General features: G+C 41.4%; 1 protein-coding gene and 1 non-coding gene across 2 annotated transcripts; one reads left to right on the top strand and one right to left on the bottom strand.

The window, feature by feature from the left end:
• The first annotated feature begins 50,910 nt into the window (after positions 1-50,910).
• LOC127790976 (uncharacterized) lies at positions 50,911-51,698 on the top strand. The gene is made up of 2 exons (XM_052320715.1): positions 50,911-51,169; positions 51,568-51,698. Exons 1-2 carry the CDS (start codon positions 50,911-50,913, stop codon positions 51,696-51,698), a joined length of 390 nt encoding a protein of 129 aa, XP_052176675.1.
• A 3,198-nt stretch (positions 51,699-54,896) lies between these two features.
• LOC127791271 (small nucleolar RNA R71) lies at positions 54,897-55,000 on the bottom strand. Its single transcript, XR_008020911.1, has one exon. It is a non-coding gene; the product is annotated as a small nucleolar RNA R71 (small nucleolar RNA).
• Between the last annotated feature and the right edge of the window lie 17,089 nt (positions 55,001-72,089).

The following is a 72,089-nucleotide window of genomic DNA, read 5'->3' as shown; positions in this document are numbered from 1 at the left end:
TCTCATTGAAACGTAGCCGTCTCTTCATCTTTGCCCTAGCGTGTGAATAATAAGCTGATTATTCATGAGTAACACCCGTAGGTGGGAGCGAGGCGTTACAGGAGTGGGGCTGAGAAACCCCTCCTGTATAGTCTATCATCGTAGATGCAATATCGAGCTGCTTGAGCTCGCAGACGACGTGCTTCCAACTTGTCTTCCGGTAGTTTCCCGTCTTGTAGATACTCCAAGATAGGGGTCATCCATGAGTTTTGGGACATAGTGATCACCATCGTTTCAGCTCATTGTTCGGTGCTCGGGGTAGCTAAAAAGTCCACAGGCATGTCCCCTAAGAATTTGGCATCCCGGGCAGTTGCTAGGCGAGCTAATGCGTCTGCATGGGAGTTCTGGGAGAGGGGGATTTGGTGTATTTCATATTTTTCAAAAGTAGCTAGGAGCTCGCGTACCTTTTGTAAGTATGCAAGCATTTTTGTATCTCTGGTCTGGTATTCTCCCCGTACTTGGTTAAAAACTTGCTGGGAGTCACTGAAGATCTCCAAGGATTTAGCTCGTATTTCTTTTGCCAGGCGGAGTCCTACTAATAAGGCTTCATACTTGGATTCGTTATTAGTGGCCGAAAAATCGAACCTCAGGGCGCAGAGGATTTTGTGACCTTCGAGGCTTATTAGCATAACCCCGGCTCCCGCTCCTTGTTCACTCGATGACCCATCGACGTATAGTTCCCAGGACGGTCCTTTCAAGTTCTCCGTTTCCTCGTCAATAGGCCCAGTGAACTCGGCAATGAAGTCTGCCAACACTTGACCCTTTATCCCCATCATTGATTTATACTTTATGTCGAACTGAGCGAGCTCGATAGACTATTTCAGTAAGTGACCTGAGGTATCTGGCTTTTGTAAGATTTGCTTCAGTGGGTATTTGGTCAGGACTTCGATCTCATGAGCTTGAAAATAAGGCCGCAGCTTTCTTAATGCCATTATTAGACAGTAAGCCAATTTTTCGATTGGTGCGTACCTTATTTCTGCGACAATCAAGCTTTTGGAGACGTAATAAATGGGGTGCTGCACCCTCTCTTCCCCCCGTACGAGGGCCGCACTAAGAGCCTGTTGGGATACTCCCAAGTACAAGGTCAACTTCTCTCCCTCCTTAGGTTTGGCAAATAGTGAGGCCCGTCCCATGTACTCTTCAATTTCTGGAATGCGAACTCGCATTCTTCTGTCCATCTGAAGTATTTCTCCTTTTTTAGAAGCTCAAAGAACGGGGCACACTTATCAGTCGCCTTTGAAATGAAACGGCTCAAAGTCGCGGCCTGTCCATTGAGGCTTTGTACCTCCTTCTTCCTTACGGGCGATCTCATGTCGAGTAAAGCCTTTATTTTGTCCGGGTTGGCTTCAATGCCTCTGTTGTTTACCATGAACCTAAGAAATTTTTCGGAGGCTACCCCAAATTTGATAGCTCCTAAGGACTCTAAAAATTTCTCCTAGATCGAAAATGTGGTCCGTTACTTGCTCGAATTTTACCAACATGTCATCAACGTATACTTCCATGGTTCTTCCGATCAGTGTCTCAAACATCATATTGACTAGCCTTTGGTAGGTCGCGCCAGCATTCTTCAATCCAAAAGGCATGACCTTATAACAATAAAGCCCCCTGTCGGTAATGAACGAGGTGTGCTCTTGGTCGGTGGGGTTCATAGGGATCTGGTTGTAGCCTGAATAGGCATCCATGAAACTGAGGAGGCGGTGACTAGCCGTTGCGTCCACAAGCTGATCGATTCTAGGAAAAGGAAAGCTGTCCTTAGGACAGGCCTTGTTTAGGTCGTTGAAGTCGATGCAGGTCCTCCACTTCCCATTTTTCTTTTTTACCAGGACCGGGTTGGCCACCCAGATCGGATAGTGGGCCTCCTTGATGAAATTGTTTGCCAAGAGTTTATCCACTTCTTCTTTAAGAGTGGCATAATGCTCCGAAGTCATTGGCCTCCTCTTCTGGCGCACTGGCCTGTAGCTCGGATCCACGTTGAGCCTGTGCGACATGATTTCTGGGGCGATTCCCACCATATCCTCATGGTTCCATGCGAATACATCAAGGTTAGCTTTAAGGAAATTTGTAAGTTGAGATTTTACCTCGGGGGCTAGACTCTTTCCTAGCTTGAGGTTCCTTTTTTCATCTGCCTCGCTGATTGAGATATCTTCGAGCTCTTCCATGGGACCGGTGGGTTTGTCGCAGTCTACCTCGCGGGGATCCAGGTCGTGATTAGCCTTCCATTGGCTGGTCGGTCGCGGGCCATCTTTTGTGATGATATTCACTTTCTTTCCTTTTGCTCCCATTTTCAGGGCGTCTTCATAACAATGTCTTGCGACGTGCTGTTCCCCCTATACACATCCTACTCCATTGGGGGTCGAGAATTTCACTGTAAGCGTCCTGGTCAAAGTGACTAGATCCAGGTCATTCATTGCCAGCCTTCCGAGTACGACGTTGTACGCTGAGGGGCAGTCAATGATGAGGAACTCCGCCAAAGTAATGGCCTGGTGATCTGCATCCCTGATGGTAAAGGAAATGCCGATCCGACCTACAGGGACCACTGCGTCCCCCATGAATCCATAGAGCGGTTCTGGGGACGAGCTCAACTGTTCTGGCCCTAAACCCATCTGATTGAAGCACGGTCTATACATTACATTTACCGAGCTACCTGTGTCCACCATTATCCTTCGCACTTCGGAGTTTTCGATCTGGGCCCGTATAATAAGTGCGTCATTATGCGGCCAATGAACGTCTCTGGCCTCTTCTTCCAAGAACACCATGTTCTCCGGAGCTGGGCCACCCCTAGATAGCTTCGCGAGAAATAACTGTTCGCCCGACCTGGCTAGCAAGACATGGTTAGCTTCTCGTACGTACTTGTCGCGGGATTTGTGGGAAGATCCCACGAGGTGAGGTCCACCATGAATCATGTAGATAGTTCACACAGCCGGTAAGCGCTCATCATCGGAGGGGGGCGGCTGCTGTGGCGGTGGCTGGCTTGGTTGATTGGTCGGTTATACCACGTAGTCTTTTAAGTGACCTCTTCTTATCAGATCTTCAATGGCGTCCCTTAGGGCCCAACATTCGGAGGTGTTGTGACCCACCTCGTTATGGTATGCGCAAAATTTCTCTTTATTTTGGAATTTGTTGGGAGTTCTCAAAGGGTTGGGCTTCCCGAACTCCTCTTTGTTTCTTTCCATGGCGAAGATCCTTTCTTAGCGGTCGGACAGGACACAGTAGCTGTCAAAGCGCTGAGACCTACAAGGTCGCTCATCACCCTCCACCTTCTGAACTCATTTGAACAGTTCGTTGTTTGAGCGCTCTCCCCAAGTTTCCCTTCCGGTGTCTCCGTTATGCCTTCTCTTGTTCTGGTTGGAGCCCCTAGCTTCTTCTCTCAACCCGACGGGTTTCTTTGACCCGAAGGCGTCTTCCCATCGAATCTCCTTGGAAGCTCATTCATAGAATTCCCCCAGGTCTTTAACTGGGGTTCTGTAGATGCTCTCATAGAGCTTTCTATCTTTTCGGAGGCCGGCGGAGATTGCCGTTAGGATACTTTCATCGGAGGGATCCTCGACGTTGCTCATCTCGCATCTGAACTTGGCGATGAAATCCCTCAGCGGCTCATTTGCTTTTTGGAATACCGTGGCAAGGTGACAAGGTAGTGCAAGCTGCCTCCTTAGAGCCCTATATTGGTTGAGGAATCTCTGCTGGCACTCCTTCTAGCTATTGATGCTGCGTGGCGGGAGACTCCTGAACCAAGCTCGGGGAATGTCACCCAATATTGCCGGGAAGGCGAGACATTTAACCAGCGAGCTGGTTGTTTGCAAATCCATTTTCACGTTGTACGCATCTAGGTAATCATAAGGGTCGTTGTCCCCATTATATTGTGGCATGCTTGGGACCTTAAATCTCCGGGGGAGGGGTTCGAGCTCAATCTCTCTCGTGAATGGCGTCCTATCCCCACGGCCATTATTCTGGCTGTGGACTCCTTGTCGTTCTTCCAGTTATCGCACCCTTTGATATAGCTCCTCCACGGTTGAGTCCGGGCCTACTGATTATTGGGCCTGTGATCGCCTACTTCTTTCTCAAACTGGGGAGTTATGATTTGGGGATGGATAGTTATCCCCAATATCCTCTTTTGCGGGTGGAGATCTCTCCTCCTGTGGTTGGCGGACCCTACGAGGCGACGTCGGTGGATCGTGGGCAGCTCGTGCTTGAGCTTGGGCTAGAATTATGACCGTGTCAGTGAGTTGCATTACCGTATTCTCCAATGTTTCCTGGCGCTGCTGCCAGTCCCAGATCGTCCCTGTTCCAGCGATTTGAACAGTAGGTTGGACAGGGAACCGCGGTGGTGTGCCGGTGGCATCTCCGGCTGGTGGTGGTAAAGGGATATCTGTTGTCGAGGCAACGGGTCCTCCATTTTGTGGAAAGTCTCGCGGTCGATCGCGGTGATTTTCAAGTGGGTCGATCACCACCTCGGAACTTCGAGTATTCCTTCCTCTGGCCATCGCTATTGATCAGAGCGGCCCCTTCCTCTAGTGCCAAAATGTCGACGTTCGATTTTAGCCAACCGTGATTCATTTTGGGCCGCGGTGAGTAAGTCCAAAAATACTAAGAAGAATAAAGGAAACCCAAAATTCCAAACGTGAGTCAACACCGGAATTTTTACGTGGTTCGGCCAGAACGATGCCTACTTCACGACCGCACTTTGATTATTCTCTCAGAATGGCGGTATCTAATTATTCTCTCTGTCCCCGCCCCTCATGATATCTATCATTCTTATTTATACTGAGGGGCTTTTACAATTTAGATAACATAAAGAAATACAATGAGTGTATAATAGGGGACAAACAGCCCTTATCGCCTTCACAAAATCGGGAGTGGGATCCTCATTACGAGGGGCATGGGCTATTGCAGATAAAGTGAACGAACCCTACCTCTGACTTCTCAGCAGCTTTGCCACTCATGCGAGCTGGAGGTTTTAAGCCAGCGACCTGGATGGTCCAGCGATCTAGAGGATATTTCCGGGAGCTCGTTAGTCGATTGCTAGGAGCTCGTTGGAGGCTTATTGGGAGCTTGCCAGATGCTCACTTTACGAGTTCTGGATTTCGGTGGTGGCTAGACTTTCCTTGACGAGGTCGTCTAGACCTTCTTGGCCTCGAGTGATTGGGCCGGTCCATCGGATCGAGTCTGGCCCATGCGGGGTGATACGGGAAATACATATAACACGGCCCAACTCTCATGACCCAATCTCTGCCTAATCTCGGCCCATCTCTCTCAGCCCAATCTCGACCAAGCTCTCATGGCTCAATCTCAACCTGACCCTAGCCCTGCGCCAGCCTGCAGCAGCATCATTGTAGCCCCATACTGGGTATCCGTATGCTCTTTCAAATTCCATCCTCATTAGTGACGGATCCCATCCATATTAATGAAGGTCCCATCAACACCATGCTGTCACTTGGGAATCTCCACCGCGCCGGATACTCAGTCCCATCATCTGCAAACACATGATGCATGCATGTAGAAGGACCTCTCATCCTCCTATATGAACAAACTCTCTTCAAAGCCAAGGCATGTTCTTCTCCCTGACTCACTGATACTCTGTAATTTCTACTCCTTTATTCACTCTAGTGTCAGAGTGCTTGTAGGTGCCAGCTGCCCCCCAACAGACTGATCATCAGGGCCTATCTCTCGCCTTTATATGCTCACCTCCGACCATCCTTTTGTTAAGAAGGAACATCTGGCGCCCACCATGGGGCTCGATAAAAGTTACCTACCCCATAACTTTACTAAAGCCTTTTAAGCCAACCCTACCACCTTACCATGGTGCGAATCGGAAGCGCCCTTGTCTAGGAGCCAAACACCGCCGACCATCTCTCGCAAAAACCACCCATCATGGAGGTCCTCCTCCAGACTGTCCAACAGCTTCAAAACCAATTCCCTGAGTTAAACCGAAATCAGTAGCAGGACCAACACAGCGAACGGTTTAACTATGATGCAGAAGATAGTCGCTACCAACACCATCAAGCTACTAGTCCCACACTTTCCACGTCCTTGTATTCTTCAAGCCATCCCTTCTCGAAGTTCATCATGGTCGTCCCCTTTCCAGATGGCTTCTGCCTCCCCAGCACCTTAGAACCATACGATGGTACCATTGACCCCCAGGAGCACCTTACCATGTTCAATGTTGCAATGTTATTAATGGGGTAATAGATTCGATCATGTGTCGATCTTTTCCTAGCACGCTGAAAAAGTCGACCATGTTATGGTTTTCCTCCTTGGAGCAAAACTCCATCCACGACTTTTAAAAGCTAGCCACCCGCTTTCTCACCCATTTCTCCACAAACCGAGCTCACTGCAAGACATTGGTTAGTCTCATCAACCTGAGGCAAGGCTAGCATGAACCGCTCCGAACGTTTCTAAACAAATTCAACCAAAAAGCCATTCAGATCAAGGACCCCAACTCGGTAGTCTCCTTGTACGCCATTATGGCCAGGCTGAGGGCAGGTCCTTTTGCCGACTCACTGGCCCGGAAACCTCCCTCCAGCTTGGATGATCTCAGGATACGAGCTACAAGATACATAAACATAGAGGAAGCATCGACGGTTAGATGTGAAAACACCCAACCGTCATCCCGAGCCCAACTAGTCCACCTACTTAAGCCTCCTGTCGAGCACCAGCACAACCTCAAAAGAGGGCAAGACATCAAAGACCGTGACAAAGGATGAGGTGAGCTAGTTCAGCTCCCCATCCCACCCTAAATGCAATATGATACTTACACCCCCCTCACGACTAGGAGAGAACGAATCCTTTGAGAAGTTTACAACTCAAGAATAATCTTGCTTCCGGACACTTCGGGTCAGCAGCCCCTCTGCGGCAATGCCGACACCAGCAGACAGTGTGACTTCCATCGCATGTTCAGTCACACAACTGAAGAATGTGTTTCCCTAAAGAACCAGATCGAATGCCTAGTTAGGGAGGGTTACCTCCCCAAGTATACCTACAGAGCTGATTGAAGGCGGTCCCCGCAAGTCAACCCAGGCAAGCGGAGGAGTTGCAATCCTCAGAGACAACCTCAAAAAAATGACAGGCTAAATGACGGACCACCCTCAACCAATTAAATAGCTGGGATCATCGATACCATCTCCAGAGACTTCACGGGAGGAGGCGATTTAAGCTAAACAAGAAGGCGACGTCTTCGAGCAGTAATGTCAATAAACAATGTCAAAAAGAGACCGAGAAGGATGGCCCAACACCCCGTAATCTCCTTTATCGATAGAGACTTTGAGGGGATTGATCAGAAACTTGATGATCCCATGATGGTCTCGATCATCGCGACCAACTTCCTGGTGAAGAAAGTCCTCATTGATCAAGGGAGTTCAGCTAATTTGTTGTATCTGTCAACATTAGGAAGAATGGGGATCCCAGAAGAGGATCTAAAACCATTCCCTAGAAATCTAATCGGCCTTTTCGAAGAGCAGGTCGGGGTCCAGGGGTACATCAATCTATTGACATCATTTGGAACCCCCTGTCAAAACAATCAACATCTGATATTTGGTGGTTAACTGCCAAACACCGTGCAACGCACTGCTCGGCTACCCATCTCTCAACACTTTGGGTGCACTTGTATCAACCCCCCATCTTGCAATAAAATTCCTAGTGTCAGCCATCGAGATGGGAGTTGTCCATGCCAACCAAAAGGAAGTCAGGCAGTGTTACCATGACAGTCTCATGGCTCGAAGTTTTGGACCTGGCAAGGATGACGAGGGAAACTAGGCCTCCGGTAGTGGTAACCATACCACGGGTGTTAGCGGCCAAGCCCCACACCACAACATAAATACGACCGAGCTAGTCCCATGAAATGAGCTTTCAGACAGTCGCCCTCAACCCACAGAAGAACTCCACCCTGTGAGCCTGAGCCCCTAGCCAGAACAAATCGCCCACATTAGTTCCACATTGCCAGAAGAATTTAGAAAGAGACTGATCAGCCTACTCCAATAAAATGCCAACCTCTTAGCTTAGACACCCGCCGACATGCCCAAGATAAATCCATCCATCATCTGCCATAGGCTAGCGCTAGATCTAAAGGTCAAACCGGTTGCCCAAAGAAAAAGAAAGCTAAGAGACGACAAAGCTCTTAAAGGCCAAATTCAACAGGGATGCCCCATATACAATGTGGCTCACCAAAGTAGTCATGGTAAAGAAGTCCTTGGGCAAGTGAAGAATGTGCGTCGACTTCACTTACCTAAATAAAGCATTCCCAAAGGATTCATATCCATTACCCAACATTAACCGGCTTGTAGATGCAGCATTCGGATACAGGTACTTGAGCTTCATGGATGCTTACTCCGGCTATAACCAAATCCAAATGCATCCTGGAGATGAAGAGAAGACGACATTCATCATAGAAAATGCTAACTTTTGTTATCGAGTAATGCCATTCGGGTTGAAAAATGCAGGCACAACATATCAGTGACTGATGAACAAGGTGTTCGCCAAGTAGATTGGTTGAAACATCAAAGTATATGTGGACGACATGGTGACTAAGACATCGGAGAGTCAAGATCACTGCTCGGACTTATCCAAAATCTCCGGCCAACTCTGAAAACACAACATGAGGTTCAATCTAGACAAATGCGCTTTTGGAGTATAAGCCGACAAATTCCTCGGCTATATGTTAACCAGTCAAGGAATCAAGGCCAACCCCAACAAATGCAAAGCCATCCTCAAGATGCACAGCCTCGCCAATGCAAAGGAGGCCAAGTGATTAATAGGCCGAGTAACAGCTTTGTCTCGCTTTCTCTCAAGATCGGCAGATCGGTGAAAGTAAAGCAAGATCGCTACTAGGCAAACAGCGTAGTTCAAAAAATTTTGAACCTTACCCCGATCCTGGAGATTAGATCAACGTTGAAATTAAATCATTCACATACAAATAAAATAAATCTAACCTTTAGATTTTTGAGTCGTTCGCGGATTCGAGTCGTCCAAGCGTCCAGCCTCTAACTAGTGATGCTTGGCACCCGTCCGTTGGCAAGGAAAGCGGAATAGGAGTGCTAGCTCCTTCTCCTTTTTTCGGCTTGTGTATGGACGAAAAGAACGCTCACGTTTCAAATCGATGCCAAAAAGAAACAGGAAAGAGTGAATGGCATTCGTTTTCCAACTCTTGAAAAACTACTAAACCAACCATTATATTTGGGCAACTTATAAAGGGATATTTATAGAGAAAACATTCTAGGGTTTCTAAAACCCTAATGGATTGGGCTAGCCCATTAATCCTAGTTAAACTAGAATCTTAAGTGGGCTTATTTTAGTCCAACTAGAAATATAAGTAAGTAGCCCAAATCCATTTATAAAATATTTAGCCCAAATCTAATTCAAGCCCAAATATTTATTATTTAATAATTGGTCCAGATCTAATTTAGCCCAAATATAATATTTAATTTAATATTTGGCCCAAATCCAATTTAGTCCAAATACTAACTTAAGCCCAAATATATTTTATTTCCTATTTGCCACTCCAAAACTCACTTGATAACGATCACATGAGTTTTCTTCGGTCTTCTGGATATCTTCACTTAATAGAAAGTAAATCAATAACTCCTTATTGATCTCTTTTACCATGGCCGTGGATTTAAAGTGAATATCCACCGAAGGCGCCTTAGATACATCATCCTCTATCAAGGGATAGACGAGTCCCATCTTGGTCATGCACCCATCTCGATAAGCCTCACGATATGTCCAACGATCGCCCACGTGCAGCCTTTATCTAGGCCCATCGAAACGATGTCAAAGCATATCGATCTTCTTATGAGATGACCGTGACAACCTCAGGTCCAAGGATTAGTTACACCCATCTCATGGCGAGTCATGGCGAGTCATGTCCAGTGACACGTTCTCCAACATTGGTCACCTATGTACTTGTCTAAGCATCCCCATGCCTATGGGTGTGAGACCCCCATTGCTATCACATAGCAAAAGCATAGCACATACAAGTCTTACCGCAATTGTCAATGTCCATTCTTGACATTGCTACGACTTGGGACGTTTAATGATGTTTAGAAACTGTGATGCATCATCTCACATCTTTATAGATTATTCACAGTATACATCATATGGACTTCTATCTAGTTTCATTCGGTTATTACAATAATAACAAGAAACTAATATAATGACTTCTTGTGAATTTGAATAACTCTTTATTCAAATAATAACATGATTACAATTGTCAGTGTACAACATGCCCAATTTGATTGGGTCTAGAGCACCTACACTAACAATCTCCCACTTGCACTAGAGCCAATCATTCATGTATCTTATACCTGATGATCAAACATGACTTTCATGTTTCTCCTGGGACAGAGCTTTAGTCAAGGGATTTACGACGTTGTCATCCATCGATACTTTCTCTACATATGTCACCTCAGCTGATAATCTCCATTATCATATGGTGATGCCGCAATACAAGTTTGGTCTGTTGATGAGACCATGGTTCCTTCGCTTACGTGATGGCTCCATTATTGTCCCAATAACTGTTATTGGATCAACAATGCTGGACACCACTTTAAGTTCATCAATGAACTTACGGATCCATACAACCTCCTTAGCTGCTTCGAAGGTTGTTATGTATTCGACTTCAGTTGTTGAATCTGCCACTATCTCTTGTTGGAACTCTTCAAACTCATGACCCAGCCATATAGGCAGAATATGAATTTCGACTGCACGTGATTTAAAATCATCATGGTCGAATTGGAAACTGACATCCATGAACCCCTTCATGGTATGCTCTCATTCTCCATATGGAAAAAAACATCTCTTTAGTGCTTCACAAGTACTTAAGAATGGTTTTCATAGCAATCCAGTGTTTCTAACCCGGATCAGCTTGATATCTACTACATATGCTCAAAGTATATGCGATATCAGGCCTCATACATAACATGGCATACATGATCGAGCCAATAGCCAAGGCATATGCTGCTCGACTCATCATATCTCTCTCATATTATGTCTTCGAACACATAGCCTTGGAGAGATGTATTCCATGTGACATGGGAAGACTTCTCCTCCTAGAATCTTCCATGCTAAACTTCTTTAGCACCCTGTCAATGTACGTGCTATGGGAGAGTGCTAGCAACCTCCTGCATCTATCTCTATAGATCCTTATTCCCAGAATATAGGCTGCTTCTCCCAAATCCTTCATGGAGAAAATATTTTGAAAGCCATATTTTAACTAATTGTATCATGGGAACACCATTCCCTATGAGCAATATATTGTCCACATATAGGACTAAAAGGACCATCACGCTCCCACTAACCTTCTTCTAAACACAAGGATCAACTTCCCTTTTGTGAAAAATCAAACTTTTTGATCTTTTCATCAAAACATTGATTCTAACTCCGAGATGCTTGCCTTAGTCCACAAATGGACCTTTGCAAGTTGCAAATCTTATTTGCATGTTTATGAGTAACAAAACTATCAGGCTGTGTCATATACACATCCTCGACCAGGTTTCCTATAAGGAAAGTTGTTTTGTCATCGCCATAACCCAGAGTCAATGTCAGACATTGCCTCATCATAGATAGTAGGGTCATCGTTCACAACCAGAAGCACATCTTCATGTGCCGAGATGAGAAATCCATATCTCTCTTGCTCGCGACGAACCCTCATCGACCTATGAGGTTCTTGTGTAGAAGGTTGGGGAGTTGACACAACATCTTGTGTCTGATCTTTCTCAGGTTCCTGGAGGGAAATATTTGTTTGTGGTTCACCTCGAATCTCTTCGAGCTTAACATTCCTCCCACTAGCCACAGCATCTAAGAATTCCTTTTCAAGGAACACCACATACTTGGCAACAAAACACCTTTTGTTCATATGGGTAGTAAAAGTAATATCCATTTGGATATCCCACAAACAAACATCTCATCGATTTGGGTTTTAGCTTATTATTGTCAACACGCTTAACATAAGCTTAACAACCCTAAATCTTAAGGAAAGACAGATTTGGCTTCTTTCCTTTCCATATCTCATATGGAGTCTGAGTAACTGACTTACTTGGAACCCTATTCAAAACAAAGATCGTGGTGAGGAGTGTGTATTCCCAAAATGAAATAGGGAGTTCAGTGCGACTCATTATGGACCAGACCATGTCCAACAAGGTCCTATCCCTCCTTTCAGACACACCATTCATCTCCGGTGTTCCAGGTGGAGTCCATTGTGAGAGAATCTCATTCTTCTTCAGATGATCTAGAAACTAACTGTTCAAGTATTCACCACCTCGATCTGATCGAAGTACTTTCATACTTTTCCCAGTTTTTTTCTCTACTTCAAATCTGAATTATTTGAACTTTTCAAAAGCCTCAAATTTGTGTCTCATAAGATACACATAACCAAAACATGATCTATCATCAGTAAAGGTTATGAAGTAGACATAACCACCTCGAGCTTGGGTGGATATGGGCCCACACACATTAATGTGCACAAGCCCTAGCACTTTTGTGGCCTTCACTCCTTTTACTTTAAAAGGAGACTTAATCATTTTGCCAAGCAAACAAGATTTGCAAGCACCATATGATTCATAATCAAATGTGCCAAGATATCCAACTTTATACAAGTTGGATGTGCGAGTCTCATTTATATGGCTAAGGCGACAATGCCATAAATAAGTGCTATTTAAATCACCTGATTTAAGTCACTTAATATTTATGTTATTGATAGGAGTATCAACATCAAGGACATACAAACCATTACGTACTGTTGTTTTACCATAAAACAACTCATTTTTATAAAATAAACAACTATTGTCTTTAAATAAAAATGAATATCCATCCTTGTCAAACAAGAATTAGAAATTATATTCCTAGTCAAACTAGAATTATAGTAACAGTTATGTAATTCCAATACAAGCCTTATGGGCAATGTTAATAAATAGGTCCCTACAATTAATGGAACAACTTTTGATCCATTTACCACGTGTAGGTACACTTCTCCTATTATTAATCTCCTCGTACTCCTAAGCCCATACACAAAAGTGTAAATATGAGCACTAGATCTAGTATCTAATACCCATGTGGACTGATCAGAAGTAGATAGATTAATTCCAATAACATAAATACCTGAAGTGTCATGAGTAGAACTCTTTTTACTCTACACTTCTCGATTTATCACAGTGGAGATAGATTGCATCCTCTTTGCCCTTTGGGTTTTAGTCTTCTGGACACTTCCAGATTGCGCAATAGAAGAACTTTTCTTCCTTTTGGCTTTCTTACTCTTGGGCTTGCCCCTGTGCGCCTTGGGCCCTTCAACTAAAAGAACACTTCCCTTGGCCTATAATCAATTTTAGGCTTGGTCTCCCTAAGTATAGACAACCACTCTCCAAGAGTCTTTTCCATAGCCGTTAAGGAGGGACTGTAGCCCCAAATCTAGGATAAGTCTCGGCATCCATACCTAAGTTCAGCTGTAGAAACCTATTGATAAAACGTATCATCTCCATGACATGCTTCTCAATAGATGATCCTTGAGCTTAGCCATGATCTCATAGGCATCATAACTCTTATGATGCGACCTATGTTTTGGGGTCATGGAAGCTAAGACGATACACCAAGCAATGATCATATCACCCTTGTGCATCGTCCAGGCCTAATGTGCTACTATTTCCTTAACTGGTGGCTTCGTAAGAAGATAGCTCTCTATCGCATAAAGAATCTTATCATACGTGAGGTCTATCCTCAAGATGATCTCCCAGTCATAGAAATTAGTCCGTCAAATGTATTATTTCCCTCGAGTATCGATCTTATCGACATGTTTCCAGACATTCTAGATCAACAACTGAATAGAGATATTATTATAATCATATTGAATTACGAAATCATAAATTGAAAAAAGTAACATTTTATGATTGCTCCCACTATTTTCTACGAGTTTTCCACCCTCAAGACATAACTCGGGAAATCCCGTTGGAAGATTTCCTAGCGGGCTAGGATCCCATCTCTCCTCGCACAACCTTGAGTGACTCAACAAATTGTGCTAGGATTGATTAGGTAGGTACTTGCTACCAATTGCATCTCCATGCAACTCCTAGATTCATTGGGTTGACAACTCCTTGTCAAGCACATCATATGTGACTCCCAATCTTTGCCTCTATACTCAATAAGGCCTTGAGTGACTCAACAAATCCCACCTTTCTAGTTAAGTTGGACCCATCATTCAGGGACATCTCATGGCCCATGAAGCATAGGAATCATAGGTGACACATGACCTTGAGTGACTCAACAAATCAAGTGCCAGCTAGAAACCTAATGCTTCATAATGATGGAAGGCAAGTTGGCTTAATATTAATGAGGGATTTATTATTTATTTATTTAGGTCTCAGCACATGCAATTAATCAAATTAATAATGCATAATAAACGACTCAAACCGGTGTATGGTATGGATAACTACGGCTAGCCCCCTCGAGCCATAGAAGGGAAGCTAGCGGGTCAAACCTAGGTGAATAATCACATCTTGCTTCTCAAGCACATTCTCCAAGCCTTCGTTGGTCTTCAAATCTTGTCTTCAATTTAGCTCCATCTCTTGCTCTTCATACAAACTACAACTATAACTACTTTATTCTATTCTACATGCATTACATAGAATCAAAAACCCCGAGTTACATTCAGGGGGAGTGAGATGAGAAAAGAATGTACATCAGAGTATAAGAGAGGCAGGACACGCAGGCCCTATTTCAAAAATCAAATTTACAAGCATTCATTCCCAACATAAAATAAATGGTCGACTCGATCCATGGCATACACCCATGCAATCAATCACATTGATTCATTTAGATTATGTTAATTAATTATCATATCTATTTCAATCTTAATGAAACGCTTTCAATAAATTGAAAATTTATATAATTTTGGAAAAACAAACTTGTTTTAATTGTGTTGGGCTTGGGCTCCATCAATTAGTCTAACTAATAAGGCTCAACAGGCCTTTGATCAACCAATGCGTGTCAAACATACACTAGCAGCCCAATAATAAATAACCCAATTAACAGCCCTGGCCCAATTTTAATCACGGCCCATAAGTGTCATACACTCATGGATCGGAAAAAAATAATAAAAATAGCCAAACAATTTGGCCGGGCCTCACCTGAGGGAACGAAACGCACTGGGCCACCGAAGGGTCAGCCCGGGTGCTTCACGGGGATCCCGAGGAAGGGTCAAACGAAAGCCCAAAGGAGCGGGAGGGGCCGGGAGGCGGCTGGCAGCCCAAAAAAGCCAAGGGCCCGGGGCTAGGCCGCACCTGGCTCGCGCTGGGCGCGCATGGGGTTGCGCAAGGGCGGTAGGGGCCGCTGGGGCCCCGCGCTCGACCGCGCAATGCGCGCGCGTGCGGCCGCGCTTGGGGCTGCCTTGCGCACGCACGGCCGCAGCTGGGGCCGCCTGCGCGCTCCCAGGTCACCCCAGGTCGTGCCCAGCGCGCGCGGGCCCCGCTTAGCCCCGTCTTTCGACGCCCCGGTGCATCCGTACGCACCCCGAACCCTGTTTCGCCCTTTTTCGTGTCATACACGATCTTTTGCCCTTCACCTAAAAACGTTTTGCAATCCAAAAAATACAAACGTAACAATTATTTAATTATTTCACAAATAACAACATAATCGAATCCGCACGTAAGGAATTGAAATATTTCGACGATGGCTCTGATACCACTAAAAGTAAAGCAAGATCGCTATGAGGTAAACAACGTAGTTCAAAATTTTAAACTTACCCCGATCCCGGCGATTGGATCAACGTCGAAATTAAATCATTCACAAATAAATAAATAAATCTAACCTTTAGATTATCAAGTCGTTCGCGGATTCGAGCCGTCCAAGCGTCCGGCCTCTAACTCGTGATACGCGGCACGCGTCCGTTGGCAAGGAGAGCGGAATAGGAGTGCTAGCTCCTTCTCCTTTGTGGGGCTTGTGTATGGACGGTAAAAGAACACCCACGTTTCAAATCGATGCAAAAAGAAACAGGAAGAGTGAACAGCAATACGTTTTTCAACTCTTGAAAAACGACACCAGAAACACAACTATTTTGGGCAACCCATAAAGGGATATTTATAGTGAAATATCCTAGGGTTTCTAAAACCCTAATGGATTGGGCTAGACCATTAATTCTAATTTAATTAGAATCTTAAGTGGGCTTATTCTAGTCCAACTAGAAATATAATTAAATGGCCCAATCCTTTTATAGGTTAAATAAAATATTATGGACCAAATCTAATTCAAGCCTAAATATATTTTATTTAATATTTGGCCCAAATCTAATTTGGTCCAAATATAATATTTAATATTTGGCCCAAATCTAATTTAGTCTAAATATAATATTTATTTTAATATTTGGCCTAAATCCATTTTAGTCTAAATATAATATTTAATTTAATATTTGGCCCAAATCTAATTTAGTCCAAATATTAACTTAAGCCCAAATATATTTTATTTCCTATTTGCCACTACAACAAATAGAAAATTATTAAATTAGAAACTCCTTCCTAATTTAATTAATTGCCACTTTTAGGAAACTCTTTCCATTATGACGACTCCTCGTCATATCGACGTCATTACGTCTATTTGTTCTTTTTCCGTGAGAACCTACGACGGCAAAACTTCTTGCCGAAGTGTCCCACTTAACCATACGTCCACTCTTCTGGTTTAAGCCAGGGACCGTGCTTATTACGTATGACTCATTAGGCTTCCGAATATGTTGGCAATGTGTTGGTACAAACACATAAGACAAGATTGGCCTCTAGCAAGGCATCATGCCTACCCAATTATTCAGAAGGATTCATAATCCGCAAATAACCTTTCACCAGCATGGTTACCGTGTAATTCAATCCTCTCGTCAATGTATCTTATGTGATCTCAAGTATGGCGATGTGTTGCTTGATAACGATCACATGAGTTTTCTTCAGTCTTCTAGATATCTTCACTTAATAGAAAGTAAATCAATAACTCGTTATTGATCTCTTTTACCATGGCCATGGATTTAAAGTGAATATCTACCGAAGGCGCCTTAGATACATCATCCTTTATCAAGGGATAGACGAGTCCCATCTTGGTTATGCACTTATCTTGATAAGCCTCACGATATGCCCAACGATCGCCCACGTGCAGCCTTTATCTAGGCCCATCGAAACGATGTCAAAGCATATCGATCTTCTTATGAGATGACCGTGACAACCTCAGGTCCAAGGATTAGTTACACCCATCTCATATAAGAATTCCATCAACATATAACCAAAATGGATTCTCGTGGCGAGTCATGTCCAATGACACGTTCTCCAACATTGGTCACCTATGTACTTGTCTAGGCATCCCCATGCCTATGGGTGTGAGACCCCCATTGCTATCACATAGCAAAAACAAAGCACATACAAGTCTTACCGCAATTGTCAATGTCCATTCTTGACATTGTTATGACCTGGGACGTTTAATGATATCTAGAAACTGTGATGCATCATCTCACATCTTTATAGATTATTCACAGTATACATCATATGGACTTCTATCTAGTTTCATTCGGTTATTACAATAATAACAAGAAACTCATAGAATGACTTCTTGTGAATTTGAATAACTCTTTATTGAAATAATAACATGATTACAATTGTCAGTGTACAACATGCCCAATTTGATTGGGTCTAGAGCACCTACACTAACAATGTGATCTCAAGTTGGCAATGTGTTGCTTGATTATGATCACATAAGTTTTTCTTCAGTCATTCGGATATCTTCACTTAATAGAAAGTGAATCAATAACTCTTTATTGATCTCTTTCACCATGGCGATGGATTTAAAGTGAATATCCACTGAAGGCACCTTAGATACATCATCCTCTATCAAGGGATAGACGAGTCTCATCTTGGCTATGCACCCATCTCCATAAGCCTCACGATATACCCAATGATCGCCCACGTGTAGCCTTTGTCTAGGCCCATCGAAACGATGTCAAAGCATACTAGTCTTCTTATGAGATGACTGTGACAACCTCAGGTCCAAGGATTAGCTACACCTATCTCGTATGAGAATTCCATCAACATATAACCAAAATGGATTCTCATGGCGAGTCATGTCCAGTGACATGTTCTTCAACATTGGTCACCTATGTACTTGTCTAGACATCCCCATGCTTATGGGTGTGAGACCCCATTGCTATCACATAGCACATACAAGTCTTACCGTAATTGTCAATGTTCATTCTTGACATTGCTATGACTTGGGATGTTTAATGATGTCTAGAAACTGTGATGCATCATCTCACATCTTTATAGATTAATTACAGTATACATCATATGGACTTCTATCTAGTTTCATTTGGTTATTACAATAATAACAAGAAACTAATAGAATGACTTCTTGTGAATTTGAACAACTCCTTATTCAAATAATAAACATGATTACAATTGTCAGTGTACAACATACCCAATTTGATTGGGTCTAGAGCACCTACACTAACAATCGGGAGAGGTCATTCTTCCAATGCCTAAAAAAGCCAGCAGAGTTCCAGTGGATAGAATAATGTGAAGGTGCCTTTCAAGAGCTCAAGGGTCTCTTAACGCCCCCTCCCCTATTCTTTCCAAGCCAGAACCCAGAGAAAAGCTCTCACTCTATCTCTCTATCACTAATAATGCCCTCAATGCAATATTAGTCAAGGAAAAAGGCAAGTCACAACGGCCAGTATACTTTGTCAGCAGAACCTTCCAAGTAGCTAAGTTGTGTTATCAGAAGATCGAAAAGGTAGCACTAGCATTAGTGACAGTAGCCCAAAAGCTCAAGCCATATTTTCAAAGCCACCAAATCACGATCTTAACTGATTAACCAATCCAACAGGTGCTTTAGAAGCTAGAACTCTCAGGAAAGATTAGAAAGTAAATCAATAACTCCTTATTGATCTCTTTCACCATGGCCATGGATTTAAAGTGAATATCCACCGAAAGCGCCTTAGATACATCATCCTCTATCAAGGGATAGACGAGTCTCATCTTGGTTATACACCCATCTCCATAAGCCTCATGATATACCCAACGATCGCCCACATGCAGCCTTTGTCTAGGCCCATCGAAACGATGTCAAAGCATGCCGGTCTTTTTATGAGATAACCGCGACAACCTCAGGTCCAAAGATTAATTACACCCATCTCGTATGAGAATTCCATCAACATATAACCAAAATGGATTCTCATGGCGAGTCATGTCCAGTGACATGTTCTCCAACATTGGTCACCTATGTACTTGTCTAGGCATCCCCATGCCTATGGGTGTGAGACCTCCATTGCTATCACATAGCAAAAACATAGCACATACAAGTCTTACCGCAATTGTCAATGTCCATTCTTGACATTGCTACGACTCGGGACGTTTAATGATGTCTAGAAACTGTGATGCATCATCTCACATCTTTATAGATTAATCACAGTATACATCATATGGACTTCTATCTAGTTTCATTCGGTTATTACAATAATAACAAGAAACTAATAGAATGACTTCTTGTGAATTTGAATAACTCATTATTCAAACAATAAACATGATTACAATTGTCAGTGTACAACAAGCCCAATCTAATTGGGTCTAGAGCACCTACACTAACAATCTCCCACTTGCACTAGAGCCAATCACTCATGTATCTTATACCCGATGATCGAATATGACTTTCATGTTTCTCCTAGGACAGAGCTTTAGTCAAGGGATCTACGACGTTGTCATCCGTCGACACTTTCTCTATATATGTCACCTTAGCTGATAATCTCCATTATCATATGGTGATGTCGCAATACAAATTTGGTCCATTGATGAGACCGTGGTTCCTTCGCTTACGCGATGGCTCTATTGTTGTCCCAATAACTGTTATTAGATCAACAATGCTGGACACCACTTTAAGTTCATTAGTGAACTTACGGATCCATACAACCTCCTTAGCTGCTTCGAAGGTTGTTATGTATTCGACTTCAGTTGTTGAATCTGTCATTATCTCTTGTTGGAACTCTTCCAACTCATGGCCCAGCCATATAAGCAGAATATGAATTTCGACTGTACGTGATTTAAAATCATCATGGTCGAATTGCAAACTGGCATCCATGAACCCCTTCATGGTATGCTCTCATTCTCCATATGGCAAAAAACATCTCTTTAGTGCTTCACAAGTACTTAAGAATGTTTTTCACAGCAATCCATTGTTTCAGTCTTTCTGACCTGGATCAGCTTGATATCTACTACATATGCTCAAAGTATATGCGATATCAGGCCTCGTACATAACATGGCATACATGATCGAGCCAATAGCCAAGGCATATGCTGCTCGACTCATCCTATCTCTCTCATCTTCTGTCTTCGAACACATAACCTTGGAGAGATGTATTTCATGTGACATGGGAAGACTTCTCCTCCTAGAATCTTCCATGCTAAACCTCTTTAGCACCTTGTCAATGTACGCGCTATGGGAGAGTGCTAGCAACCTCCTGGATCTATCTCCATAGATCCTTATTCCCAGAATATAGGTTGCTTCTCCCAGATCCTTCATGGAGAAAATATTTTGAAAGCCATATTTTAACTAATTGCATCATGAGAACAGAATTCCCTATGAGCAATATACATATAGGACTAAAAGGACCACCACGCTCCCACTAACCTTCTTGTAAACACAAGGATCAACTTACCTTTTGTGAAAAATCAAACCTTTTGATCTTTTCATCAAAACATTGATTCTAACTCCGGGATGCTTACCTTAGTCCATAAATGGAACTTTGCAAGTTGCAAATCTTATTTGCATGTTTATGAGTAACAAAATCATCAGGCTGTGTCATATACACGTCCTCGACCAGGTTTCCTTTAAGGAAAGTTGTTTTGTCATCCATCTGCCATAACCTAGAGTCAATGTCAGACATTGTCTCATCATAGGTAGTAGGCTCATCGTTCTCAACTAGAAGCACATCTCCATGTGTCGAGATGAGAAATCCATATCTCTCTTGCTCGCGACGAACGCTCGTCTACCTATGAGGTTCTTGTGTAGAAGGTTGGGGAGTTAACACAACTTCTTGTGTCTGATCTTTCTCGGGTTCCTAGAGGGGAGTATTTGTTTGTGGTTTGCCTCGAATCTTATTCGAGCTTAACATTCCTCCCACTAGCCACAACATCTAAGAATTCTTTCTTAAGAAATACCACATGCTTGGCAACAAAACACTTTTTTGTTCATATGGGTGGTAAAAGTAATATCCATTTGGATATCCCACAAACCAACATCTCATAAATTTGGGCTTTAACTTATTATTGTCAACACGTTTGACATAAATTTAACAACCTCAAATCTTAAGGAAAGATAAATTTGGCTTCTTTCCTTTCCATATCTCATATGGAGTCTGAGTAACTGACTTACTTGGAACCTTGTTCAAAACAAAGATCGTGGTGAGGAGTGCGTATTCCCAAAATGTAATAGGGAGTTCAGTGCGATTTATTATGGACTAGACCATGTCTAACAAGGTCCTATCCCTTCTTTCAGACACACCATTCATCTATGGTGTTCCAGGTGGAGTCCATTGTGAGAGAATCTCATTCTACTTCAAATGATTTAGAAACTCACTGTTTAAGTATTCACCACCTTGATCTGATCGAAATACTTTGATACTTTTCTCAGTTTGTTTCTCTACTTCAAATCTGAATTCTTTTGAACTTTTCAAAAGCCTCAGATTTGTGTCTCATAAGATACATATAACCAAAACATGATCTATCATCAATAAAGGTTATTAAGTAGACATATTCACCTCTAACTTGGGTGGACATGGGTCCACACACATCAATGTGCACAAACCCTAGCATTTATGTAGCCTCCCTTTACTTTAAAAAGAGACTTAGTCATTTTTGACAAGTAAACAACATTCGCAAGCACCATATGATTTATAATCAAATGTGCTAAGATATCCAGCTCTATACAAGTTGGATGTGCGAGTCTCATTTATATGGCTTAAGGCGACAATGCCATAAATAAGTGCTATTTAAATCACCTGATTTAAGTCGCTTAATATTTATGTTATTGATAGGAGTATCAACATCAAGGACATATAAATCGTTACGTGTTGTTGCTTTACCATAAAACAACTCAATTTTCTAAAACGAACAACTATTGTTCTTAAATAAAAATGAATATCCATTCTTGTCAAACAAGAATTAGAAATTATGTTCCTAGTCAAACTAAGATTGTAGTAACAGTTATGTAAATCTAATACAAGCCCTGTGGATAATGTCAATAAATAGGTCCCTGCAACTAATGGAACAACTCTTGATCCATTTCTCATGTGTAGGTACACTTCTCCCATTATTAATCTCCTCATACTCCTAAGCCCATACACGAAAGTGTAAATATAAGCATTAAATCCAGTATCTAATACTCACGTGGACTTATCAGAAGTAGATAAATTAATTCCAATAACATAAATACCTGAAGTGTCCTGAGTATAACTCTTCTTACTCTACACTTCCCGGTTTATCACAATGGAGATAGACCGTATCCTCCTTGCCCTTTCGGGTTTTTGTCTTCTGGACTCTTCCAGATTGCCCTATGGAAGAACTCTTCTTCCTTTTTGGCTTTCTTACTCTTGGGCTCGCCCCTATGCGCCTTGGGCCCTTCAACTAAGAGAACACTTCCCTTGGCCTATAATCAATTTTAGGCTCGGTCTCCCTAAGTATGGACAACCACTCTCCAAGAGTCTTTTCCATAGCCGTTAGGGAGGGATTGTAGCGCCAAATCTAGGGTAAGTTTCGGCATCCATACCCAAGTTCAACTCTAGAAACCTATTGATAAAACGTATCATCTCCATGATATGCTTCTCAATAGATGATCCTTGAGCCTAGCCATGATCTCATAGGCATCATAACTCTTATGATGCGACCTATGTTTTGGGGACGATACACCAAGCGATGATCATATCACCCTTATGCATCGTTCAGGCCTAATGTGCTACTATTTCCTTAATTGGTGGCTTCGTAAGAAGATAGCTCTCTATCGCATAAAGAATCTTATCATATGTGAGGACTATCCTCAAGATGATCTCCCAGTCATAGAAATTAGTCCGTTGAAGATATTATTACCCTCGAGTATCGATCTTATCGACATGTTTCCAAACATTCTGGATCAACTACTTAATAGAGATATTATTATAATCATATTGAATTACGAAATCATAAATTGCAAAAAGTAACATTTTATGATTGCTCCCACTATTTTCTACGAGTTTGCCACCCTCAAGACATAACTCGGGAAATCCCGTTGGAAGATTTCCTAGCGGGCTAGGATCCCATCTCCCCTCGCACAACCTTGAGTGACTCAACAAATTATGTTAGGATCGATTAGGTAGGTACTTGCTACCAATTGCATCTCCATGCAACTCCTAGATTCATTGGGTTGACAACTCCTTGCCAAGCACATCTTATGTGACTCCCAATCTTTGCCTCTATACTCAGTAAGGCCTTGAGTGACTCAACAAACCTCACATTTCTAGTTAAGTCGGACCCACCATTCAGGGACATCTCATGGCCCATGAAGCATAGGAATCATAGGTGACACATGACCTTGAGTGACTCAACAAATCAAGTGCCAGCTAGAAACCTAATGCATCATAATGATGGAAAGCAAGTTGGCTTAATATTAATGAGGGATTTATTATTTATTTACTTAGGTCTCATCACATGCAATTAATCAAATTAATAATGCATAATAAACGACTCAAACCGATGTATGGTATGGATAACTACGGCTAGCCCCCTCGAGCCATAGAAGGGAAGCTAGTGGGTCAAACCTAGGTGAAGAATCACATCTTGCTTCTCAAGCACATTCTCTAGGCCTTCGTTGGTCTTTGAATCTCGTCTTCAATTTGGCTCTATCTCTTGCTCTTCATACAAACTACAATTGTCACTACTCTATTCTATTCTACATACATTACATAGAATCAGAAATCTCGAGTTACATTCGGGGGAAGTGAGATGAGAAGGGAATGTACATCAGAGTATAAGAGAGGCAGGACACGCAGGCCCTATTTCAAAAACCAAATTTACAAGCATTCATTCCCAACATAAAATAAATGGTCGACTCGATCCATACCATACACCCATGCAATCAATCTAATTGATTCATTCATAATTATGTTAATTAATTGTCGCATTTATTTCAATCTTAATGAAACACTTTCAATAAATTTAAAATTTGGAAAATTTTGGAAAAACAAAATTGTTTTAATTGTGTTGGGCTTGGACTCCATCCATTAGTCTAACTAACAAGACTCAACAGGCCTTGGATCAACCAATGTATGTCAAACATACACTAGCAGCCCAATAATTTATAAATAACCCAATTAATGGCCCTGGCCCAATTTTAATCACGGCCCATAAGTGTCACACACTCATGGATAGGATAAAAATAATTAAAAATAGCCAAACAATTTGGCCGGGCCCCACCTGAGGGTATGGAACGCACTGGGCCACCGAAGGGTCGGCCCGGGTGCTTCACGTGAACCCCGGGAAAGGGTCAAACCAAAAGGGCCATTGGGCACACCAGGGGCGCACATAGGGCATGCCAGGGCCGTACCTGGCGCGTGCTGGGTGCGCTAGGCGCGCACGGCCGCGGGCCGTGCGGGCGGCAGGGCCACGTGGGCCGCGCAGGTCAGCCGCGCCAGGGCGCGGGTTGCGGGTCGTACCCGCGGGCCGTGCGCTGCTCGCGGGCCACGCGTGGGTCGCGGGTCACGCCCGCGCCCGACCGCGCATTGCTCGTGCGCGGGGCCGCACCTGGGGCAGCCTGCGCGGGCAAGGCCGCGCCTGGCCAGGCCCTGCGCGCGCCCAGGCCGGGCCCAACGCGCGTGGGCCCCGCTTAGCTGCGTCTTTCGACGCCCCGGTGCATCTGTATGCACCCCAAACCCCGTTTCGCCATTTTCCGTGTCATACACGATCTTTTTCCCTTCACCCAAAAACGTTTTGCAATCCAAAAAAATAAAAATGAAACAATTATTTAATTATTTCATAAATAACAACATAACTGCATCCGCACGTAAGGAATTAAAATATTTCGATGATGGCTCTGATACCACTAAAAGTAAAGGAAGATCGCTACGGGGTAAACAGCGTAGTTCAAAATTTTGAACTTACCCCGAACCTGGCGATTGGATCAACGTCGAAATTAAATCATTCACAAACAAATAAATAAATCTAACCTTTAGATTATAGAGTCGTTTGCGGATTCGAGCTGTCCAAGCATCCGGCCTCTAACTCGTGATACGCAGCACGCCTCCATTGGCAAGGAGAGTGGAATAGGAGTGCTAGCTCCTTCTCCTTTGCGCGGCTTGTATGGACGGTAAAAGAACACCCACGTTTCAAATCGATGCAAAAAGAAACAGGAAGAGTGAACGGCAATACATTTTTCAATTCTTGAAAAATGACACCAAAAAATAATTTGGGCCAAATATTAACTTAAGCCCAAAAATATTTTATTTCCTATTTGCCACTCCAACAAATAGAAAATTATAAAATTGGAAACTCCTTCCTAATTTAATCAATTGTCATTTTTAGGAAACTCTTTCCATTATGACGACTCCTCGTCATATCGACGTCATTACGTCTATTTGTTCTTTTTCCGTGAGAACCTACGACGGCATAATTTCTTGCCGAAGTGTCCCACTTAACCACACGTCCTCTCTCCTGGTTTAAGCCAGGGATAGTGCCTATTGCGTATGACTCATTAGGCTTCCGAATATGTTGGCAATGTGTCGGTACGAACACATAAGACAAGATTGGCCTCTAGTAAGGCATCATGCCTACCCAATTATTCAGAAGGATTCATAATCCGCAAATAACCTTTCACGAGCATGGTTACCGTGTAATTCGATCCTCTCGTCAATGTATCTTATGTGATCTCAAGTATGGCGATGTGTTGCTTGATAACGATCACATGAGTTTTCTTTGGTCTTCCGGATATCTTCACTTAATTAGAAAGTAAATCAATAACTCCTTATTGATCTCTTTCACCATGGCCATGGATTTAAAGTAAATATCCACTGAAGGCGCCTTAGATACATCATCCTCTATCGAGGGATAGACGAGTCCCATCTTGGTTATACACCCATCTCCATAAGCCTCACGATATACCCAACGATCGCCCACATGCAACCTTTGTCTAGACCCATCGAAACGATGTCAAAGCAAACCGGTCTTCTTATGAGATGACCGTGACAACCTCAGGTGCAAGGATTAGTTACACCCATCTCGTATGAGAATTCCATTAACATATAACCAAAATGGATTCTCATGGCGAGTCATGTCTAGTGACACGTTCTCCAACATTGGTCACCTATGTACTTGTCTAGGCTCCCCATGCCTATGGGTGTGAGACCTCCATTGCTATCACATAGCAAAAACATAGCACATACAAGTCTTACCGCAATTGTCAATGTCCATTCTTGACATTGCTACGACTCGGGACGTTTAATGATGTCTAGAAACTGTGATGCATCATCTCACATCTTTATAGATTAATCACAGTATACATCATATGGACTTCTATCTAGTTTCATTCGGTTATTACAATAATAACAAGAAACTGATAGAATGACTTCTTGTGAATTTGAATAACTCATTATTCAAACAATAAACATGATTACAATTGTCAGTGTACAACAAGACCAATCTGATTGGGTCTAAAGCACCTACACTAACACAAAAAGCCTGGGAACAACCAGTCTATTATACAAGAGGCCTTGGACTCGCCCACTATCGACCTACCAGACATATAAGCTGTGGAAGCAGCCCTTGAATTCTAGAGAACTCTCATCATCCGGTTCATACAAAATGGGACACTTCTCACCAATGCGGAAAAAGCCAGGAAACTCAAAAAATCTGTCTATTTCTTTACCTTGCTTGGGGAACAACAGTACAGGAGATTCTTTTCCACACCGCTCCTCAAGTGTATCAACACCGACTAGTCCGCCTACATTAGCCAGTAATGAGAAACGACTGCATGGCTTATGTAAAAAACTACGACAAATGCTAGAAGTTTGCAAGCGCACATCACTCACAGCTAGAAGAGCTCCACAATCTCAGCAGCCCATGGCCATTTCACAAATGGAGAATAGACATCCTCGAGCCCTTCCCAACAACCATTGGATAACTCAAGTTCATTGAGGTGGCAATCGATTATTTCATCAAATGGATCGAAGCTGAGCCCCTGACCACTATCACCGCCGAAAGGATTAGGAGATTGATTTGGAAGAACATTGCCTGTCGATACGGGCCTCCCCGGTGTGCTAAGTTCAGATAATGGCACCTAGTTCACCAACAACAGACTACGGGAATTCTGTCAAGAGCTTGGCATTCACCAAGTCTTCACCTCGGTCAAGCACCCTCAGACTAACGGCCAGGCAAAAGCCGCCAAAAAAATCATCTTAGCGAGACTAAAGAAACAACTTGATCAAGCCAAAGGCACATGGCCAGATGAGCTACTAATGGTACTATGGTCGTACCACACAAAAACCCAAACCTTAACTTTGGAAACCCCTTTTCGATTAACCTATGGGTCTGAAGCTATGATACTAGTAGAACTTGGGGAACCTAGTCCCCAAGAGGCAACACTTTTAGGAAGACACCAACAACGAAGAACAACGAACCGACATCGATCTCATCCAAGAGATCCAGGACAAGGACCATATCCATGAACAGACTGCCAAACAAAGGGCAATTCAAAAATACAATAAAATGGTCAGAACTCGAAGATTCCAAGAAGGGGACCTGGTTCTCAGAAAGATTGAAGGCCCTAGGAAGAAACCTATACAAGGCAAACTCGACGCCAACTGGGAAGGTCCTTACCGAGTCACTGATGGCGCGCATATTTTATATTATTTATCCCTCTTATTCCATCTTCATTGCACTCTATTTAGGTTATTTCATTTGTCTTGTGTTTATTTTATTTTATTGGGCTTCACACTATTTTTATTCTTATTTGGCAGATTTGGGCCGCAGATTTGAGCTATTTCGATAGAAGCGCAAGTGGGCTTTGCAAGGTGGACGGACATCGAGTTTGAAAGAGGCAACCATACTTCATTATGGGTTATGGGCAAATTTAGAATCCATTGGGCCCTTTTAATTAATTAAATTATGGGCCATATGTATTAAAAAAACCCTAAGCCCATTTAGCCTAGGTTTTTCTTTTCCAAATGAAGACCAAGTCATTCGAATGTAATTGAAGAAGAAAGAAAATCTATTCGAATGAAGGCTGAGTAATTCGAATAAGAAGCAACTCAAGGAACTCCAGATTCGAATACTTCCCAAGACATCCGAATGCTATGAAGAAGTCAAGAGGAAAATTAGAAATTCATTCGAATGAAAGTACTGTTGCATTCGAATGACTGAGCAAATCGCCGTGTAAGGAATAGTAAAGTATGAAATTCATTCGAATGGGATTAAAACTCATTCGAATGACCTGAGCAGCCAAAAGAAACTCAGCATGCATTCGAATATCGCTGCTAGCATATTCGAATGAGCATCCGAACAAAAATCTAACATGTGCAAATAAACACGGTGGCTCTAAGGTAAATTCAACCAACTTTTTGAACAAGTTTTCATCAAGTGGTCCCCACTTCCATGCGTCGTAAGCTGAAAAAGGAACCAACATTCTTTGAAATCAGAGGTTGGAGAGAACAGAGGACACTCAGAAAAACACAAAAAGATGAAGATCATTGGAAAGTAGAGAGTCTTTTCATTCTGTCTGTTTCTCTCGCTTTAGTTCTTGTCTGTATTTTTAAACGAATAGCACTTCAGTTATTTTTGTTGTTCTTGCTAGTTTTGAGCTTTTGTATTACAAGTCCATTTTAATTTCTGTTTTAAGTTGTAGTTCATTTCAGTAATCAATATAGCAGTAGTTTATCCAATTCTTATTGTTTGATCCAATTTATTTTCTTTGTGAATTTCGTATTCATCCGTTGAGATTAGTTTTAGTCGTACACTTCCTATAAAGATGTGTGGCTAATTCGATTCTTGGGCTAAGGCAAAGAAAGTGCCCAAAGCCACTGATGAATCAATATAGCAGAACTCCAGATGTCAAAGTAACCAAAGCAAAAGTAGTTTGGGAAATGTTATTAACGAAAACCTCAGGCTTGGATTGGTTCGTACGCCTAACTTAGAGTTCCCATGCCATGTATGGGGGTTGCTTAACCTGGAAACGTTCTCATACCCAAGCCCCGAGCAATTATTTTGTCAAAACGTTACCATACTGATTGTTGCAAACTACTTGTGTTTCTTATACTAAGAAATAAATAAACCTTTGTTTCTTTCTTTTGTACACTGACTACCAGTGTCATTTCTTTCATGGTCTATTATAAGCTTCTATTTGATCAAGTTTCAAAATATAGAGGGTAGGTTTTGAAATATAAGTTTTTGTTTGAGCAAGTTTCAAAATATAAGGATTATGTTTCAAAATCAAAGTTTCTGCTTGATCAAGTTTCGAAATATAGGAATTAGGTTTCGAAATCTTCAGCTCAAATAGTTAACCAAACTCACACGAACTAAAGACCCATGAACGAAAAACACACCAAAACGACCACCACTAGCTTACTAACGCACAAACGCCATTCCTTGAAGTAAAAATGGGGTGAACAAACCCCAACAAGACTCTTAACAAGACTATCCAATTTACAAGATAAATATACAATATTTACAACCAATGGAGAGAGAAACCCATTAAATTGAAAGAGGTTTCTACACAATGAAGCAGAAAAAATCTTGCATCAAATGAAGAAAGAGAGAGAGAGAGAGAGAGAGAGTCAACAAAAGCTCGCACAACCGAATAAAAGAGGGTGCAAGAAGAACTTGCATTGATGATGCTTGGAAGAAGAAGAAGAATAAGCCTTTCAAAGCTCCAAATCCTCTCACCTTTGAAGCTCCAATTCAACCAAGAATAATGGAAGAAGAAGAAGATGGAAAAATAAGAAAAGAGAAGAAACAAACAGCAGGGGGAGAGAAAGAGAGAGAGTAAGAAGAAAAAGATAGGGATGGGGGAGGAGTGGCTAGCTACATGCCCCCTTCTACCAACTCTCACCAACTTATCTTCCATTTTCCATTTTTACCCTCCTTTCTATGCACACATGATAGAGCGCATATTTTCATATTATTTAGCCCTCATATTTAGTCTTTTTGCACGTTAGTTGTGTCATTTTATTCATCTTGATTTTGTTTTATTTTATTTTATAGGAATTGGGCTTCACACTATTTTATCTTATTTTGGACAGATTAGGGCTTCCTGGGTCATGATGAATTTTGATGGCAAGAAGGGAAACAAGGAGATTGGAGACAAAGAAGCAAAAGTGTGCTCACAGATTTGACCTTCTGTGCTTCTTTCGAGTTTTTGGCCAAGTTATAATCCCAGAACGTGAATGATATCTTCATAGATATTGTAGAGGACTTCTTGGGCTTTCCATAATGGTATGATTTGTGAAAATCCGAGTTCGTTTGGGCCTCCAAATATTGCTTCAAGTTAGGGCCGAAAAGCTGGGCCAAATCCTAATTGGATTAGAATTCTGCACAAACATGGAATCATTAAAAGGCCATAACTTGAGATTCTGATGTCTAAATCAAGTGATTTAAAAGCCCAAATTCATCTACTCTTCCTGATGCACAATTTTTATGAAGGGGCCCATGCCCATAACGCACATTATCCTATTAGAAATCGGCTGTGAAGTGGCGGTAACCTAGGGTTTCCTCCCTAAGCTCTATTTAAGCACATTAAGTGGCCGATTTTGGGGGGATTTTTTTCTCACGTGAACAGTAGCCTATTTTCCTTTTTCTCCATTGTTCTTGTCAAGATGGAAGGCTAAGGATTTTGTAACCGGTTGCATGCCATACTCCTTACCTGGTTTGAATCTTTGGACGTTTTTGTATATCTGTTTTCATCTTTAATCTTATGGTTTTGTTTCTTTGCTTCTTCTCAAGCGTGTATGTATTTTATGCAATCGTATGAATGCATGCATGATGCTTGGGCAGATTTGACTAATAGGCTCGATTGGGGTATTGGTTGCAAGAAATAAAATAAACTTAGTGGGCGATTGTTCATGTCGGTTTCAGATCTGTGTGCTAAAAGAAATTGAAACTTGTATATTGATCAAGAAGATCTTCTGTGATTTTTATATTAGTTTCGATTTAGTCTTCGGCGATTGTCAAGCATTTTTGTTTGATCTGGGGATTAAAGATAAATAGGTTCTTTATATGGTGGATGATGATACCCGGGTAGGGAGGAAAGGTTGCAACCGGTTGCATCTCGGTTTACTGTCTTCGTGTTTATTTTGTTTTCTGTTTTTTTTTCACCAAAACCCCCCCTCCGTTTAGTCTTGTTTTGACAGATCCGTTTGAGGTTCGTTGGGAGACGACTTTGGGTTGCACCCTTGCTGCAAATCAAAATCATTATTCATCTAATCTATCGGTGTTCGACAACCCGATCAGATTTTGGCGCCGTTGCCGGGGAACCGTCAAAACTATTTCTGTCATAACATGATACTAATTTCTAACCCTTTTCCTTTTTTCCTTCACTGATTTTCTTCTAATATTACTAACTTTCATTTTTTTTTTTTTTGTTTCTGGTTTCTTTTTAGGTGATCAGTTGTGCGACACAATATAGAAGAACCGTCAATCTGTTCTGCCATAACAAGATTTGTTTTCTATCTTTGGTTTCTTTTTAATTCTCTTTCATTCTTTGTTACTTTCTTTTGTTGCTTCTTTGTGTTTTTCTCTTTGGTTTCTCTTATTTATTTGTTCATCCTTTTCGGTTTTCTTTGTTCTTCTTTTCTTTTCTGTTCTCAGTTTTCTTGTTTTCTATTTTTGCCATAACCAGCACTATTCACTGCCGACGACTATCTCGGAATGCCCTGATTTTTGTTTCCATAGGAATGGGGGTGTGGGAAGAAATAGTCACTGCTATGCAGTGAGGAGGGCGTATTTTGGCCAAAATCCAACGTTTAGACCATTTTTTGGGCCATTTTGTGTTTTCTTGGTGTGTTTATGTGATTTTTCCTTGTGTGTTTTGTTTTGTTTTTGTTCTTGTTGATACTTAATGCATGACTTGAGGAATTGAGGTTAGAGGCATATGAGAACTCCAGGATCTACAAGGAAAAGACCAAAGCTGCACACGACAAATTGATTGCCAAGAAGGAGTTCAACGTTGGTAATAAAGTCCTCCTCTACAATTCACGCCTAAAGCTGATGCCTGGTAAGTTGCGTTCTTGATGGGTTGGTCCTTTTGTGGTTACTCATGTTTCTCCCTATGGTGTAGTTGAGATCATGGACGGGTCGACTACGAAGAAATTCACAGTTAATGGGTAGAGGCTTAAACATTTCTACGAGGGCTTTACAGAACACACAATGGAGGAGCTATCTCTCTTGGACCTTCCTCCGACTTGATACCACCAGGCTGTTTCTCTCTCCTTACTTTTCTTACTTGTCCTATACCTGATTCTTGCTGCATGCTTACATTGAGGACAATGTAATGTTTGAGTGTGGGGGGGAGTTTTAGAATAGAAGTTTCTTTTCAAAAAAAAAAAAAAAAAAAGATTTTTGGCAAAATGAGGCAAATTGAGTTTGAAAGAATTTGGCATGATTAGAAAGTCGATCTTATCTTTTTGGGCTCTCAAGTAAATTGGCAATGAGTTTGGCTTGGTGCGTTGATTGAGGTAGTCTTTGTGAGGATATTTGTGCTCATGCTTGTTATTTCTTATGATATGCGTGCATTCACTAATTATGGGTATCACTCCAGAGCTTGTTTTGAATCTTTATTGAAGCTATCAGTGCTCGTGCATGTGAAAAGATGATTAAGGCATTCTTTCATTTTACTCGCAATTTTTCCAAAAAAAAAAAAAAAATGTCTTTCCCCTTCTTTAGGTTGAAGAACATTCATTGCATCCCTTGATTATGGCAACATATTAAGCAAGTCCTTTGGAATCAAAAAGAAAAATAGATAGAAAGGCCAAAGGCCAAGGCGAGATGGAGCGTAAAACGCACTCGCCAAGGTGAGATGGAGCGTAAAACGCACTCGCCAAGGTGAGATGGAGCGTAAAACGCACCCACCTTTCAAAATAAAAAAAAAATTTGTGTCTATTTTCTGCTTTCTTAATAGTTCTTCATTGATCTTGGGTTGTCTTGAATGTTTTCTTCCTAAGGTTTACTTTACTTTTCATTGTTATCTTCCTATCCTTTTCAGAGCCATGAATAAAAGTCCTTTTGATTTGCATGCAAAAAGCATTGAGAGTGGAGATTTAGAAGATGAGCATATCTGGTAGTGGAATTGTGATTGAGTGGAGTGAGGCATAGCATTTGAGGAACTTGAGAGCATATTCTTATTCTATGAGGGTCTGCTTATTTTGACTTATCTTGCCAAGTAAAATTGCCATGCTACTTGTTTGTCTGGGAAGTGTAAGAAAGATGATCTTTGAGTGTTGAATTCCTATAAAACTTGCCGTGCCTCTCATTTTGCATTTTTCACATCCATTTTGTTATTGAGTGTTAGTGTCTAGTGTTTTGCCCAAGAGTGCAAAAGTCTAAGTGTGGGGGAATTTGATAGAGCGCATATTTTCATATTATTTAGCCCTCATATTTAGTCTTTTTGCACGTTAGTTGTGTCATTTTATTCATCTTGATTTTGTTTTATTTTATTTTATAGGAATTGGGCTTCACACTATTTTATCTTATTTTGGACAGATTAGGGCTTCCTGGGTCATGAGGAATTTTGATGGCAAGAAGGGAAACAAGGAGATTGGAGACAAAGAAGCAAAAGTGTGCTCATAGATTTGACCTTCTGTGCTTCTTTCGAGTTTTTGGCCAAGTTATAATCCCAAAACGTGAATGATGTCTTCAGAGATATTGTAGAGGACTTCTTGGTCTTTCTAGAATGGTATGATTTGTGAAAATCCGAGTTCGTTTGGGCCTCCAAATATTGCTTCAAGTTAGGGCCGAAAAGTTGGGCCAAATCCTAATTGGATTAGAATTCTACACAAACATGGAATCTTTAAAAGGCCATAACTTGAGCTTATGATGTCCAAATCAAGTGATTTAAAATCCCAAATTCATCTAATCTTCCTGATGCACAATTTTTATGAAGGGGCCGAAGCCCAGAACGCACGTTATCCTATTAGAAATCGGCTGTGAAGTGGCGGTAACCTAGGGTTTCTTCCCTAAGCTCTATTTAAGCACATTAAGTGGCCGATTTTGGGGGGATTTTTTTCTCACGTGAACAGTAGCCTATTTTCCTTTTTCTCCATTGTTCTTGTCAAGATGGAAGGCTAAGGATTTTGTAACCGGTTGCATGCCATACTCCTTACCTGGTTTGAATCTTTGGACGTTTTTGTATTATCTGTTTTCATCTTTAATCTTATGGTTTTGTTTCTTTGCTTCTTCTCAAGCGTGTATGTATTTTATGCGATCGTATGAATGCATGCATGATGCTTGGGTAGATTTGACTAATAGGCTCGATTGGGGTATTGGTTGCAAGAAATAAAATAAACTTAGTGGGCGATTGTTCATGTCGGTTTCAGATCTGTGTGCTAAAAGAAATTGAAACTTGTATATTGATCAAGAAGATATTCTGTGATTTTTATATTAGTTTCGATTTAGTCTTCGGCGATTGTCAAGCATTTTTGTTTGATCTGGGGATTAAAGATAAATAGGTTCTTTATATGGTGGATGATGATACTCGGGTAGGGAGGAAAGGTTGCAACCGGTTGCATCTCGGTTTACTGTCTTCGTGTTTATTTTGTTTTCTGTTTTTTTTCACCAAAATCCCCCCTCCGTTTAGTCTTGTTTTGACAGATCCGTTTGAGGTTCGTTGGGAGACGACTTTAGGTTGCACCCTTGCTGCAAATCAAAATCATTATTCATCTAATCTATCGGTGTTCGACAGCCCGATCAACACACATCACATGAACAAAGCCCATGCTATTTTGCATTTTCCATTTCTACTTTGTTCAAATCACTTATCATCATAATTTACATATACATATACATATTGAATTAGGCAGCCCCAACCCAATTAAGCCCACACATTTTGACTTTTCAACATTTCTAAACCCTTGACTTTTCAACCTTCTTCACTTCTATTGCCTTAACTCTTCCACTATACTTAATCTCCCATTGACTTTTCAACTTTATTTTTCTTTAACCTTTCCACATAATTTTCATCAACTTGGACTTTTCTCACATTGCATATTTTCATGAATTAACATTCCCATTAATTTGTCTTTTTATAATCACAAAATATTTTGGCCCATTTAAACAAAACCCACATTTATATGCATGGCTCTATCCCCTATCAAAGCCAATTAAACAAAATGGCCCACTTCCATCTTAGGCCTCAAATAAAATAACACACACACATATTTAATTCGTTTTAAGCCCAATGGCCTCAACCCACTTCATTACAAAAGCATAAATATACTATCCCACACATGGGCTTAAGCCAAAATTAATAGTCCAATTCAATTAGACTTTTCCCCAACACAAAATAATATTTCCAACCTCTAATTAATAAAATAAAAAATTTAATTCCTACATCAAAATATCCATAAACGCCTAGACCTACTAACGAGTCGTTACATGGCGTACTATTTGATGCACTAGGATAGTCAGCAGCTGATACACTAGGATGGTTAGTAGCATCTTCAGTATGGTTGGCAATTTCTTCAACCCAATTGCTAAGCTTTTTGAGTGTCTCTGCCAGCTTTTGTAAGAGCTCTCCATCCCCAGCAACTGTTTCCATGATCTTCTCCAAGTTTTCCCCCCGCTGCTCGATGGCCATGCTCTGATACCACTTTGGTACAGTCATGGAGGCAATACTCTTTTCTCCTCTTATTTTGAGTTGAGAGAAAAATCATAGATTTTCAACTCATTAAAGGGAGTAGAAACCTTCAATGTTCAAATCAAATTGTTGTTGCAAAAATAATTCTCATGTTGATTTTCATTGCAACAAGGAATATATAATATCTAGCTTACAACTATCTCCCTACTAAATAGCAAAGCAGAATCCACAATTTTACAACTCATAACACAGTTCAACCATAACTAACTATTCCTAAATATATGGCAGACTTATTCAACTGACACTAATTCAAAAAGGGAAACAAATAAATTAATTAAAATATATATATATATTGGGACTGTATCATATGCAATCTTCACACAAAAATTAGTTAGTCTTCAGGTGCTTACCTTAGCTGCCAGCAAACCATACTGATTGTTACAAACTACTTGTGTTCCTATACTAAGAAATAAATAAACCTTTGTTTCTTTCTTATGTACACTGACTACCAGTGCCATTTCTTTCATCATGGTTGGTGAGGGGATATTTTACTAACGGCAAATTTACTATACTACCCTCAGAGACTACCAGCCTGGTGCCACCACGTGCCTGTCTCAGGAAGCGCCACGTGTCTTCCAGATCTTCATCCCATATTTGATTTTGAACGAGAGTGACCAGGTCAACCAAGATTCTCTCCAACATCTTTTTCAAAGGTTATCCTATCTCTTCAGAGTAAGCTCTACGCCATCTTTAAATAGAGGTCAACTTATATGGGTATGGGTATCTGACTACTAAGTGACTTTCCATTTTGGGTATCTTCTTCTACTGACTTGAGCGTTGGAGTCCTCTAGGGGGATTAAAGCCCCGCCCTTGCAAGTACTTGCTTTGAGGCAGACTGTAATACCCTTGATGAGTCATGATAAAATTATCGATTAAAGGGAATAATGATGTATGAAAATTTCCAAAATTGCCCTTGAATCAAAGAGAAGGCACATATATATAGGATGCCTTAAGAAGGGCAAAACGATAATTTGGAGTCTCGTCCCATAAAAGGTAAATTATTTTTTGTGGAGAAAATAATTATATATTAGAGAATCGATTTTGGGAGAATTTAATTCTTGTTTAAATGCATGGGAAAATGCATGGATAATTAGGAATTAAAATGGAAGCCAAGTAAGGTAGATTGGTGACACTTGGCAAGATCTCATGGAAAGGGATTTAATTAAATATGGGATTAAGAAATTGTTTGATTAAGTGTAAGTGGGACACTTGGCATAATCTTATGAAGCAAGAGTGGGATTAAAAGAAATTCAAAAAAAAAAAAGGAAATTAGTCTCTCAAGCAATAAATGAGAGTCATTATGGTGAGAATTAAAGAAATTTCATATTAAATGGAAATTAGTCATGCATTTATGTGGGAAAATAGTGGATTAAATTAAATGCCAAATTAAAGGGAATTATGTCTTTCAAGAGCAATTTAAATTAAATCAAAAAGAAAAAGATATTAGTCTCCATTAAATGCTTGAAAATTTATGGGATTTAAATTAAATGAGAAATGGGGAAAATAGTCAATCTTGAAATTAGTCATTATTTCTTAATTTTGAAAATTGGAGATTTGATCCAATGGTGGAGGATTTAGCTTGGAAAGGATCAAGATCTAATGGCTACAATTGATTCTTGAAAGTGGCATGGATTGCCAAATTTGAAAATTAAATAAATATCTAATAAGCCTAATAAAAGAATGGATGATGGAGATGTAGTCACTAGTTTATCATCAAGGGTGGAGATTTAAAGAGGCTAGATGGCAAGGATTGTGTTTCTCTAGAGAGTAGAGATGGGTTCCCTTAAAATCAAAGGCCAGGATTAAGTTATCAAAAGCACAAGGATTGTGCTAGTTTCAAGGATAGGGATTTATTCTTCAAAAGATTGATCAAGGGCTAGAAATTAGTCTTGAACTTGTGAGATGTCAAGACTTAATATATAAAGGAAGAGAAATCTCTAAGAGGAGGTTTTGCTTGGTGGAAGAAATTAGAGAACAAATGAGAGTTCCCTTGTGAGCTTCCAAAGGAGAGAAAGGTAAGCCTTGATTTAAATCTCTTCTAGAAAGAAAGAAAGTCTTCATTCTCCTTTCATTTCTCTAGTCTTCAAGATCTTTAATGCTTTAAGAATTCTTTTCTTAAGGTGGTTGAAAGCCAAAGAGAGAGTCTTGGCAAGTGAAGTCTTGAAGTTTCAAGGATAAAGAGGTAAGGGATGACCCCAAGTGGTGGGGTTTGCTTGCATTTGTAATTGTTTTGTATGAGTTGCATGTAATGGTCATATTTGAATGTTTTGTGTTCTAGTGGACCTATGGCTAGACGGAGGACTAGTGATAAGGGAGGGGTTAGTTGGTGCCTTAACCTATGTGGTTATGAGGGCATGGAGGACTACCCATTATATGCATTACATTTGCGTTACATGTTTATTTCTCATGTTACATTTACTTTTGCATAGCACCCTTACTGAGCATTGGCTCATAAGATCCTTTGACCTCTATGTAGGTGGGAAATCTTCTAAGGAAAAGAGAATTTTGGAAGGTTGAAGGTAATGGAGCAAGAGGAATGCATGTGAAGTTGGATGTATTTTGTTGATTTAATGGATGTTGATGTATGTATTTTAATTAAATATGTATGAATGCTTAATGTGGATGAATGGTGGAAAATTTAGATGTTTTGGAAGGCATTTGAGGTATATAAGCATTCTAAAAAATTTGGTTTAAAAAAAAAATTATTTTTTTTTATTAAAAAGGTTGGTGACAGTGTGCTGGGCGCCAGGACGCGCGGCCCGCGCGCTGCGGCGCGCCTGGGCTGCCGCTGCCCACCCCTCCTACTGCTGTTTGAGACTTTTTTTTATTATTTTTTTCTATTTATTTAATTATATATGATATTTGGAGAATTTTTGAAATAAAATTATGTATTAATAAATAGATAAATGAGTATTTAAGCCTCTAAATTAATTATTAAATTAATATAAATTTTGAGGCATTTGTGAGAAAATTCCTATATTTTGGAAAATAAATAAGGGAGTATTTTCCTTGAATTTTGAAAAATGGTTGAGGAAGCTTGATGTTTGAATTTCAAAAATTTATTTCCTAAGGATTGGGAATTTAAGGTATTTTTGAAATAAATAAAAAGGAAAATCAATGGGGATTTGATAAGGAAATTTTATTAAATTTTTCCAAAGAAATATTAACCCAAATATGTTCTTAAGGATTTGGAAGTGAGAAAAATGGGTTAATAATTGGGCCAAAAATTTATTTCCTTAAAATTAAGGCCTTATGCCATAATTTATATTAAGCAAATGAGTTAGCTTATTTTGTCTAATCCTGGGAAGTCATCATTAGCTCCTCATTAAGAGCTTGAGAAGGGGTGACATTTTACGAGGTTTCGGGTTTTATTTTCACGGGGTTGTTTCGATATTTCCCGAATCCTTAAGTGGAGAGAAGGGAGGGCAAAGCCTAGTTCCCACCTAGGTCGCTTCTTATTGAAATGTAGTCGTCTCTTTATCTTAGCCCTAGCATGTGAATAGTAAATTAACTATTCGTGAGTAACACCCGTAGGTGGGAGTGGGGCGTTACACAGACCTCGGTGATCGGTCAAGTATCATCATTTGGCACCCACCGTGGGGTCAATTGCTCTATCTGCTCTTGTTCGTCGAGTACCTTAGACGAGCTCAAGTTCCCCCCCGTTATGGTGACAAGAAGAAATCCACCGCGAGCTGCCAATACCCAACCTGTCCTAGATCGAAGTCAACACCAACCACCGGAGAGTGGCCCCATAGAGGGTCATCCCCCAAATCCCTCACCATCACAAGATTGTGTCGCCCAGTTAGAGGGATAGCTCCAATGCTTGACGGAATTACTCAACACCTTTTTGACCCAACAGCAGCCTCCAAAGGTAAGACAAAGGGAGCACTCAAACCATGATAGTCGGCACCAAGGAGACTGCCACTCTAGTCATAAAGAATTCCAAGGTGGCGGATCCCCCTGTGCTGGGAAGGAGTCCTATCAGGACAAGAGACGGAGCGAACCCTCTAGGCGTGGCAAGTATGGGAGGTCGAGCTTAGAGGATGAGGAGTCCTCTAGTCTCGATTATGCCCGAGCCAGAGGGGCTCAGCGAGTAAGGCATTTGCGACATTTGGAGAGGGAGGTTGCAGAGTTGAGATGGAGAGAGGAAGAGGCACATGACATTGTTTCCAATCAGCCATTAAGTCAGGAGATCATGGCAATTATTCCATCGGAGCGCCTCCAAATCCCAGCCATCAAGCCATATGGAGGCACAAACAACCCTGCTGACCACTTAAATCTCTTCGCCTCTCACATGATGGTCTAGGCGGCACCCGATCCTATGTGGTGTAGAGTCTTCCCGGCCACTTTGGAAGGACATGCACGAGCCTGGTATTCAACCTGGCACACTAGTCGATTGCTAACTTCGGACAGCTTCAAAACAAGTTCTTGGCACATTTTGCTCCCCTCCAAAGGCACCGAATGTAAACTATGACCCTTGTGAATCTCAAGCAAAACCAATGGGAGTTATTAACAGATTTTGTGGCCAGATTTAATATGGAGGCATTGAGCATTGAGAATCTCGATAAGAGTATTGCCATGGTGGCTTTTCAGAATGCCTTGAGGGCTGGCCCTTTTACCCAGTAACTGGCTAAGAGGCCTCCCCAAACATTCACGGAGATCCTAAGCCGAGCCACCAAGTACATTAATGCCGAGGAGGTAATGCAGGCCAAGAGAATTGAATACTCAGACAACAAAGAGAAGAAAAGTCATAATAGGGAGTAAAAGCCTGAAGATAAATCAGGCCGACGGGGGGAAAGGTCGGGCCCCCGATGGAGTCCGGTCAGGTTCACCTTGCTTAATACCCCTCGGGCTAAGATCCTGGCTATAATTGAGAATAAGGATTACTTGAAAAAACCAAGACCTATGAAGGCCCCGGCTAACAAAAGGAGTAATGACAAGTATTTCCAATTCCATCGAGATCATGGACATGACACGAAGGAGTGCCATCAACTGAAAGAGGAGATTCAGGAGCTCATCAATCGGGGTTTCCTAAGGAGGTTCATAGCTAAGGATATTGAGCCACAAAGAGGTAAACGTCGGAGATCAAGGAGCCCCCCTCATACATGTGGTAGATCCTAGGAAAGGCGCAAGACCAAAACTTCGCCCAGGAGAGAGAGTCACCAGGAGGAGGGGAGTCCCCCACAACATTTAATTTTTCACACTTTAGCGGCTGGGATGGTGCCAGGCAAGGAGTCGGGAGAAAACTCTGATCTGCATCGAAATGGTGGAGTCAAGAGGGCTTGACCAGGGAACGTTATCTCCTTTACGGACAATAACTTGCCTGGGTATCCGGTTTCTAATGATCCACTAGTCATCACAGCAAATTTGGGAAAATAGGAGCTTCAACGGATCCTCGTGAACCCGGGGAGCTCCTCTAAGGTTTTATATCTACAGGCCTTCTTGGGCATGGCATACAAGATGGAACAGTTGAAGCCAGCTCATGTCCCTTTGATTGGATTTGACGGGCAAGTGGTGTATGCGAATGGTATGTTTCAGCTCTCGTTAACTCTTGGAAAGGGTTCTCGGTCTGCCCAGGTCATCTTAAACATTTTGGTAACAAAGGTCCCCTAGGCCTACAATATGATCCTGGGGAGATTGGGATTAAATGCTCTACGGGTCGTGCCGAGTGCTTACAACATGGTACTTAAGTTCCCTACTACTGTGGGGGTTGGAGAAGTCAGAGGAGACCTAAGGTCTGCCCGGGAGTGCTACATTGCATCCATCAACACAGTTAGGGGTATCGTGCAAGAGCAATCAGAACCCCAGGAAGATTCAGGACGAGGACAGGGCCCCAAGGTGAGGGAGGTCAGAATCTCCCCTCCCGCCACTGTCAGTTTTTTGCTGGAGGGTCCAGAGGATCTGAAGACTGTTGAGCTGGTGGATGAGCTCGTAGAGGTACCATTGGACCCAGACCGATTTGATAGATGCATGAGGGTGAGCGCCCAATTTAAAGACCCTCTTCGGACCCAGATTGTATCCTTTCTTCGCCAATATGTAGATATTTTTGCATGGTCGATCCACAACATTCCTGGCATAGACCCAGAAGTGATGACGCACTATTTGGGAGTGAAGCTGGGGTACCGACCTATCATACAAAAGAAGAGAAATTTTACCCCAGATAGGGCATGGGTTATAGAGGCTGAGGTGGAAAAACTGATGGCAGGACGATATATTCGGGAGGTCAATTATCCAGAGTGACTCGCCAATGTGGTTCTGGTCCCCAAGGGAGAAGGTAAATGGAGGTTATGTATTGATTTCACTGACCTTAACAAGGCCTATCCAAAAGATAGTTACCCACTTTCCCAGATCGATGCCCTAATTGATGGCATAACCAGATGCCAACTTATGAGTTTTTTAGATGCTTTTCAGGGATATCATCAGATCCCGTTACATAAAGAAGATCAAGTGAAGATGACATTCATTACGGACCGGGGCACCTATTGTTATACTGTTATGCCTTTCGGCTTAAAGAATGTAGGAGCTACATACCAACGGCTTGTAAATAGGCTCTTTCAAGACCAGTTAGGTCGCAACATGGAGACCTACGTGGATGACATGCTAGTAAAAAGCCTACTAGTAGACGAGCATCCAACAGATCTGGAAGAGTGTTTCAAAACCTTGCGCAGGTTCCAATTGAAGCTTAATCCCTCTAAGTGTGCTTTTGGTGTCTCTAAAGCGAAGTTCCTTGGGTATATCGTGCATCATCATGGGATCGAGGTGAATCTCGAGAAGATTAAAGCGATACTAGAAATGTCTACCCAGAGAAGCATTGACGAGATTGTGGAGCAGCTATGTCTTGACCTAGAACCAAGTTGGTTTGACCCTTTTGTCAGTTATTTGAAAGACGGCAAGCTACTAGAGAGTGACTTAGAGGCCCATGAGCTAAAAATGAGGGCCCAGAAGTTTATACTAATCAACGAGGAGTTGTATAAGAGATCCTTCACTCAACCACTCTTGAAGTGCGTGAGGCCATGCGAAGCTGACTATATTTTAAGAGATATCCATGAGGGAATATATGGGAGTCACATAAGAGCACGGACTCTTTATCAGAAAGCCCTTCGACAAGGGTATTATTGGCCAACTATGGTGTCTGATGTAGAGCAGCTGGTCAAGAAATGTGAAAGATGCCAACGGGTCTCCAACCTAATTCATGTTCCTAGTGCCATGCTCACCCACTCGGTTCAGCCATACCTCTTCGCCCAATGGGGGATTGATATTCTAGGTCCGTTCCCGCCTACCGTGGATCAAGTAAAATTCTTGATTGCAGCTATAGATTACTTCACCAAGTGGATAGAGGTCGAGCCTCTGGCCTCCATCACTGCGCAAAAAGAGAAGCAATTTTTATGGAAGAACGTGGTTTGTCGATTTGGGATTCCACAAGTGATTGTTTCAAATAATGGGACCCAGTTTACAGATCGGACGGTCAAGGAATGGTGTCAAGAGTTAGGGATCAAGTAGCATTTCACCTCTGTAGCTCATCCACAAGCTACCGGACAAATTGAGCTTGCCAATTAGACTATGCTCCATGGATTAAAAGCTCCAGTTGACAAGGCAGATGGAAGTTGGGTGGATGAGTTACCGAGCATCCTTTGGTCTTATCGGACCACGAGGAGGGGGTCCACCAGGGAGACCCCATTCAGCTTATGTTACGGCTCAGAAACCCTTATTCCGGTAGAGATTGGGATCCCAATTTTAGAGTGGAGCATTTTGACCCAGAGTCCAGTGAGCAAGGCTTGAGGAATAACTTGGATACAATGGAGAAGCTTCGGGATGAAACAAGGGTTCGCTAGGTGGTTTATAATCAGCGGATTGAAAGGTACTACAACCGAATGGTGAAAACTCGAAGTTTTCTACCTTACGATATGGTCCTTCGACGAGCAAGTGTTAGCAACCCCCGAGACTCTAACAAGTTATCACCAACATGGGAAGGTCCCTATCGGGTTACCGAGACCCTCAGCCCTAGGGCATACCGGCTCGAGACCATGGACAGCACTCCCATAAAGAATACTTGTAATATTCAGAATTTGAGGAAATTTTATCAATAATGGGTTTACCCCAAAGAATTTGGAGCTATGTATTTTCTCAATAAAATCTCATTATGTCCTTTTTGTTACATCTGTAGATTTTTATCCTACAGAATATAAAATAAAAAAGAGGAAACAAAAGGCGAAGGGGAAGGAACGATTTTCCCCCCAACCTTAGAAACCTCCAAAGAGATTTTTTGAGTCCTTTCGTTATCAAAGATAGCGAGGATGAAGAAAAAGTAATGGGCCAGATATGGTCCTAGGGGACAACCCCTAAGATAAAAAAAGGAAGAGTGAGGGACCAAATATGGCCCCAGGGGACCACCCCTAAAATAAAAAGGAAAGAAAAGCTAAGGGGGGTGGAAACGACCCCCAAAGAAGCCGACCTAAGGGGTCTCGGAGGAGACTCCTAAGGCCTCATCTCTATACCAGAGTTAAAGAGGGCTAAAAATAATAGGGATAGATGTGACCCCAGGGGACAACTCCTAATAAAAAGGAACCAAGTATAACAGCATCCACCATCGTGTCAACATGAGAGTTACGGTGGAGGTGCAAGAAATCAGATAACAGAGACCACCCAACTCGGACTATTACAAAAAGGCATAACTTTGAGGCATTTTATTTAACAAAGGATCAAAGATCTAGTACAACTCATGTTCATGGCAAGAAGATACATACAAACATAGAACTAACAACTATGCTTCTTCTTCTTCAGACTCCTTAGATTCAATGGCAGAGGCTTGGGAGGATGATGCTCGGCTAAGCTCTGCGATCACATCCTCCATGGACCTGACGGGGGAGAAATCGAAGTCGAAGCAGGCTTTTTGCACTTCCTCCTTGCAGCGAAGGAAGCCTTTATTCTAGACACCCTGTAACTCCCGTCTGACAAACTCTTTCACCTCAAGGAGCTGGGTGGGGTCTGTATATCTCTCCTCTAGCTCCCGAACGTGCTGTTGAGACCACCCAACTCTCCCTCCATTGCATGGCAGCTAATCTCAAGCCCTTGGAGGCGTTTCTACAGCTCCGCGACTCGTTGATGTTAAGCCCTCAAATCCTAATCCCGCTGCTCGATGGTCCTATGGCAGTCATTAAGGGCATTATCCAACTCAAGCATTTTTTGTGAGTTCCTCGTCATTCACCTCTGGAGCTCGTTCTGAGCAACAATACTCTGTACTCAAATAGCAAAAATTAGAATATGGGAGCCGAAAGTTCTCTGTGATAAAGGACCAAGAGACTAATCTGAACCAAGCCCTGGCAGTAGCACGACTCCAAGGTCTCCGAAGTCAGATCCGCGACCCCCTCCATGTTCGCCTGAGTTGGTAAGCTCTGAATAAGCTGAGTCGCCACCCAAGCCACGCTGTTGTGGTCTGACTCATGGACATTCTAGTTTGGTCGATGAAGAGCCCGAGCGGGAATGGACGCCTCCTCCTGGATCATTTAAGAAAGGTGCTCGGTGCCTTGAAAGCCCCTTGCCTCGGTTTAGGGCAAAGAAGAATGGGACCTAGAGGCCTTCAATTTTTTGTGCCGAGATAGGAGCCGAGAGTCTTTGGTATGTCTCTTAACATTCGTTCGGGCCCATTTGGCCTCCTAAGCGGCTTGCTAATCGGTCCCCCATAGCTCCGCGTCGTCAATCATCTTGGCTACAAAGCATGACAAAATAAGATCGAGTGTCAAGATAAAGAAGCACACATAAATTGGAGACATGAAGCGGAACGAGAGGATTGTAAAAATCAACCTAAGGGAATGTTGGCTGCTGGGTAGGGGTATCGACATACACCCCCGAGAATCAGAGTTTGCTCATTAATCAATCTGGCGGTACTGACATGCTCCAAACCCATCAAAAGCTCAGCATCCCTCCTCTCTAATGGGGACATTTCACTTAGTAAACTTGTAAAGGGAGGCCGACTCCAGCCGGAGGGCATACCCATAGTAACAGAGGAAGATCCCATGAAGAAAAATATTTTTTTCCAACCTTTTAAGGAGGATGGGGTATCTATGAGGAACTTATAACCAGGGTATGCCATGAAAGAATAGCGAAATTCGGATTTATCAACACATATAAGGCGAAATAGTTTTAAGAAGAACTTAGCTTTAGGGACGATACCTCTCCCCTAACAACATATAACGAAGGCGACTAAGCTCCCCCACCCATTGGGCACTAGTTGAGAAGGACATAAACCTACGAGATGAAAGATCTCAGCTAGGTTGTCTTCGAAAGAAAATCGGCATCTGACTTCAAGAGAGGTTTTGTAACACCCGGTGTTACAGGTGTTAAAAGAATGAGAAAGAAAGTGAGAAAATTCCAAAAAAAATGCCCTTGAGAAGGTGTTGGATCCTTGAGATTGAGGGTGCCCTATGAGAGGGGTATTTTGGTAATTTGGATAGTGAAATCCAATATAAAGGGTATTTTGGTAAATTGAAAATAATTCCTATGTAGAATTAGGTATGTAAGTGAATAAAAATCCCAATTTGGTATTTATGTGGAGATATATGGAATTAATAAATTCACCAAGAATATTTGGGAATTTTAGAATTTAATTCCATAAAGGAATTTAATTATGGAATATAGGGAAATGGTGGATATTAAATTATTTGAGAATAATTATATTTTTCCCTAAGTTGGTAAATTAGTGTGGTAATGCCACATGGAGAGATGAGATTAAACTTGGAAGCCAAGGTTAGTGTCTTGTTGTGACACTTGGCAAAATCTTATGGAATGAGATTTAATTAAATTTGGTGACAAGGATTTATTTAATTGAGAGAATTTGGTGACACATGGCATGATCTTATGAATCAAGAGTGATATTTAAATAAATGCAAAAAGGAAAAAGAAATTAGTCTCTCAAGCATTAATGAGAGCCATGATGGAGGGAATTAAAAGAAAATCCATATTAAAAAGAAAATAGTCAAGCATTTATGTGGGAAAATGGTGGATTTAATTAAATGTTAAAGTAAATGGGTTATGTCTTTCAAGAGCCTTTAAATTTAAATCAAAAAGAAATTATTTAAGTCTCCATTAAATGCTTGAAAAGTTATGGATTTAAATTAAATGCAAAATTGGGAAATTAGTCAATCTTGGAAATTAGTCATGATTTAATTATTTGGAAAATGGGAGAATTATGGAAAATTGGGATTGATCCAAGGGATGAGATTTAATCTCCAAAGAAAGATCAATGGATGAGATTCAAGGAGACAAAGTCTCTTGGATTTGTGTTTTCTTTGAGTCAAGAGAAGTGTTCTCCTAAGATCAATGGCTAGGATTAAATTTGGGAGAAGCACAAGGATTGTGCTAGTGTTTAAAGGTGGAGATTTAGTCTCTTGAAATAAGAAGAAATCTATGGCTAGGATGTAATCTTGAGATTTGGCATGGATTAAGAAGAAAGTTCTATAAATAGGGAGTGGGAAATTGGTTCAAAGTTTTTCCCCACATGTGAAGTGAAAGAAGCAAGAAGGAAATCAAAACTAAGAGAAAGACGAGAAAGACTAGCAAAGGTAAACCTAGTTCCCTCTCTTGAAATAGTTGAATGCTTACATATAAGAGCTAAAAATAAAATTTCTTTATTATTTTGTTAGGGTGATTAAAGTCTAAGAGAGAGTCTTGGATTGTGGAAGTGTTAAAGCTTCAAAGAAAACAAGGTAAGGGATAGCCCCAAGTGGTGGGGTTTTGCTTGCATTTGTACATGGTTTGTATGAGTTGCATGTGATGTTTCTTTGCATGTTTTATGCCCTAGCGGACCTATGGCCATAAGGAGGACTTGTGATGGGAGTGAGGGGTTGGTTGGTGCCTTAACCTAAGTGGTTATGAGGGCATGGAGAACTACCCTTAATGTGCATTGCATTTGCATTACATGTTATGTTTCTCATACTTCTTTTACATTTGCGTAGCACCCTTACTGAGCATTGGCTCATAAGGTCCTTTGACCTCTATGTAGGTGGAGAATCATCTAAGGGAAAGGGAGATTTGCAAGGTTGAAGGTATTGAAGCAAAGAAGAAAGCATGTGTAGTGGTTTATGTAGTTTTGTGGTCTTGTGTTGTATTATTTTGTTAAATATGTAATGTATGTTAAATGTGGTGAAAAGGGGGTAAACTTGAGTGTTTTGGATGCCCCTTGGTATGAAAGGTATTCTGGAAAATATGGTATTTAAAAAAAAATATTTTTTTTTATAAAAAAAAAAAGTGGAGGCAGTGTGTTGGTGCCAAGGGCGCGCCTTGCTGCTATGCTGGGGGGGGGGCGCGGCTGGCTGCTGCTCCCCCCCCCCTGCTGCTATGCTGATTTTTTTTATTTTAAATTTTACTTTCTGTTTATTTAAATATATGATATTATTTTGGAAATTCTAAAATAATTTATATTTGAATAAATAAATAAATGAGTATTTAGCCTCTAAGTTAATTATTAAATTAATATGAATTTGAGGCAATTGTGGAAAAATTTTCTATATTTTGGGAATATCAATAATGGAGTATTTTCCTTAAATTTTAAAAAAAGAAAAAAATGGACGAGGATGCCTTGAGGTTTTTATTTCAAAAATTAATTTCCTAATGGTTGGAAAATTATGGTATTTTGAAATAATTAAAGGGAGAAATAAATGGAGATTTAATGAGAAAAATTTATTTAAATTTTTTCCAAAGAAATATTAATCCAAATATTTTCCAAAGGAATTGGAAGTGAGATAAATGGGTTAATGGTTGGAGCAAAGAAAAGAAAAAATTATTTTCTTATAATTAAGGCGTTATGCCATAATTTATTTGAAGCTAGAGAGTTATAGCTTATTTTCTTTCGATCCTGGGAGGTCACCCTTAGCCCTTCATTAAAGAGCTTGAGAAGGGGTGACGATTGCGAGGTTTCGGGTTTTAAAAGGTCGTTTCGATAATTCCCGAACCCTCGAGCGGAGCGAAGAGAGGGCAAAGCCTAGTTCCCACCTAGGTCATTTCCCATTGAAACGTAGTCGTCTCTTCATCTTTGCCCTAGCGTGCGAATAGTAAGTTGGCTATTCGTGAGTAACACCCGTAGGTGGGAGCGGGGCGTTACAGGCTTCATAGATGGTTAAACCACCATGAGGGAATTGATGGGCTCTAAGATTGAAGGGTGCAGCGTACCAAAAGCCCTTGATGGGGAGATGATATTTTTGGACGAGTCCAGAGATCTCATCCTCGGACAAGGTAGAATAAGCAAGGGTTAGGTCATCAGGGAGACCACTACGATCGAGCTCTAACTCCATGTCAATATCGTTATCAAAAGAGAAGGCATCAGGGTGGGGCTAGGAGGTCCCAGCGTCTCCTATTTGCATACCAGACTGGGAAGAGGAGCTGGATGAGCTAGAAGAGTCCGAGCTATTCCCATCCGAGTTGCTAGAGGAGGTCATGGGGATCGACTTACTAAAACAACATAACATAGGGAAGAGAGACAACGAAAAATCACAGAAAATAAGAGAAATGAGGCAAAGGAATACAAGCTGATTAGAAGAATTCCAGAGATGAAAGGGAAATGAACGGGAGAACCCTTAGGAAGAAGCCGATCCGTCCCTTATTGAACTTGAAGGCGCCGCTCAGAGTCTCTCGTACCTCGTGGGAAGCTTGCACGAAAAAAACCAGCCAAGAAAAACCAATTAGAGGCAGGGGCCAAAAGATCCCCCCCTCCTCAAAAAAAAAAAAGGGTCGGCTGGACCCCTATAGGTCGCAGCGCACGGCCGAGCCGCGCGACCTCAGCCAGCGCTACCTCAGCCCACTCGACCGAGGCTAATATGGTCGAGGCGCAGGGCCGAGGCCGCTAGTCTTGGCCACACAAAAAAAAAAAAAAAGAGGGAGGGAGAGGCCTCTTACCTTTTACTCCACTCCAAAAATACCTTCACTCCAATAATGCTTATGAGAAGGGGACCATGTACATATCCCTTTTTATAAAGTTCTTTGAGAGCCATGAGAAGGGTGAGGGGACATTGAGTTTGGAAGCGAGCCAATAATTGAGATCATTAATCCTATTTTTTGCAAAAACTCTTTTTTGCAAGAAAGTAAAAAAGCTTGGAGGACTACTCCTTCAGTTGCCCGAGCTCCTCACCCTCACAACTCAAGGAGTTGGGGGGACAAGTGGTGAGAGGATATTTTACTAAAGAAAAATTTACTATACTACCCTCGGAGACTACCAACCTGGTGCCGCCACGTGCCTGTCTCAGGAAGCGCCATGTGTCCTCCAGATCTTCATCCCATATTTGATTTTGAACGAGAGTGACCCGGTCAATCAAGATTCTCTCCAACGTCTTTTTCAAATGTTATCCTATCTCTTTAGAGTAAGCTCGACGCCATCTTTAAATAGAGGTCAACTTCTACAGATATGGATATCTGACTACTGAGTGACTTTCCATTTCGAGTATCTTCTTCTACTAACTTGAGCGTCAGAGTCCTCCTGGGAGATTAAAGCCCCGCCATTGCAGGTACTTGCTTCGAGGCAGATCTCGATGATCGGTCCAGTATCATCAGTGGTCTATTATATTTTTGTTCTTTGTACTCTCCATCCTTGGGGGAAAGATTATATCAGAGGTCTGTTTGAATTACTTTCTTTCCTTTTTTGGTTTCATGAATATCTATTTAACTAGCCATTCTTAATTTCTTAATTGTATTATACCGCCATAAAATTTTGCAAAACAAGAAACAATCTTGTTTCTGTAATACCTTTTTCTAGTGATGATACTATCTCTCTAATTATACGTAATACAAAAGTTTATTTACCATTTGTGTATCTTAAGCGTGAATGAATTCTGTTCATTTTCTTCATCTTTACCATTGTAACCCAACATTTTCCTTTACAACCCAAATGCTTTTACATCCTAATATATGTGAATCTTGTGGAGTCTTTTTCTGCTTTGCAAGACAAGCACTTCAGTTCATTAGGCAACTTGGCCAAGCACTGCATGCTGTGAGCTTGAAGAGGGAGGGAGAGTAGGCAACACTTGCAACTGGTTCATGTTACAGGTCCACTATATTCGGAGAAACTTCAAGAGTATTGACTTTGGGCAAGAGGATCTTAAAAGCTTGAGTGATGCAGTGGATGGTTTTTCGCTTATGACCTATGACTTCTCAGGGCCGCAGCATGCACCTCTGAAGTGGATCCGTTCTACTTTACAGCTACTCCTTGGTCCCTCCGGTACGGGTACTTCTAGCCTGGCCCACAAGATATTTATTGGTATCAATTTCTATGGCAATGACTTCATCCTCTCCGAAGGTAATGTTACTTTGGTTCATCTCTTAATGATATATACTGCTTGGTATTAACCTACCTACCTTTTGCACCATGTGTTCAGTGATTAATGGGACCAGATGACGGAAGAATTGGATTAAAGAAACTAAGTTAGAGGGTTGGGAGGCAGGATTACAATTTACAAATTCCTATGTAAATTCTTGGTGATAAAACAAGGCACGATGATTTGTGATTTCCAAAGCATCTTGAATCCTTTAGGTCCCAGTTCTACGTCATTAGAGAAAGCAGGAGATGGACTTCTTAGGATCTCTCTCATATTCTAGAATAAACCATCTTGTATCTTGTCAGTGCATCGCTGCTTCTTTGTCTGTATAATAATACTCTCCTGCATTAAAGGACTTCACTACTATATTAATGCACAGGCCTTCTTCGATTATTTGTCTTTGTTGGAACAGCACAGGCCTTCTTCTATTCAGTGGGAGAAGAGCAGCGCGGAGCATTTTCTTTTGTATACACTGACAATAAGCGTGTCAAGCATGTAGTGCTGTTTTAGCCGTCACTGTTGTCAATTTCAATGCGGCTAGAGGAAGCTCGTTCATGGGGGTGCAGTAGTAGGCATATCAATTTGGGAAATCGGACAAGGTAATGAATTTCTTTTTTGATCTTCTGTAGCAGTAAGATCTCCTTGCCTTAGCCTCTCCTAGATGTTGTAACATGGCTTTGAGTTATTTGGGCTTTTTAAAATCTATGACCCAATTACTGCTGCTGCTGCTGCTGGTGGTGGGCTTTTTTAAGATTGCTTGCGGCGGCCAGTTTTATTTGGGCTTCTAAAAAATTTTTACAAGCTCTCCATATTCTCTTAAGATTTTTAATTTTATTTAATTTAAATTTATCAAAAATTCGCCATTGCCATATGCTCTTTAAGATTTTTGTTCGGGAAACTAAAGTCATCATAATGATGTTGATGTTGTATCACAATTGTAATCAATATTTTCTCCTAATATTAATTATATATGACATTTTCTGCAGTTGTGGTGATTCTAATTTTGTGGAAAATAATTATTTGCTGGCTTTTAAGTAAACAGGGACTTTTACCAAATACCCATATTTTATGGTTATATTAACATTATAATGAATGTACATATATAATTAATTTAACTTTTCTTCTATAAAATATTTAAATTGCTAATATTTTTGGTTATCATGACTATGATTAGGGGGGGGGGGGGGGGGTGTCTCACATTTCTTCAATAAAATATTTAAAATTTTACAGTTATTATTGTTATTGTTAAGATACAACAATCAATTATTTGATTGAAAACGTTGTTATCAAATTATTCGAATTTACAAAAATAAGAAAACAATCAGAAGGCGCGGAGAGTGTAAGCACCCCCGCCCAGATATCCCCAACCACCAGGACCACCCGAATGGGAGCGCCTACAAGAGGAGAAAAAGAATGAACACGAGACAAGAACTACCCTAGCATGCATACTTAAAAACAAGAACAGCGGAAGCAAAGCTAAACACATGCATGCTCTACGGTTACCCCGCGATTATAGCGGTCACATGATAAGTAAATAAACACAGGCTCCTGTGCCAACATACACGAGATTCGAGAGATGACCTGGCACAGTAAAAATAATAGAGTAAATCCTACTCAACTATCAGAGTTGACAGGGATTGACAGGACTGTTTGTACACCATACCGATTCTGCTGCTAAAAGCTTACACTCTTTCCCATGGCCCACGCTGTGACTACCTGGAATGATGGAAAAACAAGATGAGTCGGGAGACTCGGCAAGTGATAGCGCGCATATTTTATATTATTTATCCCTCTTATTCCATCTTCATTGCACTCTATTTAGGTTATTTCATTTGTCTTGTGTTTATTTTATTTTATTGGGCTTCACACTTTTTTATTCTTATTTGGCAGACTTGGGCCACAGATTTGAGCTATTTCGATAGAGGCGCAAGTGGGCTTCGCAAGGTGGACGGACATCAAGTTTGAAAGAGGCAACCATACTTCATTATGGGTTATGGGCAAATTTAGAATCCATTGGGCCCTTTTTAATTAATTAAATTATGGGCCATATGTAATAAAAAAAAACCCTAAGCCCATTTAGCCTAGGTTTTTCTTTTCCAAAACCCTATAAATAAGAGCTAGCTAAGAGGCATTAGGTGTGGCCGATTTTGGAGGATTCTCACGGTTTCGACCTAGAAGCTATGGAAGGCTAATTCGCTTGTAATCTGCTACATTCCCGTACCCCTTGCCTGGTTTGAGTCTCGGTCATGTAGTCGAATCTGGTTTGGAACTCGACTCTCATATTTTTATTGATGATTTCGTTTCTTTTCCTTCTCTAAGTTTATGTATGTTTCTTTTACGCGGTTGTGTGAATGCATGCATGATCTTTGGATGGGTTTAATTGACGTGCTCGGTTGAGGAATTGATTAGAAAGAAACGGTATATTATAAATTGTATGAGCGATTGCTCGTTTTGATTTAATCTTTTACGATTGTAGAAAGTAAAATCAAACCAAACAAATTATTTTCATAAGTGAGACGGGGATTACCGTGGTAAGGAGGTACGGTTTGTAGCGGGTTACATTTTAGTTGGTCGAGAATTCATCTTTGTTCCATTCTTGAGCATTTTTAAGTTCGATTTTCATCACAACCCCCCTCGTTTAATCTTGTTTTGACAGTTCGTTGGGAGACGACCTGGGGAGCATCCTAGCTGCAAACCAGTCCTAATACATACACTAATCTGGTCGGTTCGACAGCCTCGATCAAGAGTTTGGCGCCGTTGCCGGGGAACCGTCAATTTGTTTTGCCATAACAAGATTTGTTTATGTTCTGTTCTTTTGTTTCTTTTTAATTCTCTTTCATTCTTTGTTGCTTTCTTTTTTTTTTTTCTTTCTGTTTTTTCTTTTCTGTTTTCTGCCATAACCAACACTGTTCACCACCGTCGACTATCTCGGAATGCCCTAATTTTTGGTGTCCAAAGGAATGGGGGTGTGAGGATAAATAGTCACGAGTTTACGGTGAGGAGGGTGTTTTTTGGCCAAATTCCAACGTTTAGACCACTTTTTAGGCCATTTTATGTGTTCTTGGTGTGTTTATGTGATCCTTCCTTGTGTGTTTTTGTTTTATTTTTGCTCTTGTTGATATTTAGTGCATGACCAGATCATCTAAGGGTGAACTAATTGATTTAGATCTAGAAATTGAGAGGACCCGTAGGCGACAAGCAAGAGAACTTAGGTCTCAAGATAAGATAGTGACTAATAGTGTCTTTCCCATTGTTTTTGATACTGTGTCTGAGTTCCAACCTAAATTGATCAATATGGCTGCCAATGAAAACAATGGCAATGAGAATAGGAATAATGGGAATAATGCTAACAGAACTATTAAAGAATTGGCTGCCCGTGATGTGCATTATCAACCCTTGTGTATTCACTATCCTCAATTGGAGGCAAACTTTGAACTGAAATCTGGATTGATACATTTGCTTCCTAAGTTTCATAGTCTTGCAGGTGAAGATCCACACAAGCATCTGAAGAAGTTTCATGTGGTATGCTCCACCATGAGGCCGCAAGGGGTTGATGAAGAACAAATAAAGCTAAGGGCATTCCCTTTATCTCTTGATGGAGCTGCCAAAGACTGGCTGTATTACTTGCCACCCTCAGCCATTACCAATTGGGATGGCCTGAGGAGAATATTTCTGGAGAAGTTCTTCCCTGCTTTTAGAACAGTAGCCATCCGGAAGGACATTTGTGGCATCTGACAGATAGGTGGAGAAAGCTTGCATGAGTATTGGGAGAGATTCAAGAAGTTGTGTGCTAGTTGTCCTCATCATCAGATAAGTGACCAGCTCCTCATTCAATATTTTTATGAAGGCTTGCTCCCCATGGATAGGTACTTAGTGGATGCTGGATCTGGAGGAGCCTTAGTGGAAAAGACACTAGCTGCAGCCCGGGACTTAATTTCAAAGATGGCTCAAAATGCACAACAATTTGGTACCAAGTTGAACACTCCCATGAAGACTGTCAATGAGGTTGGTTTTGCTGCACCTATGGACCAACGGAGAATAGAAAATAGGCTGGAGGAACTAACTTCAATGGTTCGCCAGTTAGCCCTTGATCGAAACCAGCCCCCGCAGGTATGTGGCATTTGTTCATTATCTTCACATGTAGCTGACCAGTACCCACAATTGCAGGATAACACAGAATCATGTAATGGAATCTTCCATGGAAGACCGTTTCAGCAACAGCCATAACAGAATAGGTATGATCGCTATGCTCCCACCTACAATCCGAGCTGGAGAGACCATCCCAACTTCAGATATGGGGGTGCTTCAACTCAACCATTCCAACAGAGGTTCAATGCACCGGGTCAAAGTAATGCCATACCAATGAAGCAACAAGCGCAAACATTACCCAAGGCCGAACTGAGCTTGGATGACATAGTGCAACAATTGGTTGCCAATACTCTCAAATTCCAACAACGGACTGACACCACCATACAGAATTTGGAGACACAGATTGGGCAGTTAGCAACTAACATAAATGAGCTAAGGAGTCAAGGCTCGGGTCAACTACCTTCACAGCTAATATCCAATCAAAAGGGAAATGTGAGTGCGATTATGCTGCGTAGTGGTAAAGAAGTGAATGTTCCAGAGAAGGCACAAGAAGAAACCGGTAGAAAAGAAGAGTCGCAGCCCCTCTCAATTCAAAGGGCCAAGCAGCACATCAATAATGATCAGGTCAAGGGAGAGAACCCCTATACCAATCCATTACCTTTTCCCCATAGAGCCACTCAAAACAAGAAGAGGGCTAAAGCTGAGTTGGATAAGGAGATCATGGAGACTTTTCAGAAGGTGGAAGTCAATATACCACTCTTGGAGGCCATCAGACAGATTCCCAAGTATGCCAAGTTTCTCAAAGACTTGTGCACCCACAAGAGGAAGCTGAAGGGAAATGAGCAGGTCAACCTTGGAAGGAATGTCTCAGCCCTAATCCAGCCCGCCATGCCTTTGAAATGCAAAGATCCAGGGACATTTACCATTCCTTGCACTATAGGAGAGCTGCAATTCACAAATGCTTTGCTAGATTTGGGTGCTTCCATTAATGTAATGCCTAAGTCTGTTTATGCATCCTTGCAGGTTGGCCCATTAAAATCCACATGAGTGGTAGTCCAGCTAGCTAACAGGAGCACGGCCTATCCCACGGGAGTCTTGGAGGATGTGCTGGTTAAAGTTAAGGATCTTATCTTCCTAGCTGACTTTTATGTTTTAAATATGGAAGATGATAACAAACTTGGACATGCACCATTGATACTAGGAAGACCTTTCTTGAAAACTGCTAGGACAATAATTAATGTGCATGAGGGTACCTTGTTTATGGAATTTGCTGGTAATACTATCCATTTCAACATTCTTGATTCCATGAAGTATCCTTCAGAAGATCATTCCTCCTGGCATGTTAATTTTATTGACTTGATGGTTGATGTTGCATGTGCTGATCTTGCTGACTTTGTTTCTGAGTTCCCCACCATCCATGACTTTCCTGATAGTGTGCATTTCCCTGATTATCATGATGGATTCAGTAAGTGTGCCGCTTGTTCTGAGATAGATGAGTTTTTAAATCTTTCTAAATCTGACATGAGTTTTCAGCATGCGCACCCCGCTACCTTACACGACTCTCATGAGCCTTCCATGGAAAATGTTTCCCTTGCTGAGAATGTCATGCAAGCAGATGGTTCTCTTAACTTAAACACAAACAGGTTGCTGCCTTCAATCCAACAGCCACCTGCCTTGGAGTGCAAACCCTTACCTAACAACCTCAAGTATGCTTACTTGGAGGAGGGAGAGAAGTTGCCAGTGCTCATAGCCAACAACCTCCGCCCTGACCAAGAGAAGAGATTGCTGGACCTACTCAGGAGGAACAAACGAGCAATAGGCTGGACCTTGGCGGATATACCAAGTATTAGTCCTTCTTTGTGCATGCACAGGATTCATTTAGAGGAAGGAGCCCGACCAGTGAGGCAGCCACAGAGGAGACTCAATCCCACCATCCTAGATGTGGTCAAGAAAGAGGTAAGTAAGTTACTTTCGACTGGTATCATTTATCCTATATCTGATAGCAAGTGGGTGAGTCCAGTGCAAGTCGTCCCCAAGAAGACAGGTTTCACCGTGGTGGCTAATGAAAGAAATGAGCTAGTGCCCATGAGAGTGCAGAACAACTGGAGGGTCTGCATCGACTATAGGAAGCTCAACCAAGCAACCAGAAAAGATCACTTTCCCATTCCATTTATCGACCAAATGTTGGAAAGGTTAGCAGGTAAATCGCATTATTGTTTTCTTGATGTCTTTTCTGGTTATTTTCAGATATGCATAGCACCAAAGGATCAAGAGAAGACCACATTCACTTGTCCTTTTGGCACTTTTGCCTACCGAATGATGCCATTTGGCTTATGTAATGCTCCAGGTACGTTCCAACAGTGCATGATGAGTTTATTTTTTGAATTTCTTGAGCATTGTATGGAAGTATTCATGGATGACTTTTCTGTTTATGGCACCTAATTTGATGACTGCTTGGTTAGCTTGGGTAAAGTTTTGGAAAGGTGTGTTGAGAAAAACCTTGTTTTGAATTATGAAAAATGTCACTTCATGGTTGAGCAAGGCATAGTCTTAGGTCATGTTATCTCCAGACAAGGTATCGTGGTTGATAGTTCCAAGGTGGATGTCATTGCTTCTTTACCTTACCTCGCGTCTGTGCGGGAAGTACGCTCTTTCCTTGGCCATGCAGGGTTTTACAGGAGGTTCATCCAAGATTTCAGTAAGATTGCCATTCCATTATCCCACCTCCTCCAAAAGGATGTGGATTTCAACTTTGATGAACAATGCAAGCAAGCCTTCGAGGAACTTAAGAGGCAATTGACTTCTCCACCGATCATCCAACCACCCAACTGGGAGTTGCCCTTCGAGCTCATGTGTGATGCTTCAAACTTTGCAGTAGGCGCTGTTCTCTCTCAGCGGGTGAATAAGAAGTCGCATATCATTGCCTACGCCTCACGTACCCTGGACAGTGCTCAAGCCAATTACACCACGACTGAAAAAGAGCTCTTAGCCATTGTCTTTGCTTTAGATAAATTTCGATCATACTTATTGGGATCTAAAGTTATTGTGTTTTCTGATCATGCAGCCCTAAAGTTCCTTCTGAAGAAGCACAATGCAAAACCTAAGCTTATCCGGTGGATGTTGCTACTCCAGGAATTTGATATTGAGATCAAAGAAAAAAGTGGAGCTGAAAACTTGGTAGTCGACCACCTGAGCCGGATACCTGCTTCTTCCGACTCGTCTGACATGGATCATCCGCCTATCAGAGATAATTTTCCAGACGAGTTGCTTTATCACTTACATGGTACTGAACCTTGGTATGCTGACATGGTAAATTTCCTAGTTGCTTTTGAATTACCTGCACATTTTAAGAAAGCACAATTACATAAATTTAAAAGCGAAGCTAAGTACTATGTATGGGATGATCCATATTTGTGGTGCTTGTGTAGTGACCAAGTCCTTAGGAGATGTGTCCCTGATCATGAATTTGCATCTGTCCTACATTTCTGTCACACTCTTGCATGTGGTGGTCATTTTGGTCCGCAACGTACTGCTAGAAAGGTCTTAAACGCAGGGTTATATTGGCCATCCCTTTTCAGAGATGCATATGGATTCTGTAAGAACTGTACACGTTGCCAACACACAGGTTCAATTTCATGCAGAAATGAAATGCCTCAGAAACCTTTATTATTCTGTGAGATATTTGATGTATTGGGCATTGATTTCATGGGTCCTTTTCCTGTCTCTTTTGGTTTTGTGTACATTCTTTTGGCTGTGGATTATGTTTCGAAATAGGTGGAAGCTAAAGCCACCCGGACTGATGATTCTTCTATGGTTGCAGATTTTGTTAGATCTCATATTTTCTGTAGGTTTGGCATTCCCAGGGCCATCATCAGTGATCAAGGATCCCACTTCTGCAACAGGAAGATGCAATCCATGCTCCGAAAGTATGGAGTTTTACATAAAGTGGCAACGCCCTACCATCCACAGACCAATGGGCAGGCTAAGGTTTCAAACAGACAGATCAAGCACATTCTAGAGAAGACAGTCCAGCCCAACAGGAAAGACTGGAGTCAAAGGTTGGAAGATGCACTTTAAGCCTACCGCACGGCCTACAAGACTCCGATCGGCATGTCCCCATATCGACTGGTCTTTGGAAAAACATGTCATCTGCCGGTAGAGATCGAGCATAAGGCCTATTGGGCGGTGAAGCAATGCAACATGGATATGACAGAAGCTGGTTCCAAGCGGAAGCTTCAATTGCAAGAGCTTAAGGAATTGAGGTTAGCAGCATATGAGAACTCCAAGATCTACAAGGAAAAGACCAAAGCGGCACACGACAAATTGATTGCGAAGAAGGAGTTCAACGTTGGCAATAAAGTCCTCCTCCACAATTCACGCCTAAAATTGATGCCTGGTAAGTTGCGTTCTAGATGGGTTGGTCCTTTTGTGGTTACTCATGTTTTTCCTTATGGTGCAGTTGAGATTATGGACGAGTCGACTATGAAGAAATTCACAGTTAATGGGCAGAGGCTTAAGCATTTCTACGAGGGCTTTACAGAACACACAGTGGAGGAGCTATCTCTCTTGGACCTTCCCCCGACTTGATACCACCAAGTTGTTTCTCTCTCCTTACTTTTCTTACTTGTCCTATACCTGATTCTTGCTGCTTGCTTACATTGAGGACAATGTAATGTTTGAGTGTGGGGGGGGGGGAGATTTAGAATAGAAGTTAAAAAAAAAATATTTACAAAATGAGACAAATTGAGTTTGAAAGAATTTGGCATGTTTAGAAAGTCGATCTTATCTTTTTGGAAGGCTAATTCGCTTGTAATCTGTTACATTCCCGTACCCCTTGCCCGGTTTGAGTCTCGGTCATGTAGTCGAATCTGGTTTGGAACTCGATTCTCATGTTTTTATTGATGATTTCGTTTCTTTTCCTTCTCTAAGTTTATGTATGTTTCTTTTACGCGGTTGTGTGAATGCATGCATGATCTTTGGATGGGTTTAATTGACGTGCTCGGTTGAGGCTTTGATTAGAAAGAAATGGTATATTATAAATTGTATGAGCAATTGCTCGTTTTGATTTAATCTTTTACGGTTGTAAAGAGTAAAATCAAACCAAACAGATTATTTTCATAAGTGAGATGGGGATTACCATGGTAAGGAGGTACGGTTTGTAGTGGGTTACGTTTTAGTTGGTCGAGAATTCATCTTTGTTCCATTCTTGAGCATTTTTAAGTTCGTTTTTCATCACAACCCCCCTCGTTTAATCTTGTTTTGACAGTTCGTTGACAGTTCGTTGGGAGACGACCTGGGGAGCATCCTAGCTGCAAACCAGTCCTAATACATACACTAATCTAGTCGGTTCGACAGCCTCGATCAACAAGCATAAGGAAAGAAAGGTTGAAGGTTACACAAAACCAGTAAACTTTCCCCAAAACACCAACCCCAAGTACACACAAGCCATGAGACGCCACAACACAATAGTATAGTAACATAAAAGCACATACCGGTCCTTGAGGCCCACACAAGACACACGGCACCCAAGTCTCATACCAACCTGCCGCTGCCCTGAAAGGCAACATGAATCTCCAACAAACCTGCACGTGCCATCCCGGGTCGGTACTCCCGTCACCCGTCCATGTCGATACTCCCGACACCCGAGCCATAGGCTCCCTCGGAACGATACTCCCGTCCGAGAACTAATAACTACCAGTAGCCATGCAATGCACATAGAAATGCAATGGCGTAGTGAGCATCAATGTGATACACCGGCGCCCATACATCCAGGCATCAGGCCATGCTCCGCCCACATAGTAAACCACACGCGATGCATATGCCTGTGCTGGATGCAACCTGACCAAGCTAGCATGTCCATGTTCAAGCATACTCAATAAATGAATATCCCGATATGCAACCCGTACCCATGTGCATATCAAATCATGAACAACAATATTCATGAATCTAAACATGCAGAGAATCTCATACTGGTAGAGCTAATCAGTAGTGCCCGGCACTGGTCAACAGCCAGTGACTAAGAGTGTCCACCCGACGGTCCACTTTAGGGCCGTACAATAGTCTACCCCAATGTCACCAACAACCAACCCCTGCCCTACTGCTCGATAGCTCTAACTGAACCATAAATAAATCCGAGAAAAACCGTAAATAAACCCACACGTCTAGGAACCTAGTCCCCAGACTGGTTCAGCATCATTCCCAAAAGGAGTGGGGGTGGTACAAACCCCCATAGGCTCACAACGAATAAAATCCTAGAAGCCTCGGATTTAATTTAAATTAAAATAAATGAATAATAATTCAACAGATAAGGCTAGGCGCCAAATTAGAGTAAGGGAGAAGATAAAATACGAGAAATCACGGGGTCTTTCACGAGAATTGAAGAACATGAGAAGAGGGTTAGGAGCTTGCCTTTACACGGCCATTCCTTGCCTTTCTTGCATTCCCGCTACGAAGTAAAACGTTTAATAGCGATTAATAAAACCCGTAGCTCGTATTAATTAAATTTAACCATGTAATATAAATAATTTAACCGTCTAAAATCACATGTAGGCTCACTAAAAACAAAATCCCAATAAATCTCATATTTATTTAAAATTAAATAACGCCAATAATATCATCCATTTATATATATATATAATTACTACGCGGAACCGAAACGAATTAAGGGAAGGCGAGGGGTTCACAAAATGTAAAGAAATCGTAAGGGTAGAGAGAGCTTGCCTCTATTTAGCTATTTACAGCGTTTCCCCGCTTAAACACCACCAAATTAATATACGCTACAAATAGAATAACTCCCAAAATTAATAAAATTGGACCCAAAATAAAATTCTAATAGCGTAAAATTTATAATTTAAACGTATCACGCTTCTATTAATTTTTACCCACATACCTGATCACTTTCCATGCCGACAGAATCTCAAAATTCTATTATTTTTTCCTTATTTTTCTTTTCTTTCCTTTCTTTTCTTTTCTTTTCTTTTATTTTCTATCTTCTCCTTCCTTCTTCTTCTTCTTTCTTCCTACCCCTGCTCCTGCGCGCCTGTATCTCTTTCTTCTCTTTTCTTCTTCCTCCCCTTCTTCTTCTTCTTCTTCTTCTTCTTCTTCTTCTTCTTCTTCTTCTTCCCGCGGCTGTACCAGCACCGTCGCGGCCTCCTTCCTCCAGCCGCCGCCGCCTCCAACTCTGCCTCCACGGCCGCGCGTACCGCCGCTACTACTGCCTCGCGTCGCCACCGCCACCGCTGCTTCGCGTCGTCCATGGCCGCGGCTGGGTGCTCGGCTTCCATGGCAGAGCTCTCGACCAGCTTCCATGGCCACCCAGCATCTCGCATCTCTCTCCCTCTCTCGGTCTCTCCTTCTCTCTCAATCTCAATCTCTCCCTTCCTCCCTCACTTGGCCAAGCCATCTCCCTCACCCAATCTCTCCGCCCACTGATCTCTCTCTCTCTCTCCTCTGTTTCTCCATTTCGGCCAGAAGCTTCCATGAGAGACAAAAGCATCAATTTCTTTTTTATGCTTAGCACACGCGCACCGCCTCTCAATTTAATTAATTTAAACTAATTTAGATAAATTTAATTTATACTTTTATTATTTTTTTGGGGATATTACAGAGAGATCCCCACACAAACACTCTGATACTTAAGTCAGTTATTAAAAATAATAAAAACTGTATTGAAACCAGTATTAGAGAGGTACCTTTTCAAGAATGAATATTTGTTTATTTATAGAGAGATATAGAGTAATTTTAATAAATTTGAAGATTAAAATTATTATAGATAACATTTATCTTGATTATTCCTAATCTGTATGGGATTAGGATTCTTACAGATAATGTTTATCTTAATTTTTCTTAATTCGGCTAGGATTATGAAGATATTTATACGAATATTCTCAAATCTTTTAAGAATTAGAATTTTTTATGGATAATTAATTATATTTCTAAAGAAATTTTTGAATATCGAAATTATCTAATTTATGCGTTTGTGTGGGACCTTCTCACCCTGTATAAAGAAAATTTATGCCTTTTAATCCAAAATGATATTTTGAGTTTTTAAACCTTTTCTTTGATTTTTTTTAATGAACCTTTGCCTATTAGTATGTATAGTTGCCACAACTACTGCCCGCTTGTGATGCCACTTGGTTAGGAAGAATTTTAATTGATTTTAAGCAAGAGCAAGGGAATCCTCCAACAATATAATACTGTGACAACAAATCCATCGTTACAATGTCATAAAATGCAGTACAACAAGGGAGATCCAAGCACATTAAGATGCGTCATCAAGGAACTTGTTACTAAGGACTTGTAATACCCGGGAAATTATTAAGAGTATAAATGATATTTAATGAAGGGTATAATTGGAATTATCAAAAGAATAAGGCTATATGACACACTAACGCAGTCTTAGATGATTAAATCAGTCGGAGGGAGTAACCCGAACCTTAGATAGCTAAAGAAAATTGTACAGTATCGACAAGTGATTCGAATTATGATTTTTAGTGATGAAAGAAGTGGGATCAGGAACAGTTTTCGGTACAGCTGTCGACCAGGCTGAGAAAACCGAATCGACGTAGGAAACGTCCAGAAGATCAACAGAGCACGTCAAGGACTAGTGTTTAATGTGTAGAACAACCCTTAAGCGATTTTGGGTTGAATCAAATGGATTTAAGGTCAATTTGACCAATCGGGCCTAAGTGCAGTTTTCTAATTTTGCCCGAGGAAGGTCAAAACGGTAGTCTTTCAGGAATCTTGAGGGTCAAAAGAGATGTACTAAACTTGTGGGACTTAGAGGTATATTTGGATTTATCAGGGGAGTTGTAAAAAGGGCAGAATTGTCATTTGAAGAAAACAAGGGTCAAAATGCAAAAAAATGGAAAATGGCATAGTGTGAACGCGAAGGGATTTCGGCCGCCGCACTGCCACCGCACGTGGAGGCCGTTTCCGGCGATGGGACGGCCGAGGCTTGCTTGGGGAAGGTTGTATACGGCCAGGAGAACACTTGGGGACCAAGCTTGGCCGTTGATTGGCCGGAAAAAGGATCGGATTTTTAGTATAAAAAGAGGCCGCGGGTTTTGATTTTTGGGCTTCAAATCGATCGAGTTTTTGAATGATTTCGGGAGAGTGAATAAGGGGCTTTTGGTCGCGAGGCATCAAGGAATATTTTGGGAGGCTTTAGAAGCATTTTCGTCAAGTATAGAGGCCGATTGAAGCTCGGCCGAGGGTTGGTGGCGGACCGCTTTCCGCCGGCTGCAACTGCCCGTTAGGGGCATTTTCCGGTGGCCTTTCGGCCTGATTTTGGTACCATTGGGATCGATTCTTCAAGAGCTTCAAGGGGGTACCGATTTTACAGCCATCGGAGCAACCGGCGGTGACCAGTCTTGAGGAAGAAGACGACGCGCGTGGCTGCACGCGCCGGCTTCCACGCACAGACACGCGTCAGGCGCGTGAGGGCGCGTGTGATAGGGGCATTTTGGTATTCTTCTTCCAGTATTTTTGTTAATTTATGTGAGGATTTATCATGTTGAAACATTTTGGAAAATGTTTGAGGAAATAATTATTTTGGAATTATCAAGGAGAAAATTAGGAGAAAATAGAGAAAATTAAGGAAAAATTGAGGAAAATGGATTTTAATGCTTCCTTAATTAAATATGGTGTTTAGGAAGTATTGTGGCTCGAGGTGGAGTATAAGTTCAAGCATTTGGGATTTGGCACGCAAACCGAGGCATTACACGAGAATCGAGGCGATATGAACACATTCGATGTGAGTGGTTTGATTCCAACTTTTCCTTGTTTGGAAGTGTTCTTAGGTGCTTGTGGTGAGTTCTAGTGAGCGGTTATACCCTCCTGGACATAAATTGTTTTACAAGGCTTTGCTTATGATCATTGTGTCGATATTTGCTACATTGCATTAACTGTTTATTTTAAAATGTTGGTGCATGGCGTGAAAATCTTCATATCATTTGGGGTCAAGTTTAATTGCATCGTTGGGTCCGTATGGGGCGGGATGGGGTCTGCTTGAGATTGGGACAATGTTAATCCAGGTGAACGGGTGTCACACTGGGGGCACTCGAGGGAATAATGTTAAACCAGGTGAACGGGTGTCACGACGGTGCACCCGAGGGATTAACGTTGGACCAGGTGAACGTGTGCCACAGTGGGGCATTCGAGGGATTAAGTATGTCAAGGTGATATCTCGAGTTAGACATGTCTTGCATATTTACGTTTATCTGAGTATGCCATGCTCGTGTGTCTCTCATGCATTGTATGAACTGTTTTATGCCGTCACTTAGATGTTTATCATCTAACTTGGGCTATGCCCCTGGAACGTTTAATGTTCCAGCCAGGAACTGCTGCGGAGGCAAGGATGTGGCCGGTTGAGGGCCAATGGTGCTTAGTTTGTTAAGTCGTTGTAACGTTTGGAGGATTTAACATGCATTTCAGGTTGTAAACGAATAGTTGTATATAGCAATTTTATCATTTGATCTGTATTATGTATTTTGCTATGGAAATACAATGTAAGGACTATGGTGTTTGGTATTAGTGTATCCGCTGCGTTGTATTAAGACTCGTTTAGGTTATTGATCTTGATAGTTAAACGGGCAAGACTGGGGTTCGCGGGGTTTTGTTTCTGCATGTGAAGATTGTTCTTGAAATACCGCGCGTGTTGAACTTAAAGAAAAAAAAAAAAAAGGAAGAGAAATCCCGGGAATACCCTTATAGTGACACGCCTGGCGAGACGGGGTGTTACAGGACTAGCCACGCAATTTCTTCACCATGCACATATATCAGTAAAGACTTGGAAAGCTTAACAAAATAAAGGAGTTGATTAGGAATGGCAACAAGGTATGTTTGGGTAGGAAACCATTCCGATTCCCATTCCCATTCCCCTTGTCCCTATATCTGTATCTCCGTCAGTATTTTGTATTTTGTTTAACCCCTAATCTAAATACTTGTAAGGTGACTAGTACCTCATATGTACCCATATGCCTTATACATTTTACTGCTATAAATTTTTATCCATAATTTAAATAACTTTAAAATATTTTGATAATAAAAGAATATAATAATATTAATCTAAGCAAAAAAAGTTAAAAAAAAATAGTTGTTGTTGTCAAAATACAACAATGAATTATTTGACCCGAAACGTCGTCGTCAAGCTGGATGAATCTGCAAAAATAAGAAAACAATCAAAGGATGCGGACAGGTCCCCGAATAAATACTCTAATACTTAAGTTAGTCATTGAAAATAATAAAAACTGTATTGAAATCAATATTAGAGACGTACATTTTCAGAAATAAGTAGTTATTTATTTATAGAGAGATATAGAGTAATCTTAATTAATACGAGATTAGAATTATTGTAGATAACGCTTATCTTGATTATTCCTAATCTGTCTGGGACTAGGATTCTTACGGATAACGTTTACCCTAATTTTTTCTAATTTGGCTAGGATTATGATTATATTTATCCAAATATTCCCAAATCTTTTTAGAATTATAATATTTTATGGATAATTGATTATCTTTCCAAAGAAATTTTTGAATATCAAAGTTATCTAATTTGTGAGTTTGTGTGGGACTTTCTTACTTACGAAAAATTTACACCTTTTAGCCCAAAACGACATTTTGGGCTTTTAGGCCTTTTCTTCAGTCTTTTTTAATGGGTTTTTGCCTATGACACATCAATTGCTCCCTACTCTTTTATTCTAGTTTCTCAAATGGAATAGTATAATGTGTCGTGGGTTGCCTTTATTCTACTCTTTTATTTTTTATTTTTTTATGATAGATTATTCTCCCACGCCCTCGTGCTTCGGTTTGTAAACTGTTCTCGCATGTTTGCGCTTTGGTTTCTTAGACTATTCTCGCACCCTCGTGCTTCGATTTATACTATTCTAGCATGTCCACACTTCGATCTCTTGGACCATTCTTATGCCTTCGTACTATGAGGGTGTATGAGGAAATTCAAAATATTCTCAAAATTCCGGATTAATGCCGAGCTCGGTTGGAGCAGGGTGTTACTATAGGCATTACTTCGAACTAAGAAAACAAAATTCTCTTCTTGAAAGTGGATGTAAGGTTACGTTGAACTGCAAAAACAAAATATAAATCGGTCCCCAACAATCCCGTTTCACATTCTCAGTATATCAAACTTAAAAATCAACAAGGTAAGACAGATAATATCATCATAAATGCAAAAGCAAGATCAAAATCTCAAATAATACATAACCGTAACCACTTTATTTATAACATAGAAACCATACCATCATTTAACATGACATCATCAAAACTTAATACATAGGGACATATCTCTCTACAGTAACAACTAAATACTACAAACATAGTCAATAATATGCTATAGATCACCTATGTAAATAACAGTTGCATCTTGAAAACCTTATTTCCCTTAGCGCCGCTACTTTCACTTGGAACATTTGAATATTCCAGAGACAAAATCCAAATTAGATGCTGAATCATCTAGAGTTCAAAAATATTTTCATGAATATATGCAAGACCATGAAACAAAACGATATATCCCAACATGTCCCAGCCTAAGAGAATCTCACACAACGCTTAACTCATACCACAAGAAAGAGCAATATCTCTAAGGCAACACAATCACATCGACACATTGGCATAACATAGTTTTGGCTTAAGAAGGCAACATCAACGTCTCTTCTTAACACAACGGAAAACCATTGTTACCATTTTCGACACGAAAAGGTCAACATCAATACAGGAACCTAGGAAATCAGCCCACTATTATGTTAGGGATTACGTTTCCACTCAAAAGCATTCCGGATCACATCAACACAAACCCTGGCCACAAGAAGATCAACACTATCTTTGGGAATTCACGTCACCCTCGGAAACAATGCTATCGCTCAAAGGAACCTAGGGTGGTATCCACTCTCAACCCCGCCACTTAAGTCAATCCAAGGTGGTATCCATTCTTAGCCCGCTACTTGAGGCATCCAAGGTGGTGTCCACTCTCAACCCTTGCCACAAGTGGGCATTTTTTTTTAGCACACTTCCCTAGTGCTATCACTTAAGTGCCACAATACAGGTTGACATCCCACATAGACAAACAAACACCCTAGTGTAACTTTCCTAGCAAACTTGCCTGACACGGAACCCTAGGTAGTCATCCCAACAAGCACAACCAGCATAGAATACCCCTGTACATTATTCCAAAAAACACCTTTGAGGAATTACGCCTACACTATCAAGGCTATTGTGCCATAGAATTCCCGAGCATCCACCTAGAGGTGTTTCGGTCATTTTGGCGCCTAGGGATATTTTGGTCATTTGGCCTAGGTGAGTGAATCCCAAAAGTGGTCCCAAGCCCTGGTTTTCAATCCCTAAAGAAATTGTGGTCAAACGACGAAAAAATTATTCAAATCAGAGAGAAAATGAGTAATATAGAAGTTAAGGGAGGAAAAGTGTAATTAAGAAAAGTTGTGGAGGGCCTATATAAAGAGAGGAAGCCTACTGTTCATGGGCTCCTTCTTCCCTCCCGTTCTCTCTCTCACACACGCGCTCTCTGTAAATCTCTCTCTGAGAGATTTTCCTTTCTCGAAGAAGAGTCTTTGTCCTCTCGACGGCAAGTAGCCAACGTTTTCCTCAGCAGAGGAGGTCCTCTCAAAGAAGACTTGTCTCTCTGAGAGAGCAAAGGCTCTCTCGGGCAAGCATGGAAACTTCTGGTGGTGGTAGCATCTCAGTAGTGGTAATAATCCCTCCCAAGGCTCCCATCTCTCTCGGGCAGAACCGAAGCTCTTTCGGAGAGCCTTTGACCCATCGCAGCGGCTGGAGTTCCGCATCCATTTCCCTCTCGGAGAGGTTCTATCCTCTCAAGAAGGCGGGTCTAGCTCTCGGCGACCATGAAAGTCCCTCGACAAAGCTTCCTCTCCGTAACCCTTATCTCCGAAAGCCCCTCATCCTCCGTAGCAAGCAACCTGAGACCTCCCGTAAGCCCCCGACCGAAGCTTCTCTGCGAGGCGTCTTCCCAAGAGGTCTCTCAGGAAGCCTCCCTTTGAGGTCTTCCGGGAAGGCTCTCTCTCTCTCTCTCTCTCTCTCTCTCTCTCTCTCTCTCTCTCTCTCTCTCTTTATTTCTAGCCATGGACATCCATTTCCCTTGTAATCAATATGTATATTTATACGCATGGCATATAGAAACGCGGGAGGCAACTAAAGTGAATGGACCTTAGGATTGTGATAGGGTGCAATGGCATTCCATGTCCTTATGATATACTCTTGGGTCTCCCTATCCCATTGTATTTCACATGGCAATACATGTATATAACGCTTATGCATATACTTACTGTTTATATAATGCCCCATGTGGCATGCCTGTAGGATAATATGGTATGTTTGTTAGATATAAGCCCTTAAGACCAATTCTAGTGACACAATAGGGCTTGATCTTGTAATTCTTTAAACCTTATTTAATGGCAAGTTTTATGTTTAATTGAAATTGCAATATGATTTAAATTGAACATACAAATATCCTTTAGTATAATAAGGAGTGGATACCATTCTTAATTGTTAAGAATAATCGAGACGGATAATCCACAATACGTTATACTATAAATATGTTCCTGGCCATAGAGTTCCTAACTTGGATAATTAGTAACTCGTAAAGGCCGGCACATCGTCTTCCTCCTTGTTCGGTATAAGATACCGAAAGACAAGATTGGTGGGTCTCGTACCACTCTGTATAAGATACAGAAGAAAGACGAGTGGGTGCTCGTTATAGGAACGAGTTCACTGAATAGGACTATTAATATTGAATCACATGGGTTTTATCTCACGGGTCAATGATTTAATATTAACTACGGATTTTCATTAGTCCTTAGACCTGCGATGACATGGATATCTGTGTGTTAGTGGATTAGGATATCAGCGATATTATATGGTTGTCCTAATCAGGGATAGCCGTACGTATCTATGTGCCTAGTTCAGTGACACACGAGGTATGTGTGCATCAGACATGGAATCTATCATCTCGAGATATACGAGGAAGATATCCTATGCGATCCAGTGATCACATGACGATAAATCCTTGGCCGAGGTAATATGACGACGGAATTTGGATTCCGTAGAGGTTGTGTCATATTAGTCAAGTGTGATTATTGGATTTGGTCATACGACGAGATCAAGAGATTTGACCTACTAACCGTGATCTCATATCTCGTCGGGATATAGTATGATAGAGGGACTGTATTGCAGGACACCGTAATGTAAGGTTCACATTCCCGTTTCACATTAAATTGGATAATCATGACATATTGCTAGATGTCACTTGTGATTTACGAGAATTAATAATTGATTAATTCTCGTTGCCAATTTAATTGTGAACCCAGAAAGTCCTACCCAATAGAAATCGTTTTAAAAGAAAAAGGGGGCAAATTTAGTAATTATGGAATTACTAAATTATAAATGCAATTATTTAAGAAATAAGAATAATTAAATAAGTAATATGATTATTTATTTAATTATTAATTTGGTTTGGGCTTTTTGCTAGCACCTAAAGCCCGGCCCAATAGCATTTAGGGTTTTAGGGTTTCTTGTCTATAAATATAACATTAAACCCAAAATCCAATCTATCAATCAATTGAATCAAAACAGAAATTTTAGAGAAAATTTCTGAATCCCTTTTCTCTAAAGTCTATTGAAGTCTTGACGATTTCGGGTGGACCGACTCAGCATCTCACGCGTGGGAGATATCAGGCGGGTTATCGGCAACGAAATCAGATTTCATTTCGAGGTAACTTTTCGTTTTATGTCTTCGATTTAACCGTAAGATTTGAAAAACGTGATACTAATAAAATCAGATTTTATTCTCCGCTGCGAATGATCAGATCAATGTTTACTAACAATGTTTATGTCCATAAAGCGTGATGTGGCCTTAAGGGAACAATGGTTAAGTAAGTATTATCTCGAAACATCTCTCACCAAGCCCGATGTCGTGCCCGAGTAGGCCCCCTAGAGGTCCAGACCCTGTTTCGGCAGCCCGCCGTGAGGCCCACCTTCTCCCGAAAAAACCCCCTAAGCTGTTCGGCTCTTTGAGGGGGATTCCTCTTAAGCCCATCTAGTGGCCACTAACGGGCAGGTCCATCCCCAGTACTCTATAACAGTATCATGATCGACCCTCCCTCGTCGGGAAAGGTATAACTATTCCCTATTCAATAATAGCATGTCTTACTTGCATATTATTATTCTCTTATCAGTATTGACTTAAGCATCGGACGGTATACGCGGGTGAGGAATCCCTGCATGCCTTCTAACTTGTTCCTGCGAGTGCAAATATGTCCCTAGCATATACAAGGCCACTTCCGGGAGTTTCTGCGGATTCCTTAAGAGGTTCCCATGCGACCCCGGTCAGTACATTGAGGACCAAAGCTACCCGACGCCTATCTCCACCAGTAGACACCTGCCAGCTATCAACCTCGCTCTGCCTCGGCTCCAGCTTTCCCTCTCTACAAATTCTATTATCGTTATTTTTTTGGGCCACTACAATTAGCGTCGTCTGTGGGAAACATACAAGAAGCTAAAATCTACGAGGAAGACAGCCAAGTCTACCAGTGTCAAGCATCAGTTGGGTAATACAAGAAGAACCAGCACACCCCGTCTAGTGTGTTGAAGGGCTTACTCGTCGATTAGGTTCCCTAGTATGAAGTTGTCACAGGTCGCGTGTGGACTTCCAAAAACCTTTAACAACCCCAAGACGAGGTCCTTCAGTGACCGTGGTTACCCCATAGTCCCTGATCAGGCGTCAGCAACTGTTTTGTTTAGTAAGCGTGGAGAATTAAAGAAAGATCG

The sequence above is a fragment of the Diospyros lotus genome, chromosome 14 (assembly GCF_014633365.1).
Source record: "Diospyros lotus cultivar Yz01 chromosome 14, ASM1463336v1, whole genome shotgun sequence".
Taxonomy (NCBI): Eukaryota; Viridiplantae; Streptophyta; class Magnoliopsida; order Ericales; family Ebenaceae; genus Diospyros; species Diospyros lotus.
The sequence above is the reverse complement of the archived record's forward strand: the minus strand, read 5'-3'. Positions and strand labels throughout refer to the sequence as shown.

Bases quoted from the DNA above. Each gene is read 5' to 3' on its own strand.
- LOC127790976 (XM_052320715.1), top strand. From the start codon at position 50,911: ATGTTACAGGTCCACTATATTCGGAGAAACTTCAAGAGTATTGACTTT. The intron at 51,170-51,567 runs GTAATGTTACTT...ATTAATGCACAG, and splicing joins TGACTTCATCCTCTCCGAAG to GCCTTCTTCGATTATTTGTC.